Below are 69173 nucleotides of genomic sequence, written 5' to 3'. Positions count from 1 at the left end.
AAGGAAGAGGTTTCCACACCTAGGATTGATACTGCTGGGACTCCGGGGCAGGTGCTCTAAAGGACTCTTAGAATTTCATTTTTAATGTTTAATATTTGGTCCATCTAGAATTTATGGTGGAAGGTGTGAGGTAGACATTGCACTTTTTTTTTCCCTCCAAATTGCTCCAATATCACTTACTGGAAATTATGCTTTGTCTGTTACCACTCTCTTCTAATCTGCCTGCGGCCTGTTCCTTAGAGTGTATCACAAACATACAAGAGATCAATTTCCAATAAATTGATTAAAGAGTTCATGTGCATTCCCATCACTGGGATTTGACACTCAGTGCTGATGCAGTGTGAGACAAACCCAAACATCCACTCTCATGATAGCACCGTTCAGGTTCTAGGGCAATGCATGGAGGTTGTGCTTTCGCTAACTGCAGGGCAAACACTACTTTAGCCTTCACAGAGAATTTGACTGTGAATAGTGAGGATTTCTTTTCTTCTCTCTCTTTCTTTTTGAGAAGAGTTTTGCTCTGTCACCCAGGCTGGAGTGTAGTGGCACAATCGTGGCTCACTGCAGCCTCGGAATCCTGGGCTCAAGTGATCCTTTCGCCTCAGCCTCCCAAGTAGCTGAACTACAGACATGCACCGCCATGTGTGGCTAATTTTTAAAATATTTTTTGTAGAGAAAGGGTCTCACTATGTTGCCCAGGTTGGTCTCGAACTCATGGACTCAAGTAATCCTCCCACTTTGGGAGTGTGAGCCACCACACTCTGCTAAGATTTCTTTTTATAAAAACATTTAGCAATATTTAATAACAATTTCAAAAAGTTAAGTAAAATTTTAGTTTTAAATCTTAATTTAAATATGATTATAACTTATAGTTTTGCCTCAATTTTACTAAGTGATTTTGATTATTTTAAAAATAACTTTTTAGGCTGGGTGTGGTGGCTAACGCCTGTAATCTCAGCACTTTGGGAGTCTGAAATGGGTGGATCACTTGAGCTCAGAAGTTCAAGACCAGCCTGAGCAATGTGGCGAAACCCTATCTCTATAAAAAATACAAAAATTAGCCAGGTGTGGTGGCGGGTGCCTGTAGTCCCAGTTACTCGGGGAGGCCAAGGTGGGAGGATCCCTTGAGCCCAGGAGTTTGAGGTGTCAGTGAGCTATGATCACACCACTGCGCTCCAGGCTGGGTGACACAGCAAGACCCCCCCCACCAAAAAAGAATAATTAAAATTAAGGCCAGGCACAGTGGCTTACGTCTGAAGTCCCAGCACTTTTGGAGGCCGAGGCGGGAGAATCCCTTGAGCCCAGGAGTTTGAGAGTAGCCTGGGAAACATGGCAAAACTCCATCTGTACAAAATATACAAAAGATTAGTGGGGTGTGGTGGCACACACCGGTAGTACCAGCTACTTGGGAGGCTAAGGTGGGAGGATCACTTGAGCCCAGGAGATCAAGGCTGCAGTGAGCCAAGATTACGCCACTGCACTCCAGCCTGGGCGAAAGAGTAAGACCCTGTCTCAAAAAATAATAATAATAATTAAATTAATTTTAAAAAAGCAATAACTTTTTGGACTATATCATATTTTGAAATTTTGATATGTCTCATTTAATTTAACATATTTTTGTGTTCTTTGAATGTAATACTTTATTTCATTATTTTATTTATTTTTTTGAGATGGAGTTTCACTCTTGTCACCCAGGCTGGAGTGCAATGGTGTGGATCTCGGCTCACTGCAACCTCTGCCTCCTGGGTTCAAGAAATTCTCCTGCCTCAGCCTCCCAAGTAGCTGGGATTACAGGTGTCTGCCACCATGCCTGGCTAATTTTTGTATTTTTAGTAGAGATGAGGTTTCACCATGTTGGCCAGGCTGGTCTTGAACTCCTGACCTCAGGTGATCCACCCTCCTTGGCCTCCCAAAGTGCTGGGATTACAAGTGTGAGCCACCACACCTGGCCAATATTTTATTTTAGTCTTTTTAAAAATTATTATTATTTTTTATAGACAGGGTCTTGCTCTGTTGCCCAGTCTGGCGTACAGTAATATAGTCATAGCTTACTATAAACTTGAAATCCTGGCTCAAGCAATCCTGTGACTTTGGTTTCTCAAAGCTCTGGGATTACATGTGTGAGCCACCATGCCCAGCCTTATTTTAATCTTTTAAGCCATTACTATGAAAAGAACAGTAATAGTGTAGAAGTCTTGACTGTAACAACATAATCATTTTACTAGACTAAAGACGAGGAGAATCAATGTTACAGAATAAATACAGAATATCTTAGGCATCAGGCAAGTCTTCATTCTCTCACTTAAACCTCGGGTCACTGAACACCTGGACATGAGTGATAATTACTAAGTTCCATCATTTTGGATATCTGCTGACTTTCAGACATATAAAAACTGTAGATTAACAGATGTTTTTACTCCTATGAAAGCTTATTGGTTCAGTAGGAGGACAGAACACATTTTATTAGCAGCTTGATTTATGGTTGTTTAATATTTAGATTCTGGTATGTGGGCCTCCACTGGTCCTTTTGGCTAGAGCACTGCAAACATCAAGGCCTATGCTCCAGTGTGCCCACAGGTACTTCTTGCTGCAATAGAGACCAGAGAAAGAGCTCTCCTGGGGCTCATGTCTCCATGGGCTCATGGTGAAGCGGGAGCTGGAGGGGTGAGGTGGGATCCGGGGGAAGACTCCAAGGAGAAACAAAAATCACCAAGTCTACACATTTCCTCCTTACAACGATTCCATAAGGCAAGTGATAACATTGTCCCCAAAACAGAGGTGGAGGCCCGGTGCAGTGGCTCACGCCTGTAATCCCAGTGCTTTGGGAGGCTGAGGCAGGAGAATTGCTTGAGCCCAGGAGTTCAGACCAGCCTGGGCAACATGGTGAAACTAGATCTGTACAAAAAATTAGTGGGGTGTGGTGGCACACACCTGTAGTCTCAGCTACTTGGGAGACTGAGGTGGGAGGATCGCTTGAGCTCAGGAGGTAGAGGCTGCAGTGAGCCGAGATTGTGCCACTGGACTCCAGCCTGGGCAACAGGGTGAGACCCCGTCTCAAAACCAAACCAAACCAAACCAACCACCAAAAACAGAGTGGGAAACTGAGGCTCAGAGTGGGTTCATGACTTGCTCAAGTCACGATGCAGGATACCTAGCTCTAGAACCACCTGCAGCAGGGCACCGGTGTCCCCTGCAAACCCATAGCTCTTTTCACTCAGGTCAGGTGGGCCCCAGGTCAACTTCATCCACAGCAGGTTCTTTCCAGCCACAGCCAGCCTGACCTGGGTGCAGGCATCAAGGCCTCTAAGTGACAGAGAATGCAGCACTCCCACCCACTGCCAGCTGCCCCAGGTAGCCTCTGAGAACTGGCCACTGCAAAGTACAAGCACAGCAATGACCTGTGTCCTTGGGCTGCCCCACTGCCCTCCTACAGCAGTGGGAGGACCTCTCTGCCATAGCCCCACCTCCCAGCTGCCACCCACCCACTGGGTCCTAGCCCTTCTTAACCCCAGCATTGTCCCCACCTTCTCTGTGACATTGGGGTCGGTGGGTAGCAGGCTTGGCGCTGTGCTCAGTGAGGGCCAAGGAGTGACCTGAGGGTGGGAGCAGAGAGGCAAGTTCTTGCCGACACCCTTGTCCAGCCTTGGCCGGGGAGGTTCTCCAATCTGAAGGTAAAGAGGTCATGAGTGGTTAAAAGGTTGTCCTAGTGCCTCCCAGCTATGTGACCCTGACCTGCTCACTCAGCACCCTCAGCTATACTTCCAGGCCCCTGCTCTAACAATGCTGCTCCTGGGATCCTGTGATGGGAACACTCATGGCCATTCCCTTGAAATGTGGCCAGACTTCAGCCCAGTCCCAGACAGGCGTCAGTGCCCACTCACTGCAGCCTCTCCTCCGCATTCTCCAGGCCATTCTCCAAAAGGCCGGATGCATGTCCTGGGTGGCTTGATGCTGAAGCTGGGTCCTGGGCCCCCTGCTGTGGGACGGGGAACTGTGGGTGAGACAAGGCTGTCCTGAGGGAGTGACTGGAGCCAGAGGCTGCCCACCAGCAAAGGGGGCTCAGTGAGCAGGGCCTGGCACTGCTGACCCCGCCTTGCTTTCCCTCCTACTCTCCCTTGGTGCTTCACACCCCTGGCTGCTCGCTGGCCTAGGCAGGACACTCCTGTCTAACCTCCTGCTTTCACTGTGGACCCACACCCACACACTGCCTCCATAGGTACACATGCCCCTTTTTTCTCTACTAACACCTGTTTCTCGTCGTCCGCTCTGCCAGGCCGGACACTGGGCACTTCAGAGGTCATGCCAGATCCAGCACTGGGATGGAGGAGTCTACCTGCAGTCAGGGAGGGCTTCCTGGAGGCAGAGACCCAAGCTAAGGGCTTAGTACCCTCTCCCCCCACTTACCCCAGGTCACTGGCTGTCCTTTGAGCCTCACTCCCTGGAAGGGCCAGCAGGTTCCAGGAAGTGTCCCCTCGCCCTGCAGTGCTGGTTCCAAGAACTGCAGCTCTTGGCAGCATTTGCTTAGGATCGTTTCCTAGAACTCAAGGCCTGCTCTGCCCAGACTGCTGGGGTCTCAGAGGGCAGCCAGTGGGGGTAGTGGGGGAAGCGGGTGCCCTGGGAGGTGCCTCTGCAGGGAGAACATCCCATGGACCAGACACTGGGAGGTGGGCCTAGGCTGTCAGCCAGGAGTGGTTGGCCACACTAGGGTGGTTAACACCTCCAACAGGAGGTCGGTGAAATGCAGGTGCTTTGACTCCAGTCAACCATGGGGTGCAGGCCCATGAGTTCTCCCTGCACAAGAAGGAGGCTCATTCCCTAGGTCCAGAACTTCCACCAGCTTGCCACATGCCACCCTCCACCCCCCACTCTACTCCCCCCACTAGCCTGGCACCAGGGTCCGATCCCATAGAGAATCAGCACAGGCCTTACCCTCAGAATAGGCCCTCATCAGATAACCTCCAGAAGACAGGCCAGGGTGCAGGACAGGCAGGTTCTGAGCAGGGAAGGGGGGTGGGATCATCTTGGGGCCCTTGGAAGGCCATGACACTTATTGTAATCCTGTTACAATTTTACCTTGCCTGGTTAGAACTGAATAAGTTACCCCACCTCACACTCCCCAGCAAGCTGGGTCAGGTGAATGGGGGACAGGCCCTGATAAGTGGTCAAGGACAGGGCCCAACTTCCCTCAAGGTCACCAGGCCTCCCCCTGGGGCGTGTCCTCCACCCGCCACCTCTGAGCTGGCACCAGGCCTGCCCAGCCGCCTGGGACCTGCCAGATCACGTTGAGCAACCAGTTCCTGAGAAGCGTTGAAGGCAGTGTGGTTTAAAATTAACTCCCCCGCTCCCCCTCCCGCCTGCGGCCTCCTCTGAGTTCTTGGAAGAGGCGCTCTGCTCTTCCTGGGAAGAGGCCTCCAGCCGCAGCTGCTGCAATTCTGGCGAAAACACCTCACCCAGGCTGGGGGTGGGGGGTGCCCACGCCAGGCCTTCTCGGCCCTCCACAAGGCCCAGGGATCCTCTGGAAGCTAGCACCCACCCTAGTTACTCACTGAGACCCAGAAGAGAAAGGGAGTGGTTGTCAAGGTGCTGGGAGGAGGTGCTCCTGCCCCCAAAGCCCACAGCTCCCAACCAGGTGCCTCTGGGTAGGAGAGAAAGTGAATTGATTCCACAATAGCAAACCCAGGACCCTGGCCTACTCTGAGCCATATATGTCCCGGCAAGATGCAGCAACTTCCTAGGGCCACCCCGCTTCGCCTGCCCTTATAAGCTCAGCTTGCCTACTAGGTGCCAGGCTGATGGTGCTGATCTGGCAAGGATGCCCGGGAGCACGCCCCCACAGGCATGCACACACCAGGGTTAACAGTGATCTCTGCCAGGGATCTCTCCTTTTCTCTCACCCACACCCCTCGAACTGCCCTTGGAACACCTCTCTTTCTGGTTAAGCCTCATCTTCTCATGTCTCGTGGGCTCCGTGTCCCTGGGGCTTTGGGGGAAATGTTTCCTGAGAACCTATTCTCCCAGCAGCTCCTCCTCCCACAGCCATCCACTGGAAGGAGTTGAGAAAAACAAAGGAATGTTGGCCAAGTGGAAAGGTCAGCACGCGCGCACACACACACACACACACATACACAAAGTGATGTCGCTGACGTGGGGCTGGTGGGGGTGGGAGCAGTGAAGTGCTTCCTGGGAGGAGGCTGAGGGCTGAGAGGCACTTTGAAGAACAGAGCTTTGGCCCAGTCTGGACTATGAGTGCAACTCCCACCTCTGGTGGAGGAGCCTAGCTCCGGTGACAGGAAGGGCCCCATCTGGCTCATGGGTGCTGGGTGTGGGGAGAGTCCCTGGAGCAGGACTCTGCCCTGAGGAACATTTGCTGGATACCACCCTCCCCACCAGCCATGTCATCAGGGCATCATCGGTGCCAGTGCAAGCATCTCACTAGTAGGGTCTGTGTGGGTGAGACAGTCCTGGAGGGCTGCCGGGAGGAGTCATGGCAATCCTAGGTTCCTGTAGCCCTCAGGGGCCCTGCCTGCTTTAATGAGGCCCGGGCCATGAAAGCAACTGTCTTTCCACTGAGCAGGAAGCTTTGACCACATCACAAAAGCTCCCCTTCCCTGGGCTTGCTGTGTCTCCTCCTGCTCAGAGATGAGCATCGGTTTCCATTCACTCCCCATTCCCCAGCATCCAGGCCCAGCCACTCTCCAGCCACTCTGAGGTCTGCATTCTGACCAAAATCAAACCTCCGGGGACCTCCTCTAGCTTGAGTCTCAGACATGGGAACTCCAGCCTGCTGCCCCAGAGTGACTCTTGGAATGACCCCTTGAGTGGTCCATGGGAGCCAGGGAGGGATAGGGGGGATGCCTCCACCATGAGAGGCTGTTGAATTTCCGGCAAAGTTCAAGCCTACTTTATCTTAAAACTGGTCTAGCAGGTTGGTGTCAAAGGCTGCCCAGGCTTGCACAGGGCCTACTTCTCCTGGAGGAAGAGGAGAGCCCGAGAAGTCTGGGATGTCCTGTGCACAGACCCTGAGTCTTCCTGCCTTCGTAGTCAGGCCTCTAGGCCCTTAGGCCCCCGGCCCCTCGCCTTCCACTTCACTGTGGGCAACCATGCAGGATGGGACGGTCCCCATCTGAGAGTGAGGTGGGCCTAGTCATGGACCCCAGCCCCACTCAGATGTGTGTCCAGCCTTGGCCAGGAGAGATTTGCTCAGTCAGTAGATTAAAAGTCCAGCCTAGGTGCAGGGACCTAGTGAGATGTACACACTGGCACCAATGATACCCCAGTGGTGTTGCTGGAAGGGGGGTGGTATCCAGCAAACACTCCTTGGGGGCAACAAGAAATACCTAAATGGGTTAGCAGCATTTCTGTCTGAAGGTCGTTCCAGAGGGAGGCTTCTGAATCCGGGGAGGGACACCACACAGGATCAATCTCCAAACCCATTTCCCACCTGGAGGCAGAATCCTCTAGGGCCCAGCCCCCAGATCCCCTCCTCCAGAAAGCCCTCCTGAATCTCCCCACCCTTCTGCATGCCTTCTGAACCTGTGGGTGCCTAGGCTTTAGCAAGCCAGCCCCTTGGAGGCAGAATAGAGCAGTGGTTACCCAAACAAGGTCTGGAATCAGGATGTGAACTCTGGCTCTGCCTCTCACCACCCCTCTCTGAGGCCTTCCCTCTTCAGCTGTTGATGAGGACAACCTCTGCTAGTGGGGTAGGAACACAACCCAGAGTCACAGAGTTGCTGCCCTCACCTCTTCCTGCCCCCGCTCCCACACTCTACCCTTCAGATCCTTCTTTCTGGCGTCTTCCCTCCAGGCCCTCATGAGTACAGATACCTCCCTTAGAAATGAGGGTCAGATCACAGCACTCCCCTGCTAGGCTCTGAAGAGGTGCTTTGCCATCCTCAAATAAAATCCACCTGCTTCCTTTGCCCTTCCCACCCCTCCTGGGCGGCCATTCTGGGCTCTAGGTTTCTGCCTCAGGGCCACTGCACTTGTAGTTCCTTTCACCTGGGACATCCCTTCTGTATGTTGTCTGCATGGCCAGCTCCTGCTCTTTGCTTGGGTCTCCAGGCTCAGTGCCACCCAAAGCTGCAGAGCTATCCCCAACGCCCTCCCAGCTGCAGGGTGTCCCTGTACCCAAAGTTACTCTCCCCACCCCCACTGCTTTTTCTTTACACTCTCAAAGCTTGTCCTATGCACCCATTTGTTCACTAGTTCACTCTCTGCCTCTTCCACTAGCCCATGAGCCCCATGAGTATGGGGACCGTGTCTGTCTTGTTCCTTGCTGTCCCCAGGACCTAGATGGAGTCTGGCCCAGTTGGTGCCTTTGGAGCACATGTGCTGGTGGAGGACTTAATGATAAAGTGTGACCTTTGTTACTGTTTGTATGTTGTACAGGGTCCTTGCACCCACCAGAAGGCTCATCCCTTTGTTCCTGGCTAGTGTCAACATGTGTGCCAGGACTACCCAGTGGTGATCACGTTGGCCAGAGGATCTTCAGCATCTGTTAGGCTGAGTCTCTGATTGGGGTCTGGGCAGGCATCATTCACTACCCTGGCAGGGAAACAAGAAAAGAAGATGGAACCTAGAACATGTTGGGGGTCAGAAGTAGCTGGCAGCCCCTCCCCAGACAGGAGCCGGGCCCTGGCTTGAGCTGAGGCCAGGGTGAAGAAAACAGGACTTTGGTGGCCAGGCCAGTGGCCAAGAGCTCTCAGCAGGCAGGGAGACCAGGAGATAGAAAACAGCGTCCAAGAGCAACTTGCCTGGAAGCCGCCATCCCTGTCCTCCCCATCTCATGTAGTAATCCAGGGGACAAAAGGTCAGTCAGGACCCCCCAGGGTTAGCTCTGCCCTGAGCCCCACTTGTTGAGTGGCCTCGGTCAGCCCCTTCCCTGCTCTGAGCCTTGGTTTCCTCATCTGTGGAGCGTGGGTAATATTTGGACTTCACTCCCAAAGTTGTGGTGAGTGCTATATGAGGTGCAAGCCCTTGCCCCATGCCCAGCATCTGGCAGGCACCTTGAGACATTTCTCTCTGTGGACAAAGCAGTTTTCTGTGCTTCCTCTCGCCACAGCAGCTTTCTGTCCAGGCTGCAGCACCAGGTGAGGAACAGCTTGACACTGGCCCCTCTGTATCCACTACCCATCCGCTAGGTGACTCAAATCTAGGGGTGAAGCAGACAGAGGGGTTACCTCAGGCATTCTGGAAGCAATGAAGCAGCTGAAATTCAGACTGAAGGAATGAGGAACTGCAAATACCCCTGGCTGGGTCATGGTGACCTGGAGGAAGCGTGCCATCTGGCCCTACAGACAGCCAAGTGCTCAGGCCGCCGCCAGTAACAGGGAAGGCACATGGCTGGCCACCTGGGTCTGGGTGCCACATCCAGGAAAGACAGCCCTCCCTCCATCACCCACCTCTTGCTCACTCTCACCTAACGTCAGACCTATTCTTTGCTGTGACTGCCTCCATGTCCCCAGGGTCCTGTGTGAACTCCATGGTTCTTGCTGTCTTTCCTCATCCTCACCCCTCCCTGTAATCAGCCTGTCACTCCTCACCCCTTCTTGCTCTCAACCTGCCAACAAGTGTCTCTTCTACTCTAAGACTTCTAATTGCTTGAGGGCTAAGACAACAGGAAGCTTAGGATTGTTTCCAGAATAAAGGTTAGAAAGCTTTAGAGAAGCTTTCCTGTGGGGCCCTTAAGCAAAGGTGCGGAAAACTTCGGGACACAGGAAGATCTCAACAGATAGTGCTCCAAAGTCAGACTGTCCGGTAATGGAGGGTGTTTTCATTGTAATTGCTTTTCCACACACTTCTGGTGTGCTGAACCCTGAGAGAGAAGAAAGGATCCCCCAATCCCAACCAGTCTGGACCAGAACCCGGACACCCCTGCCCCAGGCCAGACTCTGCCAGCTCACTGGCCCCTACCCCGATTCAATTGCCCTGCCCCACTGCACAGAGCAAGCCCTCTTCAGGTCTTTGTGTCAGGAACACACGCCTCCCAGTCATGCCTTGGTGCCTTTGCAATCACTGTGCCTTCTTCCTGGGAGAACCAGCCCTGACTTCTCTGACTACTAGTTTCCTCATCTCAAGACACTGACTCCAGGAGTGGTCCACAGCTCTCTCTCCCTGGGTAGTCTCCACTTGCCATTTGGAGTTGGCATTTCTTGTTTACACATCTCTCAGGGCTGGTGCACCTCTGCCACCCTCCCCCCAGCCCTCGCCTGGCAGTGGCCAGGACAGTCACCCTGCAGGCAGTCTAACTGGCCTTTGTCTCCTAGCTTCCATTTCCCAAGGGGACCCAGGGGAGATGAAAGGAGACGCTGTTCCCTGTCTCCTCCACTCCTTAATGAGTCCCCAGCAGGGACTGCTCAGCCATATAGAATTTCTGGGCCTCTCCACTAGCCCAAATATCAAATGGGGCTAATGATAACAAGATCAAAGGGGACACATTGTGTACACAACTCAAAAGAGGCCCCATTGAGGGCTCTGTACATGAAAGGTATCATTTTATTATAGAGGTAATAAAATAAAGAGGTAATAAAGGTATAATGTCATTACAGAAAAATCAGTGGAAGAGAAAAGACCACCAAACTGTTCTTTGTTATAATTATTATTTCATGAAGTCTTATCAGACGCGTATTTCTCTCCTCTCATGTGCAGGCACCTTCCTGGGCAGGAAGCAGACCTAGCAGAACTGCAGTGGCGGCCCTCAAACCAGCACCCCCTCTTCCTGACAGCACAGGCACTCCCCCCGGGGCCTGCGCCACAGTGAGACCAGCTCTATGCAGATGCAGCTCTGTCCTGTGAGGGGGTGAGACACAGGCTCTGCTGGGGACTGAGGCTCCGGCTGCATTTTCTTATCTATTGTAGTTGTCCATCCTCCCCAAATATGGCTGGGGGCAGAAGAGAGTGGACACATTCACAGACGGGTGGGTCAGTACCAGGACATCCAGGATTGCCTTGGTTCCAGCAACATGTCTCAGGATGGGCTCTCCACAGGGAAGAACCAGAGAAGCCAGGGCACAGTTGGGGTCTCTGGACTACCAGGGCTCAGGGCATAGAGGTGGGGTTGGCTCACCCCTGACACCAACCCCAAGGAGAATAAATAAATAAATAGTGTATAATTGTGCAGTCCCCTAGCCTGGCTTACCCCTCAACAAGGGGTCACTAGTCACTGTCGATCTCAGTTCCTCTGCCTGTCATCCTCCCAGAAACAGAGGCTGGCCGCCGGGAGGGGTCCTACCCGACCCTGGGGACTGAAAAACCAGGGCTGAGAGTGCCCATACAGTTCAGGTGGCCAGGGCAGGCAAGCGAGTGGAGGTCTGGGCCCAGCCCACAGGTGAGACAAGGTCCTGCCTGTCTCCCCATCCTCTGACACATGGCTCAGTATAATGAAGCCACATGCGGCCTGGGGGCATTTACCTCCAAGTTGTGTGACATCTCCCCTCTCCCATGCCTTGCTCTTGCTGGCTCTTCCTGGGCCAGCTGCCAGAGGTATGCAGGCACAGGATGCCTGGAGGAGGGACAGTGGGGGCCCAAGTCCAGCTGGGGCTGATGTCCCCTCCAGGGTGTGACTGGGTGAGGCTGGGCAGGTTGCCCGGCACAGTCAGAGCTGGAAGGGGTACTGTCGGAGGTAGTCGGCCATGCGCCGGGGCAGTGGCAGGCAGTCCACGTCGGCCACCAGATGGTTGATGACAAGGCGGCACAGGTGTTGCAGGCTGCGGGCACTGCTTCTGCGTACAAAGGGCTGCACCAGTTTTAGGTGTACAGCAGTGGCTGGTGGAGGAGCAGGCAGTGCTGGGTCACTAGGCGCATCCTCCTTAGGTATAGGCAGGGCCGGGGTGGGAGCAGGATCGGGGCTGTCGCTTCGGGTATCAGCAGCGCAGGAGGCCACATAGTGCTGCACAAGGCTGACCACATCCGGAAAGGCCAGGATGCGTGGCCTGGACAAGCAGTTGGAGTCCAGACGGAAGCTGGAGTCAGCGTACTCAATGCGCACATTGGTGGGGCCACGAGTGGTTTTCACTGACAGCGTGAACAGGTAGCTGGGGTGGGTGCTGTCACGTACTAAGAACGTGCCTTCTGGCATCTTCTGCAGGTGTTGCCGGGCCTCGCTGGCCGTAATGGAACCCCAATACCAGCCTAGGCAAGTGCAGAGGGGACCAAGGGACATAGTGGAAATTAGCTGGGGTAACCAATCCAGGGCAAGTCAAGGCAGTGCCTCCCGCTTCACACTTCCCTAGAGAGGGCTGTGCCTCTCCCATCAGACTCTCCTGGGTAGTGCTATGCCTCCCAAATCAGAATCAAAGGCAGAACTAAGCTTCTCCCACCAGACTACTCAGGAAAAGGCCTGCCTCCCCCCTCAGACTCACCAGATTCCCGAAGGTAGGAGAAGGTCTTGGCTATGCACAGAAGATCCTCCTCTGGGTCCAGCACCTTTGGCTCGCTCTCTGTCTGGGCTGGGGTACCCTCTGCCACCTCCTCGAGGAAGGCCCCGGCAGGCAAGGGCTGCATGACTGGCTCGGGCAGTTCCAGGGATGGGGCACACAGAGGCCGCTGCCCAGTCCGCTCCACAGCCAGCAAAGGACGAGGTCTAGAAGGCAGTGGATGAGCAGTGAGTGGAGGACCCATGCTTCCCCCATCTCCAGAGACCCCCCTATGCCCCAGACTAGTTTCATGACCACTGGCTGGCCCATCTCACTATGAGCCTCAGCTTCCCCTCTACCCAGCCATGGGCTCAGTTAGTCCAGTATCTCGTTCCCCACTTGTCATCACAAAAGCCACCTTGATTGTTTCCATGTGGGGATCCTCTTTTGAAAGATTCTTTTCCACTGCCCTGCATTTACTAAACGGTAATTAATCGCTCTCTATTTTATATCAACCAAAAACACAGATCATTCCCTATAGGCATTTCTAATGTTCTCACCACACTGATAGGATTCAGTGCAAAGTAGCTTCATGTTTGTGCCCTCCTGGCTGAGGTGGGCTGATTAAATGGCCCACTGATGAAGGGTCCTAGCTGAGAGATAGATCTACGATAGACAGGTAGATTTATCCTACGATAGATCTGTGTGGGGTCCTCCAGAGAAGCCCCAGGATTATGGTAGTCTGCCTGAGGTCACACGCTACCTCCCCATGGATAGGAGTGTCTCTCAGAGGGACCTAGGTCCACACTGGCCAGGATTTAGAGACTGAAATAATCCCCTACCCATACAAGTCAGCCTATCCTGGCCTCTGCTTCTCCCAGTGGAGGGTCTGGGGTGGACAGTGGCCTCTAAAGGCACTGGTAAGTCTCACCTCCTGTCAGTATGAGCTCCCACCAAAGGGCAGGGACCTAACCCACACTCCAGATCCCCCCTGGCAAGCCAGCCCTACCAGGCTCTACGATCTTGTACAAAGCTTGCTCTTCACTGGGCTTCAGTTTCTCTTTTCCGCAATAAAGGGTCCCACCAACCCATACACTGAGAGGTTCAGTAACACCATATCCTTGGATGGCTGGGGTTGGGGGAACTGAGCCGACCAAAATCTGAGTAGCAGCTTTCTCCTAGGGGAAGCCCACCCAGCAGGGTGATACTAGGGCTTCCTCCTTGGGAGGGCAGCAGGGACTGGCTCTACTTCCCCAGGAAGACTGCTGCTCCTCCCTCACTCCTTGCAAAATACATCTCCAAGCCTTAGTTCTGGGTCTAGTCCCTGGCTGGGCCTCAGGACACTGTGATAATGAAACCATGGCCTTGCCCTCAAGGAGAACCAGACTGGCTGGGGAAGACGACACTAAGAGTGATTATAATGCAAAGTCATAAAACTGCAGGTGTCGTGGGGGAGTCAGGGTCTGCTTGCTCCTGAGCTGAATCTTCCAGGCCAAAGGAAGGAGCTGGGGGAAGGGACCCCACGTAGAGAGGACGGCTTGGGCAAACGGCGCCAGTATTGCTTGTGAGGCAGGAAGGGGTAGGCAGGAGCTGGTGGCAGGAGCCAGATCTGACTCCTGTGTAGGTTATAGGTGACCCTCTAGGTTCTAAAAATCATGGCCCTGTGACCACTCACAGTGAGAAAGGGCCACACGACTCTGGCACACAACAGCCTGCCACAAACTTTTCCACACCTACCCTGGCTGTACTGTGGGAGCTCGGAAATCCCTCTTGGAGAGCTGGAGGCCAAATTTTGAGATGACCTGTCTGCTGGGGCCCACAGCTACCTTCCCAGGAGCATGGTTGGTGGCTAGCCGGTCGGGCTGGAACCTCTGTGGGTGGCCATGTCCAGATAGCTTAGCCGGTCCTCAGATCCCACATGTAGGTGTGGGCACCTCTGGGGCTGATGTGGTAGCTGGGTGTATGAATAGCTGTGTTGATCACCACAAGCTCCTGGTGAGTGTGTACCTGGGCAGGGGTGTGTCTATGGCTGTGTCATCATCATGGTGGGGACAGTGGGTGGTGTGTTCTAGGTACATGTGTGTGCCTGCTTTGGAGCGCAGCAGTCTGTTAAAAACTTTGTTCCCCGACACCCAACAGTGGCCCTGAGCTTACAAGGGGGTGCTCACCTAGGGTAAAAAGTGAAAGAGGCTATGGGACCCCAGAATGCAGGGGGAGGCTCCTGGGGTGGAAGGCAGTGGTGGGGCAGGTATTCAGGAGTCCCGGAATGCAGACAGGAGGAAGGAACTTGCTGGAGACAGCAAGGGAGAAGTAGTCTTCCCAGCACCTCCACGTCCTCTTCCTTGGCCTCACCTTCCACCCTCCCTCACTTGGCGCCAGGCCAGTTGTGATAAGCACAGCCACCCAGTCTTCCCTGAGTGCAGAACACCCATTTATACCTTCTTCCTCTCTCCTTGGAGCTTCCTGAGCTCCTGTCAGATCACCATGGCCAGCATCAGACCCTTTGAAGGGGTTGCTGAGGCTCAGGACAGAGTGGATGGCCAGGAATGCTCAGCTCAGGTCAAGACTGTCTTATCAGCATCCCCTCTCCACTGTCCCCTACCTCAAGTCTGGGAAATTTGAAGATGAGAGGCAGGAGCCAAGGTCCTTCTCACATTGGGATCCCAGACTGGGCTGAGACAGGGTTGTGAGACGATTGTGGGGGTACCCCAGGCAGGACCAGACCCAGGGCCTCCCGAGAGTTGCTGACCAACAGGTGCCAGCCTGAGGAGAGGCAAGGATCTCCGGCTGGCTTCCCAAGAAGAGCCTACTTGCTAGCCTGGGGCAGGAGAGGGGACACCAGGACAGAGGGGGCCAGGGGCTGGTCCAAGGTTACTGGCAGGCAGGGCAGCAGGCAGGCCAGCGTAGAGTGCTCTGGGCCCAGAAGAATATCTGGGATTGTTGGCCACATCTTGGGGGACGCCCTGCCCTTAGCGTCCATCTGCTCCAGTGAGAACCCAGGTTGAGCCTACCCTGTGAGTTCCTCCTTTAGCCGGCCAGCCCCCGGTTTCCCAATCCACAGTGGGAATTGAGGTGAGTGTGTGAGGGCGGGGAGTGGGAGTGTCCCAGCCCCACACAGAGCCTCGCTCCTGAGGTCCGTCTGCGCTCAGTCACCTCTGGCCCGTCAAGCCCTCCCAATGCCCGGCAGCTAGCACAAAGCCCCTGTTCTCCCGTGCGCCCCTCGTGGTGGCCGGGAGGGGGCAGAGAGACGCGCTTACCCCTGAACGCAGAGGACCATGTCCCCGCGGCAGCGGCGACTCCGGAGTGGGGACTCGGCTGGACGGCGGCGGCGGGAGGGAACCAGTGGGCGCGGAGCGCGTGCTGGGTAGGCTCCCGGTGCGCGCGGGCGCAGGGCAGGGACTGAGAGACAGTGGCGCGGACCGCCTGCGAGGGTGAGGGGGGCGGGCCAGACGAGCGGGGCGGGGCGAGCTGCTGGCTAATCCTTTGTCTGCCGCGTTCCAGCCCTTCCCGGAAGCGGCGTCTTCCTAGAACCGCGGGCTGAGCGGTGGGGCCCGGGCGGGGTGCGCGGGCGCCGTCGCCGGGTCTGGGGCCCTGGGCAGTGAAAGGAAATACTTTGACAGATTTCCAAGAACTTTCCAGGAAAACGGGGCGGGGCCCCGCGAGCCGACCAATCGCGACGCTGAAGGTGGAGCCGAGCGGTCGGGGAGGGCCAATAGCAGCGCGTGGACCCGGGGCTGACGCTACCCAGCCGGGCAGGACGGAGAGATCAGTGGGGAAAGACCGGGTCGGGGAAGTTAAGGAGGGGCCCGGGCTCAGCAACCCGAGCCCAGATTGCCTTCTGGCATTCTGCGTCGTTGGGGAAGGGCCCTCTTATCTCGCCGTGGAACTCGTGGCAGGGCAGGGGGCGGAGTCCCGGGCTTGTCCTCCCTGCGAGCGGCTCCTGCAAGGAGGTCTGTCGGCATGTGCAAGCGCCTCGTGTTGGGACGGCCGCTCTTGAACCCTAGGACTCTGTGTGTCGGGTGTCGGATTGGGTGGCATGGGGTGAGGTCTGGAGCGGGACTTAGGGCAGGGCGGGGTGCAGAGGACGGTTCCATAAATGAGTGGGTCCACTGGAGTCAAGCCAGCGGTCACCACAGGCAGAAAGATCCAGACAAGAAAGTTTTCTTTGAAAGAGTTGAAGGAGAAAGCACATCCCAACTTTTCGAATCAGGCAGACCATCCAGTCTTGGCTGGCACTGGTTTCTGGCCGGCCCTGCCAGTCAGGGGAGAAGAGACTACAGATTTGAGAAAGCAAGCAGAGACAGCCCCAGACGGCCTGGACTCTGGGTTGGTGCCCCCCTCCCCGCCCCAGAAAAAAAAAATGCTGAGAGAGTCCTGCAGCTCAAAACATAGGGAGATAATCTGGGAGTAGGGTGATAGAGGTTGGGGCAGGATGGCGGGGGCAGAGTAGTAACACTCGCTCTTATCTACAGGGAGTACTTGCTGCATTTGATCCTCTACAACTGGTGTTGCTCCCATTATGCAGACAGAAGACAGCCCCAGGGAACAAATGCTAGGAAATGGCAGGGTAATAGCTTGATCCCAGCTCTGAATCAGAAGCCCACACTCCTACTAGGACCCTCTCCACCTTTTTTCAGTTCACTGGATTCACTGTGGAGCATCTTGAAAGACTATAGGATCTATGTGAATCTCCTCCAAACCCTTGGGCCTGAACTGTGGGATTTGGAGAGGTTGCAGGGTCCACTCCCCGCCCCCATCCCCCTCCCAGTGTGTGCCCCCGGGGTCCCCAGAAAGGAGGCTAGCTTTGAGATCCTGGGCAGGGGTGACAGACCCCTGGCCATGTTGAAGGGCCTGAACGATAGCATCCAGGGAAGACAGGGCTCAGCTTGCTCTGCCCAGAGTGGCAGAGGGCAAAAGAAACCTGAAAGCAAAACCCTGTGAAACTGGGGGAAAAACGGTTAAGTTTCAGATTTCAGGGCAGTCACTTCTCTGTGGCTTTCCTGAAGGGAAGCCGGGCTTCATGAGTACAACTCTGCCAGCCCCCTCCTGAGTTGGTCGGAAGCCACTTTCTTGGAATGGGGGTAGGGGGGATGGATACCTTATAACCCACTTTGAGGGCTGGAATACCTGGATAGCCTGGTATGCGGCCCCTGTGTGGACCACTGACTTGCCAGTAGGAACTGTCCACTGTCTCATTACTATGAAGACAAAAGGACTTTGCGGCTGCCAGGCAACGGAGTTACAGTTTTGAACTTGGGTCTCTTATGGGGCCAAATCCCAAGCTCTTTACCAAAACTATACTTCTTCCCCCTCACCATGACTATTCAACTGAACACTTACTATGTGTCAAGCACTCTCAGCAATTTGCAGCCTCATGTCATTGTCACAACTACCACATATTATCTCCTCTTTACAGGTGAGGAAACTGAGGCATGGAGAGCTTACAATATACCTTAGATCTCCCAGCTGGCAAGTAATGGTTTAAGCCAGGAGCCTACACACTTCCTCCTACTTCCTCTATGGGTGCTGGTGATCTGCCAACTCCTAGACATCCAGCTTTGAGGTCCTCAGTGAAGCTTCTCTGCCCGCAGGCCTGTCCATGTCAGAGCACCATGAGTGTCCCTTTGAAAGTGTCTCCTACAGAGGTCAGTGATTATGCGGTCTATGTGTAAACCAAAGGGTCCCAAGGGTTTTGGCCTTCCAACTATTTTTGTGTGTGTGTGAATATGACAGAACTGTGCACCTCACCTGCATGCTGGGAGCAGTGATGTGCCCCTGTTCTGCCCCAAGTACTAAGTTGGGTCCCTCTGGCCAACTTAGTACTTAATTCTCCTGCCCTGGCTGCTTCCTAGAAGCCCTGGCTCCGATTGCTGGGCCCACACTGCCACCTAGCGGTGCCCCCTCTCATGCCCTCACTAGCCAAATCTCCATAGATTCCTCCCTTCTAGGATAATCCCTCTCCTGCACCCCAGGGATTGACCTTACTGCAAGATTCCCCTGCCACTCCCTACCCAGAACAATCACAAGATGAATCACAAGAATACACAGCAGTGCCTTCCCCAAAGTCTCGCTCATTTAGCCTCCATCCTCTCACCATGTGCAGCCTCCCCTCTCCAGGAAGGACAGAATGTGTGTGTGTGTGTGTGTGTGTGTGTGTGTGTGTGTGTGTGTGTGTGTGTGTGTGTGTGTGTGTGTGTGTGTGTGTGTGTGTGTGTGTGTGTATGATTTAGTCCCCCTCACTTTAAGCTATTCCAAAGTCTCTGTCCACTTGTACACACAGCTATATGAAGGGCTGTGTGGCAGAGTCTGCCACCATGAACCCACTCCTGACCAGGCCTAGCCATCCTGCATGCCAAATCCTCCCATCATTGTGGAGGGGATGTGGCAGGTGGTTGCTGGAACATGAGCACTAACGGAAACCACATATTCTGACTTTCCTGGGCTAAGTGAGTAGTTGCAAGGCATCTCTCCGATGGACCCATGTGGGGAATGCATGTGCCTGTGGAACCATGGACACTGGTTGTAGGGACTGGGAGGGGAGAAGCAGCACCTTTGCTTACTTTTCATACTTCTGTATAATTTGAATTAATTACAATGAGGAAGTTTTACTTATGCAACTTAAATTTTTTTTTTTTTTGAGACAGAGTCTTGCTCTGTCGCCCAGGCTGGAGTGCAGTGGCGCGATCTCGGCTCACTGCAAGCTCCGCCTCCCGGGTTCACGCCATTCTCCTGCCTCAGCCTCTCCGAGTAGCTGGGACTACAGGCGCCCGCCACGACGCCCGGCTAATTTTCTGTATTTTTAGTAGAGACGGGGTTTCAACGTGGTCTCGATCACCTGACCTCGTGATCCGCCCGCCTCGGCCTCCCTAAGTGCTGGGATTACAAGCGTGAGCCACCGCGCCCGGCCTTAAAATTTTAATAAAAGGGACCAGCTTAAAAAATACAATTATAAAATTTGTAGAGTAATTATAATCTAATTCCATTTTAAAGAAAGAAGACATCTTCACAGAACATTCAGTGAGATGCCTTTGGCTGGGGCAAGGAGCTAGCCTCCACCCTCAGCTGCCTAGCCTTCTGCTCACCAGAATGACATCTTGCTCAGCCTCAGGTTCACCAGGCTCAAACTAGTTGCCTTCAGAGAGCAGAGCCTTCTTTGGCTCCTCCCAGCAGTAGAAGCTTCCAGATCATAGGGCTTTCAAAGAGGCTCTGAGATCTTGAATCAGATTCTCAGGTTGGGCTCAGGGACATCAATCCTGGGTCCAGCTGGGCATAAATGCATGTGTGTGTGCACATGTGCATGTGTATCTGTGTGCATGTGTGTTATATGCATGTGTGTTTACACATGTGTTATGTGCATGTGTGTGCACATGTGTAAAGGTGTGACTGCATGTGTATATGTGTGAGAGTATGTTTGCACATGTGGCTGTGTGAGGAGCCAGAAAGGACTAGGAGAAGAGGCCATGGTTTGAGGATAAGAGCCCAGCCCTGAGGTTGTGCTTTGGAGTTGGAACGGGGGCTCTGTCATGACAGCTGCTGACCTCAGACGGGTCACTTAACCTCTCTGGGCTTTTCTGTCCTGTGTGTCTGTAGTGTGGGGCAGAAGGGATAGTGTGACCTCCTCTAGTCTCTGTAAGGTCAGGGGGTTGCAGGGAGAGCACATTCCCAGCATCTGGTCTGCAAGAAGTGTTCACTATGGCCAGCTGAGGCTATTGTCTGGAGCCTCCTGCTTCACTGAACACTGCTAGCTTGAAGGTTGCCTGAAAGAAATGGGGCAGAGCCCCACCCACATCTCCACTCAACATCTGCACACAGTGGGTACCCACTAATAAGTTGTAGCACCCTTTCAGTCACTCATTCACTCATTCATTGACAGAAGATCATATTTCCAAGAGCTACTTCTCTGATGAGCCTGGACATGCAGCCCAGGGGTCCGTGAGTGTGCGTGTGTTAACCAGTGGGGCTGAGGGGAAGGCGCTCACTGGGCCTAAATTCCGGAGCCAGGAGTAGGATGGCTGGAAGACGCCTGTGAGTGGGACCGAGGTCCTGGTACCTGCAGTCCTGCAGATGGCCTGTAGATGACAGCAGAGGCCCATGCAGAGCCCCTGCCCTGAGCCGCACTTTCCCAGTTCCAAGTGAGCCAGCTCGCTCAGGTACCTCAGCTTCCGGATTGGGGGAGTGATGTGATATGCGCGAGTAGTTCAAATCTGTCCCAGAAGACAGCCACAGCCACCCTCTCTATGGCTCTAGACAAGTTGTTTTCTCCCCAGGGGTCCCAGTTTCCTCATCTGTGAAATGAGAGTTAACAGCCGGTGTTGGGAAAACTGGCTCAAAATACGTAAGGTAGTCTAAGATGGGCTTAATAGAGACTTAAATGTGCAAGGCAAAACTAGAAAGCTAATGGAGAATATCTGTCACTCGGATGGGAGGCAGAGACTTTTTAAACACGACGCCAAAAGCCCAAACCATAAGGTGAAAGGTTGGCAGACCTGATCAAATGGCAACTCGGGATTTCTGGTCCCCAGGACGCTGTATATACCAAAGGGAAGCAACGAGTCAAGGGCATGAGCGGGAGCTGCACAAAAGGGGGCAGTCGCCAGTGCTGGAGACGCCCAGAGGCTAGAGTGGCGAATTCAACAACGACGAGATGCCACTTCCCTCGGCATGTTGGCAAAAATTAAAAAGTTGAGTACGCTGAGGGCTGGCCACCACTAGGCAAGTCGGAAGCCTAGCAAGCCATACTGGAGGGCCACCTGGCAGCGTGCAGAGCAAACACCCGACTCAAGGAGAGCTTTCAAGAGAAATAAGACGTCCTGCGCTGTCACGTTCTAGGTTGCGAGAAAAACCCGGGACCCGCAAGTAGCGGACTGCCAGTGCAGGGGCCTCCCTGGGTGTCCCTGGAAACCGAGGAAGTAACCGCCCCCTTGGGAAGCCACGCCTCCTATTTTGTTCCGGCTCGGGGGCGGGACCCAGCCGGGGCCCGCCTGGCCCTTTAAGGCTGACCTAGCGGGGCCCCAAGTTGGGATGACGCGCAGGGAGCAGGGAGGGTGGGGGGGGGGAAGGTCACGTGGGCGCCGGCAGCGCGACTCTCGGCCCTGGGCGTTCTGCGGCCGCCAGCTCCCGCGACCGCCGCCCCTGCCCTTCGCCGGTACCTCAGCAAGGTGCGTTGCCGCCAGGTACGCCCTCGCTGGGCCCCCTCTGCGGCCTCCTCCGGGGACCTCGCGGCCATTAGGCGCCCGGCCCCTTCTCTTCTTGACACGTGCCCGGGCGGTGCTCGCTTTTACCCGGCCGCGCGACCACCGCCCCCTGCTGCACGTCTCTACTCTCAGGCCGTTCATCCCGCACTCCCAGCTTGCCCCGGGCTCGCAGCCCAGCGCAGTTCAGAGGCTCCAAGGCTGGGGTGTGTTGGAAAAGTCTGGGCGGGACTCACTCTTCCCCTTTCCCCCAGGTGCCACTAGAAGCGCCAGGCTGGGGCCGCCTCTGAGCGCCCCGCGGGGGCCATGGATGGTGAAACAGCAGAGGAGCAGGGGGGCCCTGTGCCCCCGCCAGCTGCACCCGGCGGACCCGGTTTGGGCGGTGCTCCGGGGGGGCGGCGGGAGCCCAAGAAGTACGCAGTGACCGACGACTACCAGTTGTCCAAGCAGGTGCTGGGCCTGGGTGTGAACGGCAAAGTGCTGGAGTGCTTCCATCGGCGCACTGGGCAGAAGTGTGCCCTGAAGGTCAGTGAGCCCTCACTGAGGCCTGGGGTATCCTGGAGGGTCCACAGCGGAAGCCTGTGGGTGAAGCTATGTCTAGCGCACCTGCTAAGCTTCCTATGCTCAGCAACATGTTTCATTGTCATACTCTCCTGTAAGGTCAGGCTTGTGGTCCTCCCTACTTTACAGATGGGGAAACTGAGGCATAGTCTAGCTAAGCGTTGAGTGTCCCAGTGAGCAAGGGGTGGAGTCACTATGGCTAGATATGCTGTATCCGGAAGCAGGGAAGGGGTGACTCTTGACTCTGGGATTCTGGCTGGACCCATGTGTTCAGGTCCAAAGGGGATCTCTTGTTCAGCTTGGCTGCCCCTTCCATGTGAAGCTCCTCTGACTGGAATGGATCTGTTTCCCTTTGCTGGAAGCTGAGCCCCCACCAAGGCTTGGGTGGGACTGCTTCTTCCCTGTGGCCCCTGCCTGTCTGGGCTGGAGTGGTGTGAGCCTCCCAGGGCTGGCCAGAGGACAAGGCTGATGCCCACTGCACCTGTGGAGCCTCAGGAGGCTGCTGATAGACCCCTGACGAGTCGCTGGTCCCATGTTGAAAGGGACAGGCCCTGGTCCAACCCACCCCTGGTTCCTGGGCAGAGGGCGGGCCAGCCATCTAACCACCTCAGACTATAGGCTCCCTGGAGACCTGGCATGCTGATATAGGTGGCATGGTGGGGGTCGGGGGATGCTAGGGGCGGGTACCTGGTTCTGGCTTAAGGCATACAGTTCTGGGCCTAGGGCCACACCCCATACCCAGAATCCCTTGAATCTGTCATCTCTGGGGTCTTTACTCATTTGTAGCTTGTGCCAATGGATGGGTAGAGCATGGCAGGGATAGTGGCTCCTGGAGGCTAGAAGTACAGCAAAGGCCCTTCTCGTTTTACAAAAGATTTTTTTTTTTTGAGACAAAGTCTCGCTTTGTTGCCAAGCTGGAGTGCAGTGGCACAATCTCGGCTCACTGCAACCTCCACCTCCCAGGTTCAAGCGATTTTCCTGCCTCAGTCTCCTGAGTAGCTGGGACTACAGACGTGCCCCACCACACCCAGATAATTTTTTGTATTTTTAGTAGAGACAGGGTTTCACCATGTTGGCCAGGATTGTCTCGATCTCTTGACCTCGTGATCCGCCTGCCTCGGCCTCCCAAAGTGCTGGGATTACAGGCGTGAGCCACCGCGCCTGGCCTTTACACAAGTTTTAATTATGAGTCCAAGTGCAGAGTCCTCTAGATATGGCTAATAGGTATCCTGTGTTTGCTGGTTTCATGACCTTGGATGATATCCTAGACTCTGGAAGCCAGGTTTCTGCATCTATTCATGGGGAAAGATAAGGAGTTGTTGTGAACATGAAATGAGATTATACGTTTAAAGCACTTGGTACAGGACCTGATACAGGTCTGGAGAGGTTACAGGACTTACTTAAGGCATAAGATCTGAAAGCCTCTGAGCAGGGAGCTGGACCCAGCTCTCTGTGTCTTTCCCCGGACCACTAGGGCCAACAGAGGAGGTTGTCTCCCCAGAGTGCCTTGGAGGGGAACATGCGGGTGGGTCTAGAAGAGGATCAGGGTTGGGCTGGAGGGGCTGGGCCCCAGGTATAGCTTCTTTGCCCACTAACCCAGCAGTCGAATGGGGTGGGGGAGCTTTTCAGAGTATCAGGAATGGGATTCTCTGAGTCTTTTAGGGAAAAAGTGGCTCTTCTGAGGGCAGACGGGGGTAAGGGGATGAGGAATGAGAGTTTTCATCCCCCTCTGGGCACCATTTAACCTTCCACCTGTGCTAGGATTGAGGGCAGTCTGGGTGGGTGAGGGATTGAGGCCAGAGACCCATTTCTTAATACCAAGGCTTTGGCCCTGTGGGCCAAGACTGAGCTCTGACCATCCCCTGTGGTGTCCAGATGCTGTGGGTGAGTCAGGGATGGGGTGGGAGACCAGAATTTGTAGGCCCACGCAGTGCCAGCTTTAAGTAAGGCTGGACTTAACCCCTTCCCCATAGATGCTATGTCTGATGAGTGACTTGGGGTAACTTCTGACTGCAAGAACTTCCACAGCACCTCATCATTGCTCTCCTTGTTCTGGACTGGGAATTGGGTCAGGCCTGTACCCCTTTATGGGTGAGCATGGCTGGGGCTACTAGCTTGGGACCTTCAGGATCTGGCCCTAAATTGGCCCTCAAAGGGGACATGGATTAAATGTGCCTCCCACTCCAGGACCTTCCTGTTCTTAGTATCCCTAGTGACCAAGCCTAGAAGTCCTTACCCAGCTAAGTAGGCATTTACTATCTCCTAATATTGGGCTAAGGACAACCTCTGGTACAGTCATTTTACCTGTCTTGTGAGTGGTAGCTGTGGCCATGAGGAGGAAGGTGACATCTCCCCACTTATAGCTTCTGCCCATTGCCCAGGAGGACCAGGACCTGGGGACCGTAGTACATGGGCAGGCCTGGACCCAGGGAGCTTAGCCAGCTCATGATGGATCACAGTCCTCTCCTTGCATCTGCCTAGCCCTCTCCCCCCAGTTGCCCCAGCTCAGCGTAGGCAACAGTCGTGGGCTCTGTGTCTTTCTGCCTCCCTGGTGATGTGCCCCAGGTTAACCAGGGTGGCCTGTCCTTGTCTTATAACTTGACCTTATTCAGGCCATCTCTGCCCATTTGTCTCATGCTCATCCTCTTGAGTCTGTTGCCCAAGATGGAAGACAGTGCTTAACAGGAAGCCTGAAACTCAGCAAACACTCATAAAACAGGAAGAGCTGTGGCCACTGTCGCTGTAACTGTTGCTATTCTGTGGAGGCCCTAGAGGAGGAGGTCCCTCCCTCTCAGGGAGCTGGGCCTCTTCTGCTTTCCCTTAGCCCCTGACCACCTGCTTGGTTCATCTTGGCCTCAGTCATACTCAGTGGCTCCCTCCCAAGGCTACCTTCTGCTGCCAGTGCAGTCATTCTACTCCATTGTACCCCAAGCACTCATTGCTGTCCTCTTGGCAGGAACTGGAGGACTGCCTTTCTTGGAGAGGGTGTATGGGCCAGGCAGTCCTCCAGTGTCTGCTTCTCCTGCTGACCTCTTGCTTGTGCCCTCTCCCAGCCTTAACTAGTTAATTAGTACCCTTCAGCTTTCCCTCTAACTGGGCACAGCGCTGCAGATTTTTCACACATCAGTTACTCCACCACATCCAAGATCCAGTCCCTCAAACTTTATCACATACGTGAAAATTGGGACCCAAAGTGAGTCACATGGCTTGAAGTGGGGTTGTAGCAGAGGCCCGAATTTTCTTCCCTCCTGACATCCTGCCCAGCCCTCTTGTGGTTTTTGGCCTCTTGGCAGGCAGAAGTGACCATGGCACTTAGTATCTCTAAATAAAAGCAATAGGCTGGGTGCGGTGGCTTGTGCCTGTAATCTCAGCACTTTGGGAGGCTGAGGTAGGAGGATCATTTGAGTCCAGGAGTTTAAGACCAGTCTTGGCAACATAGTAAGACCCCTATCTCTACATAAAATTTAAAAATTAGGGCTGGGTATGATGGCTTATGCCTGTAATCCCAGCACTGTGGCCGAGGCGGGAAGATCACTTGAAGTCTGTAGCTCGAGATCAGCCTGGCCAACCTGGCGAAACCTTGTCTCTACTAAAAATACAAAAATTTGCTGGACACAGTGGTGGGCGCCTGTAATCCCAGCTACTGGGGAGGCTGAGGCGGGAGAATCACTTGAACCTGGGAGGCGGAGGTTGCAGTGAGCCGAGATCACGCCAGTGCACTCCAGCCTGGGTGACAGAGTGAGACTCTGTCTCAAAAAAAAAAAAAAAAAATTAGCCAGGTGTGGTGGCACACACCCGTAGTCCCAGCTACTCAAGAGGCTGAGGTGGAAAGATTGCTCGAGCATAGGGGTTTGAGGCTGCAGTGAGCTGTGGTCATGCCACTGTACTCCAGCCCGGGTGACAGAGTGAGACCCGTCTCAAAAACTGAAAGAAAGAAAAGCAATAAAAGGCCTTACGGAGACATAATGGTGGGGTTTTCTTTCCTGCCCCTGTGTTATGGACTGTGGGACTGGGGGCTCTTCCCCTCTGACCCCTAAAGCATGTTGGAAGCTCTTCTAGGCTCCCAGTGCCCTCTTCTTCCCTTCTTTGTTAAGGAGAGTAGAGTGGTGGGGTGGTGGATCCACATGTCCAGGAGACCTCTGCAGAGTCTTCTGGGTCAAGTCTTTGTAGCAGACATCTCCCTTCTGGTTCCCAGGATCTGGAGAGGTTGCTGGGGCTGCCATCTCTGGGACAGTTTCCTTCCCCTTGATGCCAGTTGGCTTCCATGAGCCAGGCTGCTCTGCATGTGGGATCTCAGTGATACCTCAAAGCACAACACAGAAGAGGGCATATTTCTCCTGACAGATGGGAAACTAAGCTCTGGAGACCAGGAGGAGATCTCACAGGGATTTGAGATTACACAGGGATGTTGGGACTTGGCTGTGTATGTTCTGAGCCTCTAATTGTGGCATTCAAAGCCTCTGCAGTCCAGCCCACCTCCCTTTTCTACCTTAGGTGACATCTTTCCTTCTCCAGCACTGAAGAATTTCTTCCCATCTGTCAAGACTCAGCTCCAGTGCCACCTCTTCCAGGAAGCTGCCCAGAGTTCCTGGCTTTGGGGCAATGGAACCTTCTTTGACCCCTAAAGCCATAATACTCCCCTTTGATTCAAAGCTCCTTTATAGCACCTAGGCCCAAGGCCTGGCATATATCAGGGATTCATGAATGCTTATGAAAATAACCAGGCTCTGGCCCCTCTGAGCTTTGGAAGGAGCATCAGGAACTGGACTTTTTCCAGGTTGCACCTTCTCCACAGGAGAGGGGTTCTTTGATTGCAGCTCAGAGATAAGCCACAGAGAAATGCTATTTCTCCTCTCCTAAGGTCTGGGAATTCACAATGGAATCTAACAGTTCCACTGCCTCAACAGACCTCATGGGGAATTCCTGGGAGAAAGGAAATGCCCATTCATGAGGCCATTTCTGCCCCCGCCTGCTGTCCAGGCTGCACCTCTGATTAGACAGAGGGGCTCTGTATAACCAGAATGCCAAAAGGAAGATAGAACATGATGGATGCAGAGACTGGAAAGCAGTGGATCCAGAGCTCAGTACCCTGGATGCCTCACTCTCCCTAGGGGGATGGTGCCCACTGCTCCATGGGTGAGGCTGGCCTGTTGGGGCTGGTGCTGTTGAGCTGGATTTGAAGCCAGGTGAAGCTGCCAGGCAGGCCAGGCCCTTTTTCATTTGGCAGCCACCAACCCCTCACCTACCATCTCCAGACCGGTCAGATCAGCCTCCGCAGGGCCACTTGTTAGAGTCAACAAATCAGGAGGCACATGGAGGGACTATGCAGCCCGGTACAATATAGTCGCTGGAAATAGTTTCACTGCCCTCTGGGTTCTCCCAACGCTTCTCCTTACCTGGAAGGAAAGAATCTGAGGAGCCAGAGTGTTAACTGCCAGGGATGGGCAATTTGCTTTTTCATGAAGATCCTGGGGAGGGCATCAAACCCTACAAAATGCAAATAGTGGAATTTTAGGCAGAGGTTGATTGTTCTGAGATGGTTCATACCGTGCCTGGCTGGCCTTGCTTACTGTTTTCGAAGCTGTGCTCCCAGCCTACTCTCAGGATCACCTCTGCTGGGGCTTCTAGGATCTTTTCCCATCCCATCTAGGAGCTGATGCCAGCTCTCCAGGATTCAGGCCTTGGTGCTGTGGATTCTGATACCCCCATAAACAGCTAACAGTTTTTCAGAGGATTCTGCCCAGCAGGCCCTGTCCACAGTGCACAACGATGCACAGCGTGAGTTATCTTACCTAACTCTTATCCCTTCCATTATATGCATGAGGTTCAGAGGTCAGCAACTTGCCCAAAATGCTCAGCTAGTGGGTAGCAGGGCTGAGCTGTGAACCTAGGCAGTTTGATGCCAGAGTCCTAGCATCTAAGTCATCTCACTCCTCATGCAAGTCTGTGGGGACACGAGAGGGTCTCTGAGACTTGGCCCTTGGAAAGATGCTGGCATTGTCCTCTCTGGCTCCACTGGGAGCCCTGGCAGCCCCAGCTGGGCCCTGAGTGATGCTGCCAGTGTCTACCTACATCTGTCCAGTCCTCCTCACTGTATGGAACTCTATGCCAGTGACTGGACAGGTGGCAGTCCCAAGAGGCCAGCACACAAGGACCATGATGACTGTGAAGGCCACCTCGGAAAGGTCGTATGCCTTTTCCCAGGCCTTGTGAGTCTCAGACAAGTGCAGCTGGGCAAAGCCCAGAGCACCACGGGCAGGAAGTCAGACTGGTGAGTGGGCGAGTGGAAACTGTTTCTGGGCTGGGCCAGCTAGGAGAGGCTTCCTGGAAGAGGTTGCCAGTTTAATCCAGACCTCTGGTTTGAGAAGGATGTGGATGACAGAGGAAGGCATAGGGTGTATGTGTGTGTGGGTGTGTGTGTATGTGTGTGTGTGTGTGCATGTGTGTGACAATATGCCTGGTTTAGACATTCAGCTCCTGCTGTGGAGTACCAGTTTCCCACTCGCCGACCTGTGTTCTGGCAGGATGTGGTTGACCTCAGCAGGGCTGGTGTCAAAGTCCTGACAAAGCCTGGGAAGCTGAGGGAGGACCAGAGGAATCTGTGGAGGAAGAGGCATTTGTGCAGGGCCTTGAAGGGTAGAGCACCATTGCTGAGGGTGCTGCAGGGACTCCTGGGTCACTTGGGCTATTGTTCAGACTATGTGGGAAGGACTCAGTTTTCATTACAACAGAGGTCTGTTATATCTCTTCTGAGCTTCACACCTGGAGAAGTGGAGTTAGATCCCTCATTTTCCTCTACTGGGGACATCATCATGGAAGACCCCTGGGTGGAGGCAGTAGTTGGAACATCTGGCTCTGTAAGCCTGCAACCTCCCTTGGCTCCAGGCTGCCATGTCTAATGGTGAAGGCCCACAGGCAAGAGCTGAGGACATCCCTAGGTGAGAGGCATTCCAAGCATACCTGTGCCCTGAGAGTGTGCACCAAGTGCTTCCTGGAGAGCTGGCTCTGCTGCTCTCAGGGCAGTGAGACCATGGCTCCTGTGAGTGCTGGTGTTTTCCCTGGAGAACATTAGTTCTACTGCTGTCCCTCCATCTATTGGACATCTTGTGTGGTCCCAGATGAAAGGCCCCACCTGGGGTTGAGAGAGGAACAGTGCTCTCGGCTTAAATTGCTTTCTGCGACATTCTCCCCAAGTGACTTTGGTCTAAAGGCAGTTTCATAATCTTTTGCAAAACCATCATCTTTGTGGTGCAGTTGAACCCTGGGTTTGAATATGTGGTGGGGAGTAGGATCCAGTCTCAGTGACTGTTACTATCCCTGCATTCATGCTATGGGACAACATAGGCCAGCAGACACTCTCAGAAGGCAGGGCTCTCATTTGGGGTGGCCTGGGTGCATTTGCTGGTGAAACATTATTGGTTTTTATGAGGACTCACTTGGGTGCGCCCTGCACCTGGGGAAGCCAGCCCCTTGAGGGACAGGAAAGAATGGTGTGAAGGGAGCTCTGGGTCCTGGGCTCCTCCCCACCCTCCTGCCCATTTGGAACTAAGTGGATTAGGCCCTGTGCAATTGTGATTAAAATCCTGCTGTGTGGGAACTGTGGAGGTTTTGCTTAGAGCAGGAACACGAGGCTCCTGTTTGGGGAACAAGGAGCCTCAGGAGGCCCTTTCAGCACTAGACAGGCCAGAGATGCTGAAAAGATTGCTTTTGTTTTGAGGCGGGTTTGGGATTAGGGTTGCCTTTTTCTTTAGACTAGGGCTTTGTCTTTGCTGCCTTCTCCTCATGGCACTAGTGATCTTTCTGTCCTCTGCCTCCTCGTCCCTCTCATTTCTTCTTTTCCACCTGTTTCTCCTGCTATTGCTCTGTCCCCGCTCTCCCGGGCCTTGCCAGTATTTGCCTGTCTCATGTGTTTCAGGCCTGATGGCCTCTTTTCTGCAGCCTGGCAGGCTGAGGGCAGGCGGAGGACAGAGCAGGGCCAGGTCAGGTGCTGAGGACTCATCCTGGTCAGTGGGCAGCTCACTCCCCCACCCCCACCCCAGGGGAGGGTGGGGGTGGGGAAGGAAGGAGGAGTGACTGCTGTACCCATGTCACTCACAGTGTCCCCTCCTGCTGCCCGCCTTGACCAGGTGTCAGCAGCCTTGGCAGTCAGAACAGTGGACTCAGGAGTTCTTGGGCTGAGCTGTAACCTGAGGAGGTCCCCCGCCATACCCCCCATGGCTTGTGTGAAGTCAACTTTAGCTGCAGTCTCTGCTGTTGGGTCTCCTTTTACGGCCCAATGGTCTGAGACTTTTGCTTCAGACAATTGTGTGGGACTAGGCACAGTATGACCCCCAAGGGTTCCCTAGCCACAATGAGGTATAGACGGGGCTGAGATCTGACCTGAATCAGAGACTTAGAGCCAGCCAGAGGAGCTGGTGGGAGTCTGGGAGGGCTCAAGGTGTGAGGTGCAACCTGCCTCCATTTTTACAGAGGGCAGAACTGAGTGTGAGCTGCACCTGCGCTAGCTGGTGTGAACACTCAAGACTCTCTAGCTGGCACCCTGCACCTGACCACCCTTGCCCTGCTAAGGCTCAGAGGCTACATTCAGGGGCCTGAGGGACCAGGTCTTTGAGCTGCCACACTTGTTGCCCCATTCTTTTTTTTTTTTTTTTTTGAGACACCCAGGCTGAAGTGCAGTGCCGCGATCTCAGCTCACTGCAAGCTCCGCCTCCCAGGTTCACGCCATTCTCTTGTCTCAGCCTCCCGAGTAGCTGGGACTACAGGCGCCCGCCACCATGCCCGGATAATTTTTTGTATTTTTTTTTAGTAGAGATGGGGTTTCACCGTGTTAGCCAGGATAGGGTCTCAATCTCCTGACCTCGTGATCCGCCCGCCTCGGCCTCCCAAAGTGCTGGGATTACAGGCGTGAGCCACCGCGCCTGGCCTCGTTGCCCCATTCTTAAGGGTTCAGCCTCCATAAGAGACCCATGGCTCGTCCATAGATGCTCACCCAACATTAACAGCCCCCTTCTCAGGATGTGGTAGAAGGACTGGCCGGTGTTCTCCATGCTTTCTGGCAGGCAGTGGCACAGGGGGCAGGGGGATGGCAATAAGGGCACCCACTTGCTGAGTGCCTCCTCCATGCCAGGCACAAACATGGCAGAATCAGAATGGATTATCATGCCCATGCCATGGATGCAGAGACAGATTCAGAAAGGCAGAGTAACTCACCCAGGGTCACATAGTATGGACATGGCCCTGTGCTGGAACCCAGGCCTGGCTCTCAGCCATTCCTCCCTGTGTGTGTGCTCCTCTGGGGATCAGAAGCCACAGTCTCCTCATCTGCAAAATGAGAGCCTGGGCCGGGCACAGTGGCTCTTGCCTGTAATCCCAGCACTTTGGGAGGCTGACGCGGGTGAATCACCTGAAGTCAGGAGTTCGAGATCAGCCTGGTGAAACCCCGTCTCTACTAAAAATAGAAAAATTAGCTGGGTGAGGTGGCACACGCTTGTAATACCAGCTACTTGAGAGGCCAAGGCAAGAGAATCACTTGAACCTGGGAAATGGAGGTTGCAGTGAGCTGAGATTGCACCATTGCACTCTAGCCTGGGAGTCAAGAGTGAAACTCCATCTCAAAAAAAAAAAAAAAAAAAAAAAATGAGGGCCTAAGTGCTCTGCTTGGCAAAGGCCTCCATTTTGGCTGTGAAGACATGTTAGGTGGGCAATGATCATCGGCAGTGCCAGGGAAGCAGGCAGATCGGGGGAGGCCTGCCTTGCCCACTGCTGGGGCTGATCTTGCAAGTAGACAGCATAGAGACTGGTCAGAGGGTGCCCCAGGATGCCTCTCCCACACCAGTCAGCAAATGGTGTTGTCAGGGGGAACATTTGGCTATGGCGATGCCACCAGCAAGGGCTATATCCTGCCAGGGTCAGGAGCTCTGAGGGTTATGACTCAGGTTTGGAGACCCCTTCCGCTGTACTTCATGGCCTAATTAAGTGCTTGAGTCAGGCTGAGCCAGTACCAGGGTGTGTCCTTACCTCAGGCAGGCCCAGGAGATGGAGAGTGAGTCACTGCCGCCTAGTCTCATGGCAGGAACAGGCAGTGTCCCTCAGAGCTGCCAGGCCACCACCCTGGTCCCCTAGAGGGCAGAGCCTCCCCCTCTTCCTCGTAGCTATGGCTCCATGGTGTGATCAGAGACTAGGAAAGCCTTCCGAGAGTAGGCTGGGTGTCGGTGCCTTGGGAGTCCTCTGGCTGAACATGAGCAGGAGGGGAGAGGGGCCAGGGGCCAAGGGAGACTGGAAGCCTGGATGGCCAGTGCCCCTGCTACCCCTGGGAGGAGCCTGAGGAGAGCGATGGCTGCCTGTGCTCACCCAGGCCTGTGTGGGGAGCTGCAGAGACATGAATGAAGCCAAAGGATGAGGGAGAGATGCTGAGCAGATATGAGATAGAAGGTCAGTGTCGGGGGTAGGGATGGAAGGTTCCCTAGGGCCTCTGTGCCATGCCTCTGGGGGTGAGCCAGTGCATCTCCCCACACCCACTTCTGATTCCTTTGTCATTTCTGTGACATCTCCTCCAGGCGAGAGAGACCAGCTGTCATTCTTCTGAAAGCTGGAGGGTTTTGGGTCCCCTCTCTCTAGAGCTGGCCAGAGGCCTGGCCTGCTGAGTGCTTCAGCAGGGGTTACCTAGGCATGACCTCACTTGCCCTGGCCACCCCTGCTAGGGAGGGTGGTATGGCCCTTTGTTACCCTGTGCCAGCTATGTGGGCATCACTGCCACACAACTGGCCAGTTGGGGGCACATATTTCATTGCTGCTGTGGAGTCTCTTCATGAAGAGAGACCACTGATGGGACATTATTTCTGAGATTACAACAAAACACTTGTGTTTGCTAAAATGTTCCAATCTTATGATGAAAATGTCCTATTTTTACACTGTCAGAAGAAATAAAACCAGGGTAAAGTTTCACAGATTATGTAGCTGATTTTGATAGAAAAATCCCTTTTTCCTCTTTGAAGTTAAAGGAAGATACCAGAACCTGGATCTTCTGAGTATGTACTCAGGGGGCTCACGAGTGGTCTCTGCGGCCTCCCCCAGCCCTCTGTGGGAAGGCTGTGGGCAGAATGCTGGGATCCCACACCTGTCAGGGGCAGAGGGAGTTCTGATCCTGCCACTTTCTCACTGTAGAACCTCTGGGGAAGGGGAGGAGGCCATAGCTGTCTCTAGGCCTCTTTCCCACCTGTAACACAGGCGCCATGTGGGAGGAGAGTGGGTGCCCAGTTCACAGATGCAAGCTGGGGCTTAGGAAGGTGAAAGGACTGGCCATGGTCACACATTTTGCAGGAGGGACATTGTTCAAATGGATGTGTGGAGTTGTCGAGGGGTGTAAAGGTGTCTGCCACCTGGGAGAGTAGGGGGCTGCCACAAAGAACTGAAGATGGGCCCCCTTCTGTAGTCGACCAAGCTTGAGAGCTGGGTGAGTTCCCTGTTGTGGGTCTCTGTTCTTTCAGTCTTGATTCCCATTCCCCAGGGTCCCTCCCCTGAGATCAGCCACCCTCTCTCCACCCTGGAAGGTCTTCCCCTTCCTTATTGAGCCTTTCACAGCAAAACAGGATTCGTGGACTCAAGGTTGGTTCTTGGTCCACCTTTGAAGAGCCCAGTCTGGCTGTGCCCCTCTGAGGATATGAGACCATTTCCTGTGACCTGCTGGATTGGAGAGGTTCTGCCTCCCCCAGGTCCCCAAGGCTGCACCTAGCTTTCCCTGAATTCTGGGAAACAAGGAGGGGAGGAGTGTACGGCCATTTCAGGAAGACCCCGGGGAATCCTGAAGCCAGGAGTCCCCAAGCAAACCCAGAAACTGTTTTCACCCATACCATCATGGCCCCCAATACCTTCAGTGTGCACCTGACACCAAGTTCATCTGAGCTCTTTGTGTGTGCTCTCATTCCCTCCTCGTGGCTCCCTGGGAACAGAAGTATTAGCACCATCCTCACTTTCCAGGTTGGGCCCGTGAGGCTCAGAGAGGCTGAATGGCCTGCCCAAGGCCACAGGGGAGTTGGGGATAGACCTGGACCCCTGTGGCCGCAGCTAGTCCTGCTGTGCATGGTCCCTGGTCTGGGGCACTGGGACCCTCTAGCACTCACGTTCCCACCGTTCTTCCCTCTTCCTTCCTGGGAGCCTCGTTCAGTTCCCTCTTTCTAGAAGCATTTCCCTCCACTCTTCCCATCCCCCAGACTTGGCATTTCAGCCTTTGTTTCCAGGTTGTCTGGGGCTGGTGGGAAGCAGACCAACTGAGGCCATCAAAATTTAGTAAATTGGAGGAATCTTGTCTTCCTAAGACTTGATGATTTCAAAATTTGTGTTGGCTGTCCTGTCCCAGAGCTTCCTGGGAACACACTAGGCTTGGAACCTCAGCTACTCCCTCCCCTCCCAAGAACTTTGGTGGGAAGTGGTCAGGTGGAGGTTCCCAGCCTGTCAAGCTGCCACCCTGCCCCCCATCAGGTGTCCTGGCCTTGGCCTAGAAGGGGAGTGGTTGTTTAGGGGTCCTCCTTTCTTGTGAGTTCTCTCAGAAGGGGCTGGCCTTCCCCATCTCACCTGTTCTGCCAGGTTCTGGTTTTGGAAAGAAAGGAGAAGGGAAGGGAAGGAGCCAGGACCAGTTTCCCAGGTGTACATGTCATCATCAAGCATCCTAGTTGGCAGTGACTCATCCGTAGACCCCTAAATCCTTGAGGACAGAGTGCCTATGGCAGCATTCCCAGTCCCAGTCCAGGCCTAGCCTCCAGACAGGGCCAGTACATGTTTGCAGGAGTTGGGAGGGGATCTGTACATGGGCAGGCCTCCTTGGGGATGAAAGTTGAATCCTAGTTCCCAAAGAATTCTGACTCAGTGGCGGCCATGTGCAAACCATGTGACCCAGAGAATCCACAAAGCCTCCCTGACCCTCAGTTTCCTCATCTGAAAATGGTGGCTAACAATGTAGTTGTTGAAGGACAAGAGCTAATGGGTGTGACATGTCACAGGGCGGGGCTCCGTGAACATCTGCCATTGTTGTAACAGCCACCAAGCAGCAGGGCCTGGTCCAGACCAGGGGCATGGGCCAAGCTCTCGGAAGGAGTGGCAGGGCCTTTTCTGTTTGTTTTCCCCAGGCTGGTGTTGTGGGGATGAGTGCCTGCTCCAAGCCTTGAAGCTGCATGGAAAAGGGGTGAAGCAGCTGTACATGGTCCCCAGTGCAGGGGACAGATCCAGGTTCAAGTCTTGACTCTCACTGTCCAGCTGTATGACTTTGGGCAAGTTGCTTAACCTCCCAGAAGGACATTTCCCCACAGGTAGAAGGGCGCTGCTGATGCTTGTTGGGTTATGGTGACTACTCTGTGAGGTGGCCTCCGCACAGTACTGGCCCAGCACCAGGGACAGACTGTTGTCATGTAGGGAGCGCTAATACTCCCTGACTCCTTCATTCCCTCAGCACCCACCTGGGGCCTGGACGTTTGGGGTCAGTGGTATCATGTGAGCCACCCTCCTTGGAACCGAGCCTCTGAGGAGGAGAGGTAAATGGACAGGGTGAGACAGAGGACAGGATGTGGTCAGAACTTAATGAAGTGAGGTCTCATCTGGCAGGAGGCCAACTCATCCATAGCTGCAAAATTGGTTCCATTAGCTCCTTTAATGAGCTACGAAAGCTCAGAAAATGAGTGTGTGAGAGAATAATGGCACGTGTCTGCGGCTCTGATTTGAAACTGTGGCTAAAAAGTTAGATATGACACTATCTTCCAGCTCTCCAAATAGCACCAGTACCTTTGTGGGGAGGGAGAGGGAGGACATGGGGTGCGGGAGCGGGATTCTGGCATTATAAGGAAGATGCTGAAGCTTTAAGAAGGAAAAGCCTGCTTCTGAACTCTGAATTCAGGGTCAGTCCCATCCTGACGTCTTCCCTGCAGAGCAGAGGCTGAGGCTGTGACCCATTCTCTGAGTGGGCAAAGCAGCTCCTCGCAAGGGTCACACTGGCTGGCAGGGCCGAGTGCCAGCAGCACTGGCAGGGGTTTCAACAACTGGCTGTAAAATAAATTCTGCTATTCCAGTGGTGTCTCTTATATCATTTGAGATGTGATCCTCATGGGAAACAATCCCAAATAATCATACAGCTGGGAGCTGGGAGAGATCTTAGAGACAGCTGAGTCGAAGACTTGTCAGAGAGGGAGTATGGTAGGTTCAGAGTGTTTTGTCTTATTCATGGCCTGCCTCTGTAAGAATAGGGGTTCCCAACAATGAAACCTAAATTTCCCTACAACGTTCTCTACAGTTTTTGCCACCTGAGATTTGGTGTTGAGCACGTGCGCTGAGATTTAATCTTCAGCATTCTGGTCTGCCTTTGCCTGAGGCTGGGATGAGACTCTTAGGTGGGACAGAAGGTGTTGGAGGCCATGCTGGTCCCTGCTGCTCCTCTCCTGTCTGTTCTCCGGCACAAAACAAAGCTGGAATCCCAAGAAAATAAAGGTCTGGTGATGTTACCTCAGCACTCCTGGCCCACATGCCAGGCGATAGCTGAGGCATATGTGCTGGCCGCAGTCTTCATGGGGGAATCCATATTAGATATGTTCATTTGAGTCTGTATCTTTTGCAGAATTGCTGTTGAAGGTGTTGCCAGAAGGTTTTCTCCTATATAAGGTTTGATGTGAAATCCCTTTTAGAATTTCATCCTAGAAAATGTTCAGTGAATATCTGTGCTCCTCTTCATGTGGTAATAAAAGCAGCAGAGCCTAACTGGTTTCCTTCTTTGCAAGACTTCCAGGAAGCTCAGAATTAAAATTTGTCCTCATTTATAGTTATGAACTTACATGGGTTTCTGGTGCATTTTATCTTTTTCTTCATTCTAAAGCGAATCTGCTGTTTTTGTTTGGTTTGGCTTCTGTCTTGTTTTAGAATTATAAAATGTCTGAAATACTGTTGTTAATAAGCAGGGCTTGCAGAAGTAGTGGCGCTTGGAGGGCCTCAAGGGGTGGTGAGAGGAACTAGATCCTTGGCCTCCAGGAGGAAGTTCCCTTTGCTGTAGGGCTGATGTCTCCATATTGTGAGTTGTCACAAAATCCAGAGCTTCAGCTTCTTAATTTATTACTGCCTCGTTGATGGGAGAGATAAGTCAGCTCTCTTCCCCCGGAAACAGTGGGTGTTCTGGCAGAGGCCATACAGCAGCCTGGCTGGGGCTGCAGGTTAATTGGCCAGGGGTATGGAGGTTGGGGTTTGGCTGCAAGGGGTGTTGGGGAAACTGCTTGTCCAAGCTGGTAGCCTCGGCGCTTCCTGTATGTGAGAGATGGAGATACTGTGGGCACTTTAACTTGAGAAGAGCCCAGCACTGGGGTGAGCTGGATGGGGACACCCATGTGTGGGTGGGTGGACCTGGATAGGGGGCACTTCCTGGGCGAGGAAGTGGCTGGAGGAGGGTGTTGGGGACTGGTTCCCAAGAGTCACTGCAGACATCCCAGCTTTGTTCGATCTCTAAGAAGACAGACAGAGTGCTTTTCTAGTTCTGGGCAACAAGAAATGTTAGGCCCTGCCATGGAGATGGGGTCCCAGTGGGAGAGGAGGTCTGAATGGAGGCATCTGGGCTTGGTCACCTTCTTGCACAGGCTGTCTTAGGTTGAGTTGTAGCAATAAGACCACCCAATGTTTCTTGGGCACCTCTCTGTGGCCAGTTCTCTGCTAGGTACTTTGGAGAAGTAGAAAACATTAGATGAACAAATGGATAGATGGATAAATCCTGTACTCTGCGAGTTCAAAGTCAATATTGCAGAGACTGGAGACACACATATGCCCATGGGCCCACACACCCACCCCCATACTCCCCACACACCCATGCACACACCTGTACACATGGATGTATGCATGCACGCACACACTCATGTTCCCACACATACACACACCCCCACATACCCTCCTCATACCCCTGCATATGCACACACCCACGCACTGATGTACACATTTATTTCAGAACAAGCTTCCCGAGTCTTGTGCAAGCTGTGGATTTGGCCAGTGCCTCTCCAACTTGGGGCCACCCCCTCCTCTCATCTCCCCTCAGGGAGGGGTTGTCTGGGTGCTCTCTCAAAAGTCCTGTTCTCCTTCCTCCTCCAGCCTTGCCATCCTGCAGCCAGGTGGCCACAGGGCAATGACTTCATCCTCCCGAGCCTGTGTTTCCTCAATCTGTAAATTGGGGCTAATGGTTCCCACCCTGCTTGCCTCACAGGGTGGCACCAAGCATTCCCATGAGATAAGGGACAGCAGAGTGTTTTGTAAACTGCAAACTGTTTTCCAAACAGGCAAATGGTGCTGTTGTTCTCCCAGCTATGGAACTCAAGAATTCCTCCACCCACAAGTAAACCGTGTCCTTGGGTGGAAAGGGATATAGTGTGGTGATAGTGAGGGGCCTGGCCTGTTTTGAGGCCCCCACATTCTACCTGGTGATGCTAGAGGGGCACAGGCCCTTCTGCTCTCAAATTTTGCTGGGGCTCACTAGCTGGTGAAGTCAGTAGGGGTCTTGGCCTTCTGGGTGCTGGCTCTGGGGGCAAGAGAGAGAATTTGACAAAGGAGGATGAGGGGAAAAGGGGGAAGTGAAAACCAGTATATCAAAGCCTGAGGCCTGTGGTCACTCGCTAAAGGAAATGTCATCTCAAATTCAATGCTTGTTGAGCTTCAGTGGGGACCCACACCTCAGGTGCATGGCCAGGAATCCCCTTCCTCAGGAAGAAGCCCAGTTTCCACCTCACAGGGGTGTGTGTATGTGTATGTCTGTGTGTGTGTGAGTGTGTGTCTGTGTGTACCTATTGGGCACTAGCTGGAGCTGTGGAGCTGCCCAAGTGCCATCACAGACCCTCCAGTTCTGGTGGACCCCTGGGGAGCTCAGGGAACATAGGAGAGGAGTGAGGCAAGGGTGGGGGCCTGTTGGGTTGTCAGAAATCCCCTCCTATCTTCTTCTTTTTTTTTTTTTTTCCTGAGACAAAGTCTCATTCTCTTGCCCAGGCTGGAGTGCAATGATGCGATCTCGGCTCACTGCAACCTCCACCTCCTGGTTCAAGCCATTCTCCTGCCTCATCCTTCCAAGTAGCTGGGATTACAGGTGCATGCCACCACACCTGGCTAATTTTTTTATATTTTTAGTAGAGATGAGGTTTCACCATGTTGACCAGGTTGTTCTCAAACTCCTGACCTCAGGTGATCCTCCCACCTCGGTCTCCCAAAGTGTTAGGATTACAGGCGTGAGCCACCGTGCTTAGCCCCCTCCTATCTTCTTGTCTTCCCAGCTGTGACTGGGAACCATGACATCATTGCCCATTTCAGGTAGCCCCCAGTGGGCTCAGGCATGTGGATATGGAGGCCATGGGGACCCGGAGGCTGCTCCATGGGGGCAATGATGTGGGAGTGGTACTATGGTAGGTACTTTGCAAGGAACCCCTGTCTAGAAGTCCGCCTTGTTACCCACTTCTCTCCCCCACCCTATATAGCCCAAGCCCTACAGCTTAACACTGGAGAAACAGAGGCCCAGAGAGGAAAAGGGACTGGCCTAAGGTCATACTGAGAATAGGCATAGAACCTGTGCCTCCTGTGTCCTGGCCCTGTGCTCATTCTCATGCCTGGGAAGATGGAGCTCTTACTTTGGGACATCTTTTGTGAAGAATAGTGTGGAGTCATGTACCTATGTGAAGGAGGCCAACTTGCAAAAATGCCTTGTGGAATGGAGCAGTCATGATGGGCTCCCTGGAAGAGGAGGTAAAGCCTGGTTCAACAGAGAGGGTAGGTGAGGTACTGGCTGCCCTTGGGCAGCAGAGAGAAAGTTTGGCCAGGTTGTCATGTCTCCCATTTGTTGAGCCTCACTGGGGCCTCCTCAATTTAATCTTTTTTTTTGAGATGGAGTTTCACTCTGTCATCTAGGCTGGAGTGGGAGTGCAGTGGCACGATCTCAGGTCACTGCAACCTCCGCCTCCTGGGTTCAAGTGATTCTTCTGCCTCAGCCTCCTGAGTAGCTGGGGTTACAGGCGCACACCACCACACCGGCTAATTTTTGTATTTTTAGTAGAGATGGAGTTTCACCATGTTTGTCAGTCTGGTCTCGAACTCCTGACCTCATGATCCACCCGCCTCGGCCTCCCAAAATGCTGGGATTACAGGCGTCAGCCACCACGCCTGGCCAATTTAATCTTATCTTGTCCTCATGATAGGTTGTGAGAGGTTTTCCCCCACATCCTTACTGTATAGATTTATTAAATCGACAAACATTGATAGGCGCAGTGGCTCATGCCTATAATCTCAGTGCTTCGGAAGCCAAGGCAGGAGGATCACTTGAGCCTAGGAGTTCGAGACCAGCCTGGGCAACATGATAAAACCCTGTCTCTACCAAAAAAATCAAAAATTAGCCAGGTGTGGTGGCATGCATCTGTGGTCCCAGCTACTTGGGAGGCTAAGGTGGGAGAATCATTGAGCCCAGGAGATCAAGGCTGCAGTGAGCTGTGATTGTGTCACTGCACTCCAGCCTGGGTGACAGAGCAAGATTCTGTCTCAAAAAAAAAAAAAAATCTACAACTATTACCTGAGTTAGTGCTCTGTGTCAGGCCCTGTATCCCAGTACTGGGACCTAGAGGTGGCCAGGCAGACTGGCCCCGAGTCTGATGAGGGAGGCTGCTGGTGTCGGCCCGGCTGGGGGATCAGCCATGTGATTTGGGGCCAGTTACTTCCGCTCTCTGTGCCTCAGTTTCTCATCCAAAAAGTAGTGATAATGAAGTCCTTTCCTCCTAATGTTTATAAAGTATTCCAAACAGAGCCAGGCACATTGAAAGTACAATATCTGTATGTGTGTGTTTGCTTAAAGAGTTATCAAAGGAACAAGCTAATTGCATGTTGTTAGCAAGTGCTGCACAGGAAGTGAAAAGGGCGATGACGTGAGCGCTTTCTGGGGAGCTAGGAATGTTTTCTGTCTTGATGGAAGTTTGGGTCCCAAGGGTGTGTGCAATCATCAAAACTCATTGAATTGGACCCTCGAGACCTGCGCATTCTACTATATGTCAATTACACCTCAATAAACAAAGCATATATTGAAAGAAAGAAAAACAAAGGATGAAGAGGGAGGTCTTCTGAGAGGAGATGACATTGAGGTGGACCACATTGAGGGGAGGCCTGGAGGAGAAGGCTCTGGCTATGGGGAAGGAAGATGAGAAAACTGAGGCTCTAGGAGGTTTTGGGCTCAGGGTCAACTCAAGGGGTCAGGAGAGACAGCTCAGGGGATTTCTTGGCAGCTGGACCTGGGCCCAGGCTGAGGGCTCTGGCTCCTGTGATGTGCTCTGCAGAGAGGCCAGTGGGGCGTTTATTATATTTTCCGGGGACAGCCTTCACCCCTGCCCCTGTGCCTATTTTCAGGGCTTTGGCATTTGTAGAAGGACTATTTTAATCCATGTGGGAAATGGGTTCCTAAATATGGACTCAGTGGGGCAGGAAGCCTCGAGAGGCTCCAGCTCAGGGCAGCTCCACCTGCTCCTCTACCTCAGCGAAGCACAGGCTGCAGGCCCAGGCTGGAAGGCTCTCCAGCCCCTCCTTGGCCATCTACCGCCCTCCTTCTTTCCCTCTCGCTCCTCCCATCTCCCTCCAGTCCTGGGCCCATCCTCCCATCCTTTGTTTGCTCAGGAGCCCAGTGTTTCCTGCCAGGCCCCAGCTGGGGACCCCCAAGTGAACTTGACCTGCCTCTGCCCTCAAGCTGCCCCCAGGCTGGTAGGAGGAACAGAGGCAAAACCAGTAAGAAAGGTGCTGGGAGGGGCCGGGCGCAGTGGCTCACGCCTGTAATCCCAGCACTTCGGGCAGGTGGATCACGAGGTCAGGAGATCGAGACCATCTTGGCTAACATGGTGAAACCCCATCTCCATTAAAAATACAAAAAATAGCCGGGCCTGGTGGCGGGCACCTGTAGTCCCAGCTACTCGGGAGGCTGAGGCAGAATGACGTGAACCCGGGAGGCGGAGCTTGCAGTGAGCTGAGATTGCGCCACTGCACTCCAGCCTGGGTGACAGAGTGAGACTCTGTCTCAAAAAACAAACAAACAAACAAAAATAAAGGTGCTAGGGGGACTTTCCAGAGAGAGAGAAAGAGAGAGAGAGAGACAGAGAGAGAGAGAGATCGATCGATCTGAATTGAGCCCTGAAGTTTCCTCAAAAAGAGGGAGTTGACCCAACAGAGAAGATGAGGCAAGAATGCACATGACAGGGACCAGCACAGGCCTAGACACAGAGGCCTCGGGGAGTAAGGCTTGTTTGGGAACAGCACATATATTTTTTCTGGCCAGAACAAACTGGTTTTGGCCCAGAGGTGGCAGGAAGTGAGGTGGGAAAGGAAGGCAAGCCCTGTGTGCTGGGGGAGGACATTTACCTGGAAGATGTGAGGAAGTGTCTGTGGCCACAGGTGGATTAGAGTCATAAGGGGAGAGGCAGGGCTGAGGACCCTACTGAAAGCATTCCAGCTGTGAGCTTGGACTTTTAAGAGAGAAGAGGAGGACTCTGATGTGAGAATGAGATGCCACAAGGTGGGCAGTGAGGAGGAAGGGTGGGAGCCAGCCTGGGAGGCCTGACAGGAGATGATCAGGTCAGGCTGGGGAGGAGGGGACCAGGCAGGGGGAGGGGGAGGAGGCAAAGAAGGAACCAGGTGCAGGGAGGGAGGATGGTACCTCTTGGCTCCTGTGGCTGAGGATTGGGGTACCCCTAGCTAGAGCCGCCACAGGACATGGTGGAGGCAGGTGGGAGGCACTGAGCTTTCTGGTCCCAGCGCTGAGAAAGAAGCTGGTGATGGGGAATTGTGTGGACACTAACCTGAGGGGTGTTCTGGAAGGCAAGGGCAGCATGAGCAAGGATCCACGGTGTCCAGGCGGGAGCGTCTGCCCACAGCAGCCTTGACGCACACCCCCAGCCTGCTCTGGGTAATGGGGCAGGGGCACAGAGCTGCTGGAGGGCTTGTCCAGCCCCTGGCTCTGTGTATTGCTTGCACTGCCTGTATTCCCAGGCTAGGGTTGAGGGAAGCAGCTCTAGAAAAGGAGGGACAGCCAAGGGGCAGCAGGCTCGAGAAACCACTGCCTGCCTCTCCCCTCTCTGGGACACTGCCCTGCCCCAATTTGTCTTTACCTAGAGAGCATGTGTGGTCCCAGAGCCTGCCCCTAACAGTGCCCTATGTAAAGTGGCCTGGCTCTTCCCATCCTGCAGAGGAGGAAATTAAGGCTGGGGCAGCCCAGGGTCCTACGGCTGCTGAGCAGTGCTGATCCGAGCCCCGGTCTTGAGCATCAGCCCTGGTCCCCAGCCCTCCTCCATTAGGAAACACAGTGTCACAGCTGGTCCTTGAGTGAGCAACCCTTTTGTGGGGTGGCTTCTCCCTGCTGTCACCATTCTGGGCCATCTCCTTATGCATGCTGACTTCTCCTTCTCCCCCTACAGCAGTGCCACCGTGAGGCCTTGTTCATTTCTGGTGCTGGTTGGCAGCCACAGTCCATGGCTGACTTAACCCGAGCAAGGATCCTGATGCCTGCCCACTGGATGCTTGCCTTGGCCGGGATGCACCCTGTGGGGATGACTCTGCTATTACTCCATTTTACAGAGTTGTGGGCTGCAGCTTGGAGCTGTGAATGTTTGCCTGAGGTCACACCAAGTCATTGGAGGAATTCAATCCCAAACCCACATCTCACTCCACTCAGCTGTCATCTCACTCAACTAGGATCCTCCCTTCCCCCAGTCTCTACCTCTGGGTCCTTACAGGCGATCTGTAAGCATGGGATGAGGGTAGAGGCTGGGCAGCTAGGTCACCTTGAGATGGCCCCACCTCTCTCACAGTGCGATGACATTGTTGCCCTGGTACTGCATAGCAGCTCCCAGGCAGGCTATAAAGTTACCTTGGGAGCTGGGTACTGACTGGGTGGTCATGACCAAGCAACTCATTTTAGAAGCACTTCTCTTGGTAGTGACAGTTTTGTTCTCATGCCCACTCCTGGAGAATTTGAAGTCTTAATTACTTTTACCCCTACAGGAGTGTGGCCTTGTCTCCCTCCACTCTGGGCCATTTTCTTTGTGGGAGATAGATTGACAGACACAGGCCTCAACCTCTCCTGCAGGAAGTCTTCCTTCCCACTCCAGCACTCTCCTGATCATGCTGAGGCCTGTAGGGCAGTTTGCGTGTTGGTGCACCCTCTCCCCTCCCTAGCCTTTCCCCAGCACCTTCTACTTCTACACTTACGTTTCTCATAGATGCGCTGGGTGAGAATCACAAGGGAGGCATCAAGGGCCTACTGTGTACCAGGTGCTATCCTGTACGATTTACATGTACAATTTCCAACCCTAGCCTAGGAAATGGAACAACTGTGTCATCCTCATTGTAAAAATGAGGCTCAAGGGGTGTGTGGCCCCTGGCTTGGGGTCCCGTGGCTGCTGTGTGATTAGAGTGGGGTTTTAAAACCCACTCAGTTTCCATCTGAGAAGGGAGGCAAGGGCTTCTTTGGCCTCTGAGCCCCTCGAAGCAGTCAGCCACCTCCTGGGGACCCCTTGAACTACCTGCCAAGCTGCTTAAGCCCAGGACTGACCCTCAAGTCCAGAGGCTTACTGGACCACAAATCAGAGAAACCTAGATTCAAATTCTCATTCTTCTCCTTATAAGCTGTGTGACCTGGGGCAGGTCACAGGCCTCAGAGCTTATATGTTTTTGTCTGCAAAGTGATGGTAGAGGGCTCTGAGCCTGACGCTTTCTATGCCCACCCACCCACAGCTCCTGTATGACAGCCCCAAGGCCCGGCAGGAGGTAGACCATCACTGGCAGGCTTCTGGCGGCCCCCATATTGTCCGCATCCTGGATGTGTATGAGAACATGCACCATGGCAAGCGCTGTCTCCTCATCATCATGGAATGGTATGCTGGCCTGCCCTGTCTCCATACCCCCTCGGCATCCCTGTGGCCCCCAGGCTCCCTGCCATGCTTCTAGGGGCTTTCTTTGTTCTTCAGGTAGCAGAGCTGGGGGCCACTGTAGCCCCTGAGGGGCAATGGAGCAGGCAGCCACAGGCCCTGCCTATGGATCTATGGAGTTGGCCATAAGGACATTCCCTCAAGGGTGGGCAAGAAACCATAGGGGTTAATATGGCCTCCCTGAGTGTGATTTCTACCCTGTGAGGAGGACTGGAAGAGCTGTCAGAGAAGGCTCCCAATCCCTGAATATGGATGGACGGGGGATTTGGGGAAGAACAGGACCCACACAGTTCCCTCAACTTTCTCTCCTTTTGACCTGGGTATGTGCTCCCATGGTCCCACCAGGAATTGGGTGCTTGGGGCCTAGAACCAGGAGCCAGTGGCCTTCTCCTCCCTGGGCTTCTTCCTGTAACACCGTGGCTCAGCACCAGCCGTCCTTAGACTCTGGGTCTCCAGCTTCTCCCTGTCTGCCTTTCAAGTCCCCCCTTCCTGCACCGGTTAGCCAGTTCTTCAGATTTGGGGTTCAGATCCTGCCTCTGCTACCCACTAGCTATGTGACCATGGGCAGCTCTTAACCTCTCTGAATCTCTGTAACTCAGATGTAAGATGTGGGGAAGATCTTAATGTAGCATTTACCCTGTGCTTGACTCCATTCTAAGTGGCCCATGTGTATTGCATATTCAATCTGCATGACTATGGGGTTGGTGCTGTCATCCCTATCATACAAAAGAGATAGCTGAGTCACAGAGAGGTGAAAGAACCAGCCCAGGATCACACAACAGCGCTCATGAAATATGGATCCCAGGGCATGGCATATAGTAGGTGCCCAGAGAACAGTGGTCATATGATGATAATTAACATCTCATCCCACATTTGGGGAAACAGAGACTTGAATGGGGTTGGGAGTACCCAAGCCCTCACAGTCAGGTAGGGGCCGTGCCACTGGGAACACACAGGCTTCTTGGCAGGGATCAGCCCACCACCCTCTTCTAGTTCCAAGAGTTCAGTTCAACCCACCCAAGCCGACAACCCACCATGCACCAGGTTCTACAAGGGACAGGGAGGCTGACAGTGGCTGTTCAGTAGGGGAGGAGTGGAGCAGTAGGGCCTGAAGCCTGGGCAGGGGCAAGTGTAGAATGATGTGCAGTTTCTCCCTCTCTGCTTATAGTCACCTCTTTTACAGCATGGAAGGTGGTGAGTTGTTCAGCAGGATTCAGGAGCGTGGCGACCAGGCTTTCACTGAGAGAGGTATGTGCATGTAGCTGGACCAGCAGGAGGATTCAGGGTGAGAGGTATGGACCAGAGCGTTGTGTGTGATGTTGGGCAAGACCCTGTTCCTCTCTGTGCCTCAGTCTTCCCATCTGAATAAGAAAGGGTGAGACTCAGTGTCCATCCCCACAAGGGACTCTCTGAGTCTGAGACACTTTGTCGAACTTGGACTCTATGGCTTTGGGATGGAGACCTCAAAGCTTCTTGGTGCTGTCTCGCAGTTGAGCTGGGGAGAGGTAGCTCAGGACTGAGAAAAGAAGTTTAGATGGGTTGGGGGTATCCTCGGAGGAAACTGAGGTGTCTGGGGTGGCGTAGACATCCCAGGATAGAGAACCTGGATAGCAGGAGTGCTGTCACTGTCTTCTTGTCTTGTGCTGGCCTGTTAGACTGTGTCCAGTAGGGATGATAGGGTGGGGGCTTGACCTTTGACTGGCATCACTGACCCCCTCCTCCTCTGTTTCTGCAGAAGCTGCAGAGATAATGCGGGATATCGGCACTGCCATCCAGTTTCTGCACAGCCATAACATCGCCCACCGAGATGTCAAGGTGAGGCTCCAGGATTCAGGTTGGGGGCCCAGGGAAGAGGATATTGTCCCACTCCACAATCCCTGATGGCATCCAGGACCCACTGGATGGAGGCCATGTTCTCTAGTCACATTCAAAGCCTCTGCTCTGTGTCTCAGACTGCTTTTCTCAGCTTCTTCTCTAGTTTCAGCATACTCATTCTGTTCTCACCAGGTGGGTCCCCTTGTTTCTTTCAAACACTGAGTAATCCCAACAGTAATGAGAATAACTGACTGCCTGCCTAAAGCCAGCAGGCCCTGACAAGCAATCTCGTTTCATTCTCACCCAACCTTGTGAGATAAGTGCCATTACCCATTTTACAGATGAGGAAAACAAGGCTCAGAAAAAGATTAAGTGACTTGCCCAGGGGCTGTGTAGTTGCTGCACTGGGATTCATTCATTCATTTGTTCACTTGTTCAGCAAGAAATTTTGTGTGGACGCAATGTGCCAGGCCTCAGGCAGGGGCTGCCTGATGCTGTTGGGTTTTTTTTTGTTTTGTTTTGTTCTGTTTTTTTGAGATAGAGTCTCACTCTGTCACCTAGGCTGGAGTGCAGTGGGGCAATCTCAGCTCACTGCAGCTTCTGCCTCCCAGATTTAAGCGAGTCTCCTGCCTCAGCCTCCCAAGTAGCTGGGACTACAGGTGCACACCACCATACCTGGCTAATTTTTGTATTTTTCGTAGAGATGAGGTTTCACCATGTTAGCCAGGCTGGTCTTGAACTCCTGACATCAGGTAATCCTCCCGCCTCGGCCTCAAAAAGTGCTGGGATTACAGGCGTGAGCCATTCCACCCGACCCTGTTGCAGCTTTTGTGAAGTCACAGCCATAGCTTTGACAGATCAGGCCCTCTGATACAGCATTTTAAGGGAAAGAAGCCATTTGCTGAGCACTGGAGGAAGGAACAGAGGTAGTGCCAGTTGTTAGGCCACCTTCCAGTCTTGAGGCTGGAAGCTCAGCTCGCCAAATTTCCTATCCTGGGAGGACTGGGTCTTAGAGGTCATCTGGATCAGATGGATGAAATGCAAACCAAGGCAGCACACACATGCATGTGCACACATAGGCATGTGTGAGCACTATCAGAGCAGAGTCTGCTCCTCCTGGGCCCTCTGCCCCAAGCCTAGAACATTACCTTCCTTGGCTTATTTCCTCCTCAGTCTGGGCAGAGGTGAGCTGAGGTTACAGCTGCTGCATCAGGTCCTCCCTCTGGCTGAGCACCCCAACCTGTAAATCCTTGCTTTATTTGGACCCTGGCTTTTTTTTCCCAAAGAGAGAAAAGCCTTCTGCAGAGGAGATTCCCTTGAATAGACTAAAACTGCTTTTCTGTTTTTATCACAATTGAGAAGGTCAGATCTTCTCAAACGGAACCCGAGAAATAGCATCCATTGGTTCTAAACCACCACCCCATTCTTCTACCAACACCCCATCCTTCTACCCCAGCTCTGCTTGGGGGTCTCTTCTGCTCCTCTCCACGGGCCTACATCCTACCTACCATTCATTAAAAACCAGTTTCAGGGACAGACCTCCCCACTGCCCTCATCTGCCAGGCCCCTGGCTACTCCTGGGACACAGGAAGATTGCCCCTGTGCAGCTCCTGGAGTCTGAGCAACCAGGGCCTTCTCCCCTGAGCAACCTCAGATGGGGCTGTCCTTCTAGCCCTGTAGGATTCACTCTGGGCTGGATATGGGACATGTGCTTGGCGATACTGACTTACGAGCAGCCTGCCTTCCCCCGGCACCCTTGCTCTAGCATTTCATGGCAATGTCACCAACTCAGGATCAGAAGTTCCTGCCCCGAGGCTTTCTATGGCACTTGGTCATTCACAGCCTTGGCTGAACACCTGCCTTGCTTCCCCTTTTGTGAATGAAGGTAGCACCTTGGGTTTCTCTATATTTGGCCCATGTTGGTGGGCAAGGCCCAGGTCTTTTTATAAATGGACCTGGCTCCTTCTGCACTGGGATGGAGTCGGGCAGTTTGGCTGAAGATCACCTTGGGGCTCTGCTCCTGCCTGGTTCCTAACTCCAAACCAATGTTTTCTCTTTCTGGCCCAGCCTGAAAACCTGCTCTACACATCTAAGGAGAAAGACGCAGTGCTTAAGCTCACCGATTTTGGCTTTGCTAAGGAGACCACCCAAAATGCCCTGCAGACACCCTGCTATACTCCCTATTATGTGGGTGAGTCCTTGGGACATGATTTGTAACTCCTCACCCCAACTTATACAGCTGTATTGTGGGGTAGCCAGTGGGTTGCAGAAACCAAAGGGTTAAAGCCCAGCAAGGAGGGAGGGGGAGAATTCTGTCTGCATGGAGGCGGGTGACGTGGGGGGCCGGAGGCTGCAAAAATATTCTCCCAAACTTCAGCTTCTGCTTTTGAAAATAGATCCAGGAAAATTCTGGCTGTGGCCTGTGAGCTGAATGACATCACAGCAGCTCTAAATATATATGTGATAAAAGGCTGCCATCAGCTCGGGACGGAGCCCAACCGCGGTTGTTTTTCTCCAGTTTTTGTCTTCCTGGGATTCATATTCAGAAAGTGGGCATGCATTTCCTCCTAACTTGGAGGGACAAAGGGTACCAGTCACCTGCCTTGTGGGAGAGGGTCACTAAAGCCAGGGCTTGGAGGTGTGCACATACTCATGCTTCCTGGAAAAGTTCACTGCCCTTCTGCAAGTGGGCAACTCCCGGATCTGAAAATACTCCTTGCCAAAACTGCCCCCTAACCTGAGAGTGGGGTGATGACAGAGGGCTTTTCTCCCTCAGAAGAGGTCTTCCTGGAGGGCTGCTGAAGGGGTGGGAAGTTCCCTGAGACAGTTGAAATGGCACTCTTGTTAACTAGGATGTGTTTTGCACTAAGTATTTTAACTTAGAAATCTTCTAGCCTACCCACCTCATTGCACAGGGAAGACAAAGGCCCCATGGATTGGTAGCCAAGCTGATGATGGAATGCAGAGCCCTGCCCCTGGTTCCTCCTTGCCTGTGACCTAGACTGTGCATTCAGGGAGGCAAGGGACACAGGACAGCTGGCAGGCCAAGACCCTCTCACCCACGGCAGTTTCCCACCAAGCCCCAGACTGGCCTTCTCTTCTCTTCTTTCACCAAGGTTGAGACTGGCAGAGGGGCTCAGGCCCAAAGGAGCTAGGGGTATGTCTGAAAGTGGTTGAATTTTTTCTGGGAGCTTTCTCCTTCCCCAACTTCACACACATGCTGCCTTTCCAAAAGGTGCCAGACGCCAGTCTGCTCTGCCCTACCTCCCAGCCCAGGTACCTGCTCCCCACCTTGCCCAGGCTTCAGGCTCCTGCCTGGGCTCCAAGACCCTTGGGTCTGAGAGCCCTGCTGTCCCTCTGCCCTGGCAGCCCCTGAGGTCCTGGGTCCAGAGAAGTATGACAAGTCATGCGACATGTGGTCCCTGGGTGTCATCATGTACATCCTGTGAGTACCTTCCCCACCCCCTGCCTCCATCTCCTGCCCTTACCCCCACTGTGAGCCCTCAGGACCACTTCTGTCCCCTTACCCTCATGTCCTTGGTGAGGAGCTTGTGTGTGTCACTCCTCATGCAGGCTGCCCTTCTCTTTTGGTCATGGGACACCACTCCTTCAGGTGCCTGAGGGTCTCCCCATGCCAAGGGCTGATGGCATTCCTGGGATGTGCCTGGGAGTCCGGAGGGCTGGTATTATTGCCATGGTGTCTGGTTGCCTGTCTCCCCAGTCAGGGGCTTTTGAGGGGAAATGGGTCCACCCTGGCACTGCTCCCACCCTATGCCAAATGACTTACCCCTTCCCCCAGCCTTTGTGGCTTCCCACCCTTCTACTCCAACACGGGCCAGGCCATCTCCCCAGGGATGAAGAGGAGGATCCGCCTGGGCCAGTATGGCTTCCCCAATCCTGAGTGGTCAGAAGTCTCTGAGGATGGTGAGTGAACCTCTCTGTCCCAGCCTGCCTCACCTGGCCCCTGCGGCTTTCATACTGGGAAACATCACTTTGGTGTCAAACTGACCTGTGTTCAAATCTTGGCTCCCCCTCTTCCCAGCTATGGGACCCTAGGCAAGTCCCCTAGCCTTCTTGAGCCTCAGTTTCTACATCTGCCAAACAGGCTCAAAACTTGCCTCCTCAAAACTCCCTCTAACTCCTATTCCTCATTCATATTTTCCCCTCTGAGGACCACAAACCAGGCTGCCCTGTATGAGTTATCTACTGCTGCTTAACCAATTATCCTGAACACTTAGTGCTTCAAAACAAGAAATAGTTGTTAGCTCACTCTTTCTGTGGGTTGGGAATTTGGGAGCACATGCAGTCCCTGCCCCAGCAGAGCTTGTGGTCTGTGGGGAAGGGTGGAGGGGCTGGCTCTGCAATCTCACCTCTCCCCTCTCTTCCCCGGCCCCCCTAGCCAAGCATCTGATCCGCCTCCTGTTGAAGACAGACCCCACAGAGAGGCTGACCATCACTCAGTTCATGAACCACCCCTGGATCAACGTGAGCCCCTCCTCCTCCCATGGCAGGCAGGGTGTCCAGCAGGAGTGGGGCTGCCGGGCAGGAGGGTGGTGGCTCTGCTTTGAGGCCCCAGTGCAGGGCTGGAATGGGCCCATGCGCACAGGTAGATAGTAGGGCTTCACCTACAACCTGGCTTTGTCACTGCCCCAGTGAGGCTCCTTCCCCGCCCTGAGCCTTAGTTTTTCCATCTGAGACTGGGAGAAGGGGATGGAGTGGGGGGGACCAGTGCTGTCCCAGGTGCCTTCAGTTTCTAATCCATGGGCGTGGGGCTCCTTCCAGCAATCGATGGTGGTGCCACAGACCCCACTCCACACGGCCCGAGTGCTGCAGGAGGACAGAGACCACTGGGATGAAGTCAAGGTGGGTGGGCTCTGCCTCAGTCTCACTACAGGTGCCAGGGTTTGGGCAAAAGGGACTTCAGGGGGGTGGCTACGCAGGGTCTGGGGTCTTTGGCCCCTTTCTATACCTGGAGCACAGGGTGTCAGTGACTGTCGCAGTGGTCCAACCATGGCACTCCAAGGATTGGGCCTCACTACGCCATTCAGTGTGGTGCTGTTCCTAGCTCACTTCCTCAATGAAATGGGGCTTTGGTACCAAGCTTGGATGATGACCTCTCTTATAACCAACAACATTTGGGAGGGTGGTCAGCCTGGTTTAGACCCAGCAGAGGCCACATTTGAACATATGGAGTAGCAGCTCCAGTGGCACAATCTCCAGGCCCCAGTGCGCTGGTTGCCCAGCGAGATGGCATTCTCTACAGGTCTTGTGGTTCTGTGGTGGAACTGGTTTAGTTCACTATCCCACTTACCCTTGGTGTGGTCCCCGGGAGTAGCTCTCCTTTTGTGCCTTAGTGAATAAGCTCGGTGTCTACCACAGAGGACTGTAGTGAGGATCATGTGATGCAAAGGGCTTGGCCCAGTGCTGGGCACACAGTGGGCACAGAGGCAGCACAGGCTGTCACTGACATTAAGGGGCTGCCCAGGAAGGGGGTGATAGTTCCTAAGGTCAGTACATCCTGACCTCTTAGTGCCCCCCATCCTGTCTGTCCCCAGGAGGAGATGACCAGTGCCTTGGCCACTATGCGGGTAGACTACGACCAGGTGAAGATCAAGGACCTGAAGACCTCTAACAACCGGCTCCTCAACAAGAGGAGAAAGAAGCAGGCAGGCAGCTCCTCTGCCTCACAGGGCTGCAACAACCAGTAGCTCATGGGGCCTTGGAGGAGCCTGGCCTCTCAGCCTGCATGACAGACTGAAATGTGCTGAGGCCCTGGCCAGGAGGGCCTAGGGTCATTCTTTTAACAAAAGGATTATTTTGTTGTGTTTTAATTTGTCACTCGGAACTTCAGGATGGAGGATCCTGACCCTAAACCTCCTTCAGATCTCTGGCCCAGGCTCAAGCCCTAGAGACGGGCAGGGCCTAGGGGCTGGGAGCTGCCTGCTGCCATAGCAGCACCTTTAGCCAGGTTGGCCTGAACGAGGCCTCTGTGCTGTCCTGCCCTGGTGCATGGCCTTAGCTTTCTAGGCCACTGGGAGTTGTGGCTGGGCTTCCCATCTTCCACGTCTTCCACAGAGACATCCCCCTGCGGGATGGGCAGATGGGCCTGGCCTTGAGAAAGGCATTGGCCATTGGTTGCCATGGTGACCAGGGACCACGTTGCTGCCTGTGAATGCTGAGTGAGTGAGTAAGGGAGGAGGGGCAATCGAGGGTTCACCTCTGCCTTCTTGGGGAGGCTGATTTCTCACACACTGGCTGGCCCTCTCATTCTCACTCCTCCTTGGGCCCTGAGGTTGCTGGATCCAGTCTGCCTGCCTCCCTGTGCAGTCCAGCCCTGCCTTGCTGCAGCCCCAGCCCAGACGGCACTCAGCGCTCTCCCCTGAGGGAGTCCCTGGGCCTAGCCATCCCCTCACTACTCCCGACCCAAAGGGTGACTTTTCATCTGAACTTAAGGTGGGGGATATTTTTAACCTTTTTCCACTTTGGAAAACATCACTGTGACAAAAGCCAGTATACTTTCCCTGCACCCATCTGCTCACCAGATCTCAGGCAGGAAAGCCCCTCTCTCTTGATGTCAGGGGCTATCTTTTGGTATACTTGTGTGAAAGTGGCTGGTTGGGAGCAGAGCTAAGTGGCTTCCCATTAACCTGAGGTCTCTTTCTTTACTCTGGGTCAGACCTGAGGTTGGGGAAGGCGACTGAGCCATGCTCAGACCGTCTGGTCCTGGCTTGGGCCTGAGTGGGGCAGAGGGGGGCCTTTCCTGGCTGATCAGAGCTTACCAGCCCCACCCCACCATGGTAGCCTCAGGGCGCCGAGTGCCTGATACTTGCCTGACAAGTGCCTGACACCCAGCCTAGTTCCTTCCTGGCCCCTCACTGGCTGGGAAACCCTAGACCATGTCAGATAGGACAACACTGCTGGGTTTTACATCCAGATAGTAATAAACACCATTTCATCATTTTCTCCTGGCTCCTGGGTTTACTTTTTGTCTACAGGGGTGGACAAAAGTGGCCCAAGGGCAGCTTCTCAGACCCACTAGTGATTTCATCCCAGCTGGAGGGGGTGCCTCCGGCCTGATAAGCATGCCATGCTAACTCCAAGGCCACTGAGTCCTCACTAGGCGTAGAAAGGTCAGAAGAGCTGAGGGATGGCAGCTGCCACATGCCCCCAGCTCTGTGCCACCCCTGTGCAGTGTGTGTGACACCTACCCCCGGTCCTGTGTGTGCCAGTGTCTGCCCACAGTGGCCACCCCCAGCTGTGTGCCAGCCTGCTGAAGGGCGGGCAGAGTGCCTGCTGCAGCGCTGAGCTATTTTCAGAAACTGCCAGATTTCATTTGGCAGTGAGAATATCGAGGAGGGGAGGGGGCGGCATGCTGCAAGACTGTCTTTTGACTACTCCAGTAACAGAGCACTCTCACCCCTCAGGAGCCCTTGCGGGTAGCTTCAAGGAGGGCCCTAACTGGCATTTCTCTCCCAGCTCCTATCTTGAGAAACCTCCCAGTTTTCCAAGAGCTCATCTGCTGCCTGCAGCGCTCTCTCCTCCACCCCCACTTCCTTCAGGGCGTGGGGGAGGGTGCAGAGATGCTGGAAGGCAGGGGACAGGCAAACACGCCTGAGACGTTCTGCTGCTTCCCAGCCTGGTGACCTTGGGAGCTTTCTTGGCCTCAGTTTCCTCAGCTGTGTCCTGGCAATGATAATGCCCATCTCATGGAGTCGTGTGGGGGATGTGAGCAGATGATGTGTGTGAAGTACTTAGTGAGGTGCCAGGTGCATGGCTTATGCCCCACACTCATTAGCTACTCCAACATCCTTAGTCATCAGGAAGGAGAGAAGTATCTAGAGTTATATCTAGAGTATCTAGAAGTCTCTAGAAGAAAAAGCAGCCCCAAATCTGCCTCAGGAAGGACAGAAGTATCTAGAGTTATATCTAGAGTATCTAGAAGTCTCTAGAAGAAAAAGCAACCCCAAATCTACCTCAGGAACTTCCTATCTAGACAATCAGGCCTTCCTCACCCATGGGGTTTCATTTCCAAGGGCCTGCTCCCCAGAGCAGCACCATGTGGGCCTCCTGGGCTTTGGTTCCAGTACTGGGCTTCCAGGAGGGTGGCCAGATAAGTTCAAGAGACTCCATGGAGACTGTAGTTCAGCCCAGCCTTCCTAGTGTACTCTACATCTGGAGGAATGCTGGCCAGACGCAAAGGTAGATGTAGTCCATCTAGTCACAAAGCTGCGGAGGCACAGATGGCCTCCCTTGCTTGGCTGCCAAGCATCCAGTGTACCTGAGATGCTGTGCTTGGTGCAAGGAAGGCTGCAGTGAGAACTTCAGACAGGGAGCTCACCTCAAAGTGTTTACATTCATGCGGAAGAAGGTGCAAACATCACATGTTGAAAATGTTAAATTGGCCGGGCGTGGTGACTCACGCCTGTAATCCCAGCCCTTTGGGAGGCCAAAACAGGCAGATCACGGAGTCAGGAGATCAAGACCATCCTGGCCAACATGGTGAAACCCCATCTCTACTAAAATATAAAAAGTTAGCCGGGCATTGTGGCAGGTGCCTGTAATCCCAGCTACTCTCGAGGCTGAGGCATGGGAATCACTTGAACCCAGGAGGCGGAGGTTGCAGTGAGCCGAGATCACACCACTGCACTCCAGCCTGGCAACAAAGCAAAAGTCCATCTCAAAAAAAAAAATGTTTAATCAAGGTCTTGATATGGTCTGTGATGGAAGAACATGGCTCCAGGAGAAGGAGGTGTCATGGGACAGTTTCAGCCAAAGAGAGAATATATGCATCCCAGTGCTGGGAAAGGTGCCTGATAGGATACAGGGTTGCAGGCAGAAGTGCAGGGACCAGGGCCTCAGAGACAGAGGGACTCCCTGCCCTAGGACTCCCATCTGCCACTCCACTCTGCCAGTCTATGCTTCTCCCTGGGGCTGGCCTTGATCCTCTGCCTGCACTGGGGTTTTTTTTTTTTTTTTTTTTTGACTTCTCCATAGCTCTGGCAAAACTAGAGCTGCAGAAGTCCTAGCTGGGGAGGTCATCTGTTCAGGTGTCCACATGTCAGTTTCAGGGGAGGGTTCTTATTGGTCACATTTGGCCCCTTGCTGTTGTTGGGGAGAGGGTAGGGCCCCTCCTGTAACTAGGTGGGGAGGGGTGCCCTAGAGGCCGTTAGCAGAAGAGCAGATGGAAGGATTGCCCCATTATCTCCCACATCTGTTTGGCCACTTTCAAGAGCCCATGAGGAGTTTGGTCCAGCCGCTAGCCCAGCCCAGGGCCTGGCTCCATGATCTCCTGCATCAGGTGTCGCGCTTACAAGCCAGGACCGGGAGGCTGGATGCCTGGCCAAGTCACACTCCTTTTTGGGCCTCAGTGTGGCTGTCCGTGAAATGGGAGCAAATCTCTGACAATCAGCTAGTATTAGGTGAGCTAAGAAGCCAAGTGACCACTTGTTCTCATCGGCGAGTCCAGACGCACAGGCATTTGCGTGGGCTCTATGATAACTTCCCTGGCAGCTTTTGCTAAGGAATTCCGTAAGAAGCTACTTGGGAGGCTGAGGCAGGTTGAGCCCAGGAGCTTAAAGTTACAGTGAGCCATGATTGTGCCACTGCATTCCAGCCTGGGCAACAGAGCGAGACTCTGTCTCTTGAAAAAAAAAAATTCCATCAAAGTTATAAACAAACGTGTGCACATGCGTGCGTGCGTGTGTGTGTGTGACATCTCTTCCCAGTGATGTTCCCCCTGACCTGGCCAACAGCCCTGATTCTGTCCTCCAAACCTGATGCTGGCTGGCTTCCAATAGCCTGGCTCATTGCTATTCTACACCAGCCCCTCTCTGCCCTCAATTCAGCCCCTCCACTTCAGTGTCAGAATTGAGCCTCAAAATGCAGCCCGCTACAGCCTCTGCAGGGGTCTCCGTGCTTCCAAGCCTGCTTGAAACTTTCTTTCTGGCAGGCATGGGGAGGGGGGAGGGCAGGCTGTGTGTGGCTGTCACCAGGCCTGGCTGCTTTGGGCCGAGCCTTTGCATCCCTAGTGGGTCCTCACGGCTGCCCACAAACCCAGCAGGGTAAAATTCTTCGTTTTGTCATACTGAGCAGCCAGCATGCTTAACCAGCAGGCAGGGAAGGGTCTGGCAAGCCCACCTCCCCTGCTGTGTGTGGGATGGAGTGGGGTTGTCTAGAGCCAGGAGACCTGAGCTTTGGTTTACATGAGGCCTTGAGCAAGGCAGTTCTTATTTTTGAGGTTGCCCATCAGTAAAATGAGAGGCTGAATTAACAGGACCAGATTATTCCAGCACCCTTGACAGACATATCACCACCAGTTGATGGATTGTGAGGAATGCTCTATGTTCAGGCAGATCATGCATTTTTCCAACCCTCAGTTTTCTTATCTGTTAGCGTGATCCTCACAAGGATGGGGCAGGGCTGCAATGAAGACAGGGAGAGGGATGGCCGAGCCCAAAGGCCTTGGTCACCAGCATAGCCCAAGCGTCTGCTAGGTGATGCACTAAGCTGCCCAGTACTCTGCTAGTTCTACCCTCTCTGTGTCCCCTGACCGGGAGAAGGCAGCTGTTGACTGAAGGGAACAAGTTCCCTGGGGCTCAGAGGAGCTGGTAGAGAGGTTAATTGGGGTGTGGGGCCACCCGCTGGTCACCTGGGTAAGCATTCAGTGGGCACCTACTGTGTGCCATAGCCTGAAGGAGCTGTGGGGCAGGGGAGAGACCACAGCACCATAATGAATAGCTGACATTTATTGAGTGCCTACTGTGTGCCAGGACTGTGCTAAAGCTTTACATGGATCATCTCACTTAGTCCTCACATTCTCATCTTACAGATAGAGAAACTGAGTCCCAAGCTCTTAGCTGCTGCTCTCTGTGCTAGAGGAGGTCAAAGGAAGGAAATGCTGTTTTTGGCTAGGGGCAATCACAGAAGACTTCCAAAAGGTGGTGACAATACGAACTTAAAGGGAAAGCCAGATTTGGATAGACAAACATTTAGGGACTCAGCTGGCAGGTACACGGGGAGGCAAGGCATTTTGTGTGAAGAATGGAAAACAAGTCTATTTACTGGGTGAGAGGCAGCCATGGCACAGGGGTCTCTCATTTCCTTGTCCCACCTCCTGTAGGAAGTCAGAATGGGGTGCTCAGGGATGAGACAATGGGCCCCTGGTAACAGCTCCTCTCTCTTAGAGCCCCCAGGGTTCTCCCATGGGTGGTGCATTCCTCCTCCACATGTGCACTTCTGGCTCCTCTGGAGATAGACCCAGCCAATGTGTCAGACAATCTATCCATCCCCTCTTACTGCTCTAGCATTTCTGATTGATTTCAGAGTTGGCTGTTAGAGTTGGGGCCAGATCTTTTCACATTGGACTCCCTGAACCCCCCAGGATTTGGTGAAGGAGCCCTAGGGCCCTCCACTTTTGCTTCCAACACAGCTATTTTATAGATTGGTGTCCTGAGATTTAATTTGAACAAGTTTACATGCATTAAAAAAGTTTATGGAGCACTGAGCTAGACATTAACAAAAGTGACCTCAAATTTTGCAAGGCAGGCATTAAGATCTCCATTTTACAGATGGGAAACCAAGGCTCGGAGTAACTAAGTGGCTTGCCAAGGTTCATGGCTGGTGAGGACAGGAGGCAGGGCTCTGACATGGCAAAATGGCTACAAGATTGTCCTTTCTCCTACGGTTCCTGCCCTCAGAGAGTCCATACTTCATGGGCACGGGCACCTGCCGGCATTGTCTGGTGGTGCTGACAAAAGGAGCAGAGATGACTGGGTGATCATGGCTGTCTTAGGCAGGCTTGCTTTCCCCTTTCTGAAGAGTTCACTCTGGACAGAGACAGTTGGGGCAAAGAGTGGGTGGTCGGACTGAGGCAGCAGGGGAGGCACTGGGAAGCCTGCCTTAGCCTGTAAACCCTGCCCCAGTGTCGAGGCTGTGTAGATAAAGCAGATGACACCCCCATTCCCATTCCTGACCTTAATCTGTGTTCACAGCAAGCCAGGGAGTAATCAACCCTCAGACTTGGCAGAGATGCTCTGTGTGGGAATGAGGCAGGCCCCTCAGCCACCTCTTGAAGCAGCACCCCCCAGTGCAGGGACTCTTCCCACCCCAGTCTCCCTTCCAGGTGATGGGACCTTGACTCATGGGTCACGTTTCCCCCACATGAGCTACTAGGGCTGGATGGAGGGTCTCAGGGCCAACTGAAAAGGCCCAGGGGGTGAGGGCCTGGGCTTTTAGCTCTGGGCCTGGCCTGTTTGAGTCATGCCTTGGAGCTCATGTTTTAGCACCTAGTGTGTGCGAGACAGATCTCGTACTTGACTTTGTTTACTTTTCTGTTTTTCAGTAGCCCTCCCAGGCAGAGATTATGCCCACTTTGCAGATGAAGTCACTGAAACTTGAATAGTAGCAGAAGAAACTTCCCAGGTTCCTATGAGTGGTGTGTGGCAGGACCAGGGTCTCAAGCTAGGGGCATGGAGCTTCACAATCCCCTTCCTAATGGGAAGGCTACCCCTGCCCGAAGAGTTCCAGTGTCATCTGACCCCTTCCCTGATCTGGTCTAGCTGGAGGAGATGTCATAAACCCGTTCCTCCTCTGCCCTGATCTTCTATGCCCCTGGATGCCAGAGGAAGGATTCTTGGGGGTGACCTTCTATGGCCTCTGGTCCCTGAACTTGGGCAAGGAGCGGCTGGCACCTCTCAGGATGCTTTAAAGTCAGAGTGCTTCCCTGCAGAGGAGACAGATGTTGGGTCTGAGTCACACAGCTTGGGATCCCCTTCTGACTCCACCCTATGACCTTGGACAACTCCCTTAATCTCTCTGAGCCCATTTCCTCATTAGAACATGTGGATAGCAATGCCTTCCCCCCAGACTGTGAGACTGGGAAAGGTAAGGCACGACAGTTTGCTGCGCTCCCAGCATGTCATAGGTCCTGAAAAAATTCACCTCACATATGAGACCGTGTGGGGCGTGATGGTGTTTAAGGAAGTATTGAGTCACAGGTTAAAGCCTTTAGAAAGGAGACTGACTTCCTGGGAGAAGCTGCAGTCAGAGCTCCTGTCTAACTGAGCCGCCCACCTGCCCTTGAGGCCTCTCTCTCTCTCTCTCTGAAGGTTCCTGCCAGGCCAGGCCCCAGTAGGCTGCACAGTGGGACTGGCCAGGGCTGCTATGAAAGACAGATGAAGCAGGGGATGCTCTGCCCAGTGGCATCAGGCAGGTCCAGAGAACCCCTCCTTACAGGATCAGGAAGGGAGCCAGAGACTGTGGCTCCCTTCGTACCAGCTGGTGAGGGGATGGACTGGCCCAGTGTGCCTCCTGTGGGCAGGTGTCTCTGTGTTGTTGGCTGAGTCAAGTTAAGCAGACAGGACTCCTTCTACAATAATGGAGCCTACAGCCAAACAGTGGAGTGACAGACAGGGACAAAAGGGTCAGGGGGTGGGGAGTGTCTCTGAGAAGGGGACACTCAGCCAAGGATGAATGACAAGAAGTTGATTATAAGAAAAGAGAGGCCGGGCATGGTGTCTCATGCCTGTAATCCCAGCACTTTGGGAGGTCGAGGTGGGTGGATTACCTGAGGTCAGGAGTTCAAGACCAGCCTGGCCAACATGGTGAAACCCTGTCTCTACTAAAAATACAAAAATTAGCCAGGTGTGGTGGCATGCACCTGTAATCCCAGCTACTTGGGAGGCTGAGGCAGGAGAATTGCTTGAACCTGGGAGGCGAGGTTGCAGTGAGCCGAGATCGCACCACTGCACTCCAGCCTGGATGAAACAGCAAGACTCCGTCTCAAAAAAAAAAAAAAAAAAAAAAAAAAAAAAAAAAAAAAAAAAAAAAAAAAAAAGGAAAAAAAAAAAAAAGAAAAGAGAAGGACATGCCAGGAAGAGAGAATAGCAAGCGCAAAGGCCTTATAGAGGAAACAGCCTTTGAGAATCTGAGGAGCAGAAAAGAACACAATATAGAGAGTGCTGGTCTCATCCAGCCTCCCCCGGACAGAAGTGAGCATGTGGGCACACTTATGTGACCCAAGGAAGTCAAGCTTTTTGAAGGCACGTTTCTCTAGGTTCTGCCACTGACCACCCAGGACAGAATGAGTCCAGGGCTCAGGATGGGTTGGCCAGATGTGAATCAGCCCCCACCTGGCCCTTGACTTTACCGATGGAACACCAGCTCCTAAGATGGCTTTGATATCTAATTGCTGGCAATAAATTAAACCCACAAAACCGTGGATGCAAAGCTCACTGGGGCTGTTAACATCAGCAAAGCCAGTGGCTGTGCCTGTTTTCACACCAAGATGCCATAAGATACAACTCACCTCTGGAGATAGATTACATGGAGACAGGGCTCTGCCCTTTGGGCCTGGAAGAGAGAGGGTCGATTCCTGTTACTGAGCTCCTGTAACCAGGCTTGATCTTATCACAGTTATATGAGTGCTTGGGAGGGAGATCCTGGAGTAGGGGTGAGCAGAGATTTTCAGCAATAGTCATACACTCTAATCTCAGCCAGCAAGAGACAAGCCCCTCCTCCCTCTAGCCCGTGAGTGAGTGCAGGCCAGGGGCCTAGGACTAGGAGCACTGCCAAGGGATGAGGGGATCCCAAGGTGTTCTTCCTGGGACAGCCATCCTCCTCCTATGGCCACCTTTCCCAGCCTGCCCTGAGAAGGTTTTCTTCCTTCTGTTGCTCTGGAAGTCAGGTGGGTTTCCTGAGACAGTTAGTTCCATGGAATAAATACTTCCCACCTGAAGCTGGGAGGGCTGCCTGGAGGAGGTTAGGATGCCGTGCATGTGTAAAAGGGGGTTTAGGGAAGGAGCAGGCAGCCAGTTTCCACGCTCTGGAGGGAAGATAGTCAGAGGTCAGCTGAATTTTCCAAGGTTGCCCAGAAGGTTAGTAGCTGGACCTATAAACAAAAGAAGGCTCCCTGGAGATGGTCTGAAATGTAGGGGCAGAGGAAGATGGCATCAGGACTGGAGGGACTTAGAAGAGCTTGTGGCTCTAGCTTCAGGACTTCAGATGATTCCTCCCTAGAGTACGATTACTCTTAGAAAAAGATGGTACCTCTTGGGCCTCTACACTTTCTTGCCTCCATGTTTGTCCTCTTGGACTGGCCAAACCCAGTCCTCCGAGGATGGAAGTGGATCCAGGAAAAATGAAAATTGACACAGGCATGGTTCAGAAACAGCTTGAGAGCTGGAATGGACAGGCACTTCTAAATAGACTCCAAGACGGTCACAGCTGGAAAGTACCATTTGATTCTCATTTTACAAATGAGAAAACTGAGGCTCAGAAGCCAGCTACCCAGCTTTGACTGTCTCGCCCAACATGTGCAGCCCCCTGTCCCCTGGCTGGGCCACCTTGCCTTCCCTGGCCTTAGAGTTCCCTCTCAGGTCTTTCTGGCTCTCACTTTTCCCTGCAGAGCTGTTTTCCATTTTTGCTTATTTCTGAAGGGGACTTTATCGATGACCGGTTTTGTGGCATCCATGACTCTTAATTAGGCTTCCTTAGGCCTCCTTTCAGAAGGCTTTGAGTGAAAAGACCATCAGTATTTGGCACTGGCATCAGTGTAGAGGGCTCTGCCCATAGCACGGAGAGAAGGGCAGATGTGCAGGGAGACTGGTGCTGAATTACTGGGGCCTAGAGAGCCTGAAGGCCTGAAGAGGGGTTTTCAGACCCCTTCTCACGCATGTTCTGCTGGAAGCCAAAGGCCCTTCAAGTCTGAGAGCCCTGGCTTCTGGGCTGGCTGCTGATGTCCCCCTCCCTACCACTCTCAGGACTACAACTGCCCAAAGGCTGGACACACACAGGGATTTCCTGGCTGCATCCTGTGGATGGAGTGGGGCTGAGGAGATGTTGGAAGCCATAGCCTGGCTGAGTTGAAGTCCCTACTCTCCGGCTGGAAATGCAGCCACTGCCTATAGGCTCTTCAGCATAACGATGTCTTTCAGAGAATCAGGGCTATGGAGATCACGAGAGGAGAGTGGTAGTTTTGCTTGGCTTTGGGACTTGAGGTGGGTTTGGAAGGAAGATGGAAGGTCAAAGCAGAGAGGGCACAGCATGGCTCTGGGAATGGTCTTGCTGATTTGGGTGTGGGGAGTGTGGCTAGGAAAGGGCAAGCTCTCTTAAGCTTTAAGTGCCCAGCCTGGGGTGGAAAAAGAAATGCCAGGCTGAGTATGGACACCACTCTGGAGGCAATAGGGAGCCATTAGGGACCCTTGGACTGAAGAGAAGTGACAAGAGAGTGGTTTGGGGCCGCTTCGCCTGGGAATTGGCAATGATGAAGCCAGAGTGGAGGAACTCTCCTCACAATTTCTCCCAGATTCAAGTAGCACAGCCTCAGGGCAGACGTTACTCTCCAAGGGTGACTGGGACTGTGGCTGGATGCTCAGAGACAGCCCAGGATGATTCCCATGCAAATCACCATCAACCCCTGGCTCATACCCACCCTTGGTTAGAGTATTCCTTGACAAGCTCTCCCTGGGGCATTCTTAGACCAGCACCAGTTGTGTTTTCCAGGTGAGCGGAGCAGTTCTTATGTTGTCAGACCTGAGGTTCCCCACAGCCTGGGACTTCCTGTCCAATGGAAGGAAAAAGGAAAACTTGCATTATTGAGAGATGGATCCTGAACCCCTCAGCTCATGTAACCCTTGCAGCAGTCAGAGGCAGGTGCCATTTGCACCCATTTTATACCTAACACGTCCCGATGAGCCAAGTCTTCTCAGACTCCACAGTCCCTGCTGGTCCCTAGACTCTGGGGTTTCCCCGGCTCTGGGCCCCATCAGAACCTCCCTGGGGCCTCCACCTTGAAAACCTGCCTGAGCATGGATGGTGCATACATTTACTGCAGGCTCCTTGAGTGCTACTGCTCCACAACTGGGTCTGGGGAGGTTGGTCCCAGGTGGCCACCTCTAGTGGTCTCTTTCTGGCTGGTGGTTGCCAGCATCAAGAACCACCATCACTTCTCACACCATTCAAGAAGCCCTCAGGGTTTTCTCTGCATTTAGAAAAGAGCACAAAAACATAGGCTGTATCCTGGAAGTGGGCAGGGGATAGGGGAAAGCCTCTCCCACTTTCCTCTTCCCCAGAGTATCTTCCACAGCTTCCAGACTTGTCACTATGGAGTGTCACAGTCTTAGGTTTGGTACTGCCCACTCCAGGTTCTGCAAAAGTTTGAAGGTCAGCCTCTTAAAGATTGTGGTTGCTGGCCGGGCGCGGTAGCTCACGCCTGTAATCCCAGCACTTTGGGAGGCCAAGGCAGGCAGATCACGAGGTCAAGAGATCGAGACCATCCTGGCTAACATGGTGAAACTCTGTCTCTATTAAAAATACAAAAAAATTAGCCAGGCATGGTGGCGGGTGCCTGTAGTCCCAGCCACTCGGGAGGCTGAGGCAGGAGAATGGCATGAACCTGGGAGGTGGAGGTTACAGGGAGTCGAGATCGCGCCACTGCACTCCAGCCTGGGCGACAGAGCAAGACTCCATCTCAAAAAAAAAAAAAAAAAAAAAGAAAAGAAAAAGATTGTGGTTGCTGGTTTCCCTGGATATAGAGAAGGGGTTTTGGTGTTAGGAAGTCCTCGGAACTCTGGGGCTGGCTGCTATAGCTGATCTTGTACAAGTCTCTTCTGTTCTTTGCAATCTCAGTTCCCTTGACTGTAAGATGGCCAAAATTATGCTCACAGGAATATTGGGAAGATTTCACGTGAGAATACATGAGAAAATACCATAATTATAAAGTCTGGTGCTCCAAGAGTAGAATTACTTCAGGTTAGAGGGAGTTGGGGGGCCCTGGACCAGCTCTACAGAATGGGGAGATGAAAGGGGCTGGAGGGCAGGTAGCATCTGATCTGACAGAGAGGGCCAGAGCAGTTATATTCATCTAGGGGCTCCCATGCCATGCAGAGATCTCTGCTGTACTATGCCTGCCCTGCGGACATTAAGGGTAGTCTGCTGTTTACCTAGAAGAGTTTATATAGACAATAGTCAAAAGCTTGGGGTCCAGGGAGCCAGTATTGGGAGGCCAGTGGCCAGCCTGGAGGAAGAAGAGAGTAGGTGGAGAGAGCTGGAGACATAGTGCTCTTTTCCAAAGGCCACACCTATGCTCACGAACTTGGGTTATGCCTCAGGCCTTGGGTGCTGCGGGACAGCCCAACAGGAACGAGAACGTTTCCTAAGCAAAAGATAAACTCTGAGGGCACTACCTGGTTCCAGGCCCAAGGAAGGCATGTTTTCAGACCCCTGTTCCAGCCTCGTCCCCTGGCAGTCCTGGTCCATCTTACTGAGCACAGAATCACATGCCTCATGCTCCCCAGGGCCAGTTTTGTAAGCCCAGAAGTCAAGGCCTAACGTGAACCTGATGAATGAATCAGATCAAATACATGCTGTATGCTCCCAGGCCTGATTTCTCCAACTCCTCCAGGCCACATCCAAGGGGGAGCTACAGAAATGTCCGTGCCTCAGTTTCCATGAGGAATAGCATTCAGCAGTTCAGGTCTGTGATGGACTCTAAGAACAGCGCCAGGGCCAGGCGCGGTGGCTCACGCCTGTAATCACAGCACTTTGGGAATGCCAAGGCGGGTGGACCATGAGGTCAGGAGTTCAAGACCAGCCTGACCAACATGGTGAAACCCTGTCTCTACTAAAAATAGAAAAATTAGCTGGGCGTGGTGGTGTGCACCTGTAATCCCAGCTACTCAGGAGGCTGAGGCAGGAGAATCGCTTGAACCCAGGAGGCGGAGGTTGCAGTGAGCCAAGATTGCGACACTGCACTCCAGTCTAGGTGACAGAGTGAGACTCCATCTCAAAAAAAAAAAAGAACAGCGCCATAGGTTAGTCATGCTCAAACAAGTAGCTTCCAAAAGGAGCCAGCATGTCATTTGGCAAGAGTGGAAACGAGAGAGAAGGGGGAGGTGTCATACACCGTTTTTGTTTTGTTTTTTTTTTTTTTTGAGATAGAGTCTCACTCTGTTGCCTAGGCTGTAGTGCAATGGCACCATCTTGACTCACTGCAACCTCCGCCTCCCAGGTTCAAGCTATTCTCGTGTCTCAGCCTTCAAGTAGCTGGGATTACAGGCATGCACCACCACACCCGGCTAATTTTTATATTTTTAGTAGAGACAGGGTTTCACCATGTTGGCCAGGCTGGTCTGGAACCCCTGACCTCAAGTGGTCCGCCTGCCTCTGCCTCCTAAAGTGCTGGTATCACAGGCGTGAACCACTGTGCCTGGCCTTCATACACTTTTAAATAACCAGATCTCAGGTAAACTCACTTATCACCAAGGGGATGGCACTAAGCCATTCATTAGGGATTGGCCCCCCATGATCCAAACGCCTCCCACCAGGCCCTACCTCCAACGCTGGGGATTACATTTCAACATGAGATTTGGCAGGGACAAATGTCAAAACCATTTCATCATAGATGGACATGTAAGAGGGAGAGAGGCACCAAGGTGACTGCTAGAGTGTTGCGTTGGGCTGCTAGAGAGATGGAGGTGCTGTCTCTTAAGATGAGGAGACTGTGTGTGGAGGAGATGGTTTGCAGCATTGGCCACTCTCATTTCAAGATACTATTAGACACTCAAGGTCGCGAAGGCAGTTGGAGTGATGGAGCTTGGGGCACAGCATTGGGAGACATCATGATTTGTATAGGGTCCAAAGCCACAAGATCAGACAAGAGGAGAGAATGTGGAGAGAGATGAAAAGGGGACTCAATCCTGTGGCAGAGGCTGGGGAGACATGAAGGATCCAGAAAAGTAGACTGAGAGGGAGCAGCCGGCTAAGAGAAAAAATAAGAGAGTATAGTTTATTGGAAGCTTCTAAAAGCAAGTATTATAAGAAAGGGATGGTCACGGCTGGGCGGGTGGCTCAGGCCTGTAATCCCAGCACTTTGGGAGGCTGAGGTGGGCGGATCACGAGGTCAGGAGATCGAGACCATCCTGGCTAACACGGTGAAACCCCGTCTCTACTAAAAATACAAAAAATTAGCCAGGCGTGGTGGCGGGTGCCTGTAGTCCCAGCTAATCAGGAGTCCCGAGGCAGGAGAATCGCTTGAACCCAGGAGGCAGAGGTGCAGATCGTGCCACTGCACTCCAGCCTGGGAGACAGAGTGAGACTCTGTCTCAAAGAAAAAAATAAAAAAAGGATGGTCACTGTGTTGAATGCTGTTGCACAGGAAAGGTAGGATGAAGACAGAGAAGCAATAATCAGATTTGCCACCACAGACATCCTTGGTGGCCTTGGCATGGATGTTTCAGTGGAACAACAAGGCTGGAAGCCCAAATGGGGAGAAGTGGGCGCTGTAATATGGAGGTAGAGACAGTGAGTGCAGTGAAGGGGAGTGGCAGCCTTTTTCCAGGCACCCCACGAGGAGCCTTGAGCTCTGGGCTTCTTCTCTGGCTGACCAGAGCCCTCAGGGGCTATAGAGAAAGACAAAAATGGGTCCTATGTCCTGGAAGTCAGGACCTGGGTTGGCCAGAGTGGATGAGTAGATGAGCTAGGCTGGGAAGGATGAATCAGGTACAAGAATCCATGTTCAGTGCTGTCACAGCTCTCTATCACAAGAGCCTAGCTTTGAAAACTACTCCCTGCTCATTAGCAGGAAGGATGAGCTCCAAAGAGGGAGGGCTCCAGAGTACAGGGTGGCCAGTGCTGCCCAGCTCCATGTCTCGTCTGTGTATATTATTCTCCTGAGAAAGTGGTACTGCTGTATACAGGTAAATTTGTCAGAGAAGCAACACATAATCATTGAGAAATTGCAGAAAGGAGGAAAGGGTCTCTTCTTGGTATATTTTACTCTGGTTTCTATCTACATGTGATTGTTCTTGCATAATTATAACCACATTGTGAACAGAGTTTTGGGCCTGATTGTTTTTTGCTGAATGTGACATACTAGACATTCTCTTTGTTGATAGATGGATTTCATAGTTGTTATTGGTTGCATACAATTGCATGGGGTAATGTCCCATGCTCAATAACTTCATCCCCTACTGGTAGTATTTGGATTATTTCCAATATTTATAGACAATGTTACATTGGATATCTATAGAAATGAAACTTATCTCAATCCATTTTCATAGAACTAACATTTTTTGGGGGAAGTTCTTGATACCCACTTGCCATAGTGCTGGTGGGAGGGTCACCTGGACCCACCCTACCTCAAATAAGTAGCCTACTATTACACTAACTGCCTACACGCAGTTATTAATTTTTTTTTTTTTTTTTTTTGAGACAGAGTCTTGCTCTCTCGCCCAGGCTGGAATGCAGTGGCGCAATCTCGGCTCACTGCAAGCTCTGCCTTCTGGGTTCACGCCATTCTCCTGCCTCAGCCTCCCGAGTAGCTGGGACTACAGGCGCCTGCCACCACGCCTGGCTAATTTTTTTGTATTTTTAGTAGAGACTGGTTTTCACCGTGTTAGCAAGGATGGTCTCTATCTCCTGACCTCGTGATCCGCCCACCTCGGTCTCCCAAAGTGCTGTGATTACAGGCTTGAGCCACCGTGCCCGGCCCATTAAAATTTTTTTATTTGGGCCGGGCACGGTGGCTCACGCCTACAATCCCAGCACTTTGGGAGGCTGAGGCGGGTGAATCACTTGAGGTGAGGAGTTCGAGACCAGCCTGGCCAACATGGTGAAACCCTGTATCTACTAAGTAAATAGAAAAATTAGCCAGGTGTGATGGCACGTGCCTGTAATCCCAGGTGCTCAGGAGGCTGAGGCAGAGAATTGCTTGAACCTGGGAGGCAGAGGCTGCAGTGAGCTGAAATCGCACCACTGCATCCATCCTGGGCGACAGAGTGAGACTCCATCTCAAAAAAAAAAAAAAAAAAAAAAAGGCCAGGCGCGGTGGCTCATGCCTTAATCCTAGCACTTTGGGAGGCAGAGGCGGGCGGATCACGAGGTCAGGAGATTGAGACCAACCTGGCTAACACAGTGAAACTCCGTCTCTACTAAAAAAAATATACAAAAAATTAGCCGGGCGTGGTGGCAGGCGCCTGTAGAGCTACTTGGGAGGCTGAGGCAGGAGAATGGCGTGAACTCAGGAGGCGGAGCTTGCAGTGAGCGCCAACACGGTGAAACTCCGTCTCTACTAAAAAATATACAAAAAATTAGCCGGGCATGGTGGCAGGTGCCTGTAGTCCCAGCTACTTGGGAGGCTGAGGCAGGAGAATGGCATGAACCCAGGAGGTGGAGCTTGCAGTGAGCCGAGATTGCACCACTGCACTCCAGCCTGGGTGACAGAGTGAGACTCTGTCTCAAAAAAAAAAGAAAAATTTTTTATTTGATAGGCCAAAGAAGGGGTCTTCTTGGCCTGGCATGGTGGCTCACGCCTGTAATCC

At 53.3% G+C, this 69173-nt stretch overlaps 2 protein-coding genes across 4 annotated transcripts; one reads left to right on the top strand and one right to left on the bottom strand.

The window, feature by feature from the left end:
* Nucleotides 1-10476: 10476 nt before the first annotated feature.
* On the bottom strand, nucleotides 10477-15804 carry CISH (cytokine inducible SH2 containing protein). 2 transcript variants are annotated; one of them, XM_032161436.2, is made up of 3 exons: nucleotides 15611-15804; nucleotides 12360-12580; nucleotides 10477-12129 (listed from the first exon to the last, which is right to left on the bottom strand). In XM_032161436.2, exons 1-3 carry the CDS (start codon nucleotides 15628-15630, stop codon nucleotides 11594-11596), a joined length of 777 nt encoding a protein of 258 aa, XP_032017327.1. In that variant the 5' UTR covers nucleotides 15631-15804; the 3' UTR covers nucleotides 10477-11593. The 2 variants fall into 2 exon arrangements, with proteins under 2 accessions (XP_032017327.1, XP_058299188.1); XM_058443205.1 differs by lacking the exon at nucleotides 15611-15804 and adding an exon at nucleotides 14361-14431.
* Nucleotides 15805-21435: 5631 nt separating this feature from the next.
* On the top strand, nucleotides 21436-52688 carry MAPKAPK3 (MAPK activated protein kinase 3). 2 transcript variants are annotated; one of them, XM_032161432.2, is made up of 11 exons: nucleotides 21436-21511; nucleotides 21799-22069; nucleotides 44849-44988; nucleotides 46226-46290; nucleotides 46778-46857; nucleotides 48925-49048; nucleotides 50227-50302; nucleotides 50657-50781; nucleotides 51257-51342; nucleotides 51640-51720; nucleotides 52413-52688. In XM_032161432.2, exons 2-11 carry the CDS (start codon nucleotides 21851-21853, stop codon nucleotides 52563-52565), a joined length of 1149 nt encoding a protein of 382 aa, XP_032017323.1. In that variant the 5' UTR covers nucleotides 21436-21511; nucleotides 21799-21850; the 3' UTR covers nucleotides 52566-52688. The 2 variants fall into 2 exon arrangements, with proteins under 2 accessions (XP_032017323.1, XP_032017324.1); XM_032161433.2 differs by having other exon boundaries at nucleotides 21436-21526.
* The last annotated feature ends 16485 nt before the right edge of the window (nucleotides 52689-69173 follow it).

This window comes from Hylobates moloch, unplaced genomic scaffold, assembly GCF_009828535.3.
Source record: "Hylobates moloch isolate HMO894 unplaced genomic scaffold, HMol_V3 SCAFFOLD_8, whole genome shotgun sequence".
NCBI lineage: Eukaryota > Metazoa > Chordata > Mammalia > Primates > Hylobatidae > Hylobates > Hylobates moloch.
This window is presented reverse-complemented; position numbering and strand designations above follow the sequence as displayed.

Coding starts and splice junctions, on each gene's coding strand:
- CISH (XM_058443205.1), bottom strand. CDS start 14,431: ATGTACCTAGAACACACCACCCACTGTCCCCACCATGATGATGACACA. Junction 12,581..14,360: donor ATAGACACACCCCTGCCCAG/GTACACACTCAC, acceptor ACTGCCTTCTAG/ACCTCGTCCTTTGCTGGCTG. Junction 12,130..12,359: donor CTCCTACCTTCGGGAATCTG/GTGAGTCTGAGG, acceptor GCACTTGCCTAG/GCTGGTATTGGGGTTCCATT.
- MAPKAPK3 (XM_032161432.2), top strand. CDS start 21,851: ATGGATGGTGAAACAGCAGAGGAGCAGGGGGGCCCTGTGCCCCCGCCA. Junction 22,070..44,848: donor GGCAGAAGTGTGCCCTGAAG/GTCAGTGAGCCC, acceptor ACCCACCCACAG/CTCCTGTATGACAGCCCCAA. Junction 46,858..48,924: donor TCGCCCACCGAGATGTCAAG/GTGAGGCTCCAG, acceptor TTTCTGGCCCAG/CCTGAAAACCTGCTCTACAC.